The sequence below is a fragment of the Eschrichtius robustus genome, chromosome 5 (genome assembly GCF_028021215.1).
Source record: "Eschrichtius robustus isolate mEscRob2 chromosome 5, mEscRob2.pri, whole genome shotgun sequence".
In the NCBI taxonomy this organism is placed as follows: domain Eukaryota; kingdom Metazoa; phylum Chordata; class Mammalia; order Artiodactyla; family Eschrichtiidae; genus Eschrichtius; species Eschrichtius robustus.
The window spans coordinates 9,391,155-9,442,008 of NC_090828.1; the positions used below are offsets into that span (position 1 = coordinate 9,391,155).

Genomic DNA, 50,854 nt, shown 5'->3' on the forward strand with positions numbered 1-50,854 from the left:
AGCATGGAGTCATAACCACTGGACTGCCAGGGAAGTCCTGACCCCTGGCTTAGATTAATCTCCAACATCTCTTTCAACCCTGAGAGTCTCTGATACATTAACTTTCAAAATGCCAACACCCCCAGTAGTGGTCTCTTAACAGTCTGAACTTGACCCTGGAATTAGTTCTCGATCTAGGCCCATGAGAATGGACATGGGTGGGCCCCAGGGATGGTCGGGGAGAGGTCAGTATGCAGAGGAGGGAAAAGGGCAAAGAAAACTCTGGTCCTGCTTGACCTTCAGAGTACAGATGACGTAAAATCAGAGAGGGTCCCTACATGGCCAGCTTCTGTTGGATCCCGTCTGCCCACAACCTCAGCCCCGCCAGCAGGCGGAGATCAGGGACAAGGAGGCGGCTACTTGCTTTAATCACTCCCATGTTGAAATGAATGACATCGATGCGTGCTCATAGCAGGCGTGGAAAAAAGGCCAATTTCATCACTCCAGTGGGGGAGCCAAGTTGAAAGCCGAAGTCCAGTCCCTAGAGTCGGGCCTCCACTCAACCAGGAGAACCCGTTCTCTAAGAGGAACCGAGATGGAAGAGTAAAACAAGCCCTCAAAGCATTAATAACAAGGAAAAAAATGAAGAGAATTTCAGAATTTTTTCCTTTGCCTTTTTTTATTCTTTCTATCTACTGCCTTCATTTTATGCCATTCTGAACTGAGTACATTTCATAGGAATTATCCAAGGAGAACTTGTACATTTTAAGAAAAACAGAGCGTTCAGGATAACTACAAGGGTATTATTCACTTGTTAGAAATTAGAGGCAAAACCTTGTTCCCAGATGCCCAGGTGTCAGGAGGCTCGTCCTGAGTCGTGCTGGCCCCTTTTCTGCTGCCACTTCAGGCGCCACCTGAGGGCGCTAACACGCATCGCAAAGGCTTGGCCACACAGCCACCCACCCACCAAAGGCTCCATCGTCGCTCGGACCCCAAGAAATCAGCCCCAGTGGCCTCTCCCGTGGGCTCCCTCCTTTGATGGTTTTATTCTTCCACTGCAGTGGCTCCGGACCTCCAGATCTCCACATGGGGGAACCGCCCGGCATCTGGTCCCCAGCTCCCTGCCTCGTGGCTCTGCGCGACCCGGGCCCTGCGTGGGCCCCCGAGAGGAAGGGGCGCAGGAGAGAGCTTGTCTGGGCTGGGTTATTATCACATTCGCTTTTTCGCCTTCCCCTTTCTTGTTCGTCCTCACTGCGGGATGCGGAAGACAGAGGCATGCAAGCAGCCGGGCTTTTGTGGGGTGCAGTGTGCCCATGTGAGGGTACACGGGCCTCTCCTGCCTTGTCTAGTCCAGCATGCAGATCTCACCAGGACCTTTACACACAGCAGGTGCTCAAAACCTGTGGATTTGTAGCAAACGGTTTAACTCAGTACTTTTCAATGTCTAAATGCAGGATAATGAATAATAGCTAATTTGTGTAGCAAGCTTAGGTATCCCAGGAGTGCTTTTCAAAATATTTCATATCTGATAAGATGAGGTTACCCGCCTTGAGGGGGTCGTGGGCGGGGGAATGTTGTAGTGAAGGGCCAGGAAGCAGCTGTTTTCCTATTTGTCAACCATAACAGAAATATGCCAGCGTTTTAATTCCCTCTATGGCCATAGTGGGATTATTAGCTGAATACTAGCCTTGCTGTCCCCAAAACGAACTAGAAGGCAGTCTGGGACAGATGTGCCCTTGAGACTCATAATTTGGTATTATCTTCCCAATGTATGAAGAACTACTTCAGAAGGGCAAATGGTACCAAGTTCTCAGTCTCAGGACCTGGCTCGCTATGGAGCTTCTGACCACAGGAACCTCAGGCTGAGTGCTCAGGGCACGGCAGCCCCTTTATCTCACCCACTCCCTGCAGCTCACGCTTTCCTGGCCTTGGCCTCGAGCCTCTGTTCAGGCTTCCCTAGCTGAGAGCCCTCCATGGCTCCCAGCAGCATCCTGTACTCTTGATACACTCATCTGATATCAGAACACCTGCCCTGGGCCTCATCCCCTCAGTTCTCTGCTCTGGAGGGGAAGAGCGGGAAGGGAGAGCTGGGCCACTGAATTGAGAACCGGTGGGCTCCAAAGACATTTGCTTGGTAACTTTGCCCTGGACTGTCCCTGTTCACAGATGTCATTTAAATTCTGAACCTCAGGTCTTGGTGCTGAGACTTCCTTTCCTTTCTTCTTCTCCGCAGTTCAAGAAACTTGCCCTGCAAGTCTCATCCCCTCCACGCTTCTCACACCTTTGGGTTCTCTGTTAAATTTAAACAAAACATAGGGAGTACCTTCTGCTGATCTGTGATGCTGTTGAAAATGCCCTGAGGCAAACTTCCTGACAGGAGTACACCCTTCTAATCCCCAAGACAGAGTTTTTCAAAGAAAAGGGGAGCAGAGAAGCCATGATTCTGGACTGAACAAGTAAAAAGATGTTTTCCCACAGCAACTGTTTTGCTGTCGGCAATTAGAGAAAGTTTGACTTCCACAGAAGAAGCAGGACAAGATCAACAAAGAGAGGAGGACTTCTGACTCATCCAAGCCTTCCTCGTGCCTTAGAAAGACCCACTTTGTGCCTGGGGCCACCTGGAATCCACCACACAGGAGAGCCATGGAATCAATCACAGCAAGGCGCACAGGCCACGCGTGAGTCAGGATCCTCGAACTTGCAAGGGATGGATCTCAAGTCAAACTGGCTCAAGAGCACAAGTGGTTCATGTAATAGAAAAACACAGAAGATTCTGGAAAGCATGGCTGGGCCCAGCTGCTCAAATGAGGGCATCCTTTCTTTGTTTCTCAACTCTTGGCTCTGTTCTCTTTGTGCGGACTTTAACCTTAAATCATGTGCACACGCATTCCCCAATACTTCCACGAGGTAGGAAAAGTTTCCCCGAGTAGTGTGAGGCTTGGGTCCTACCAGCTCCGCGAGTCCGGCAGAGACCACCTCTTTCTAAACAAAGTGCTGAGATTGGGGGTGTTTGGCTTGGTTTGGGTCACAAGTTCATTCCTACACCAATTTCTATGGTCAGAGAGCAAGAATGCTCCAGTAGGTTGGGCCTGGATCCTGGAAGTGCAGCAGAACTCTCACGGGCAACAGCTCCCCAAGGGAACGCCAGGCTGCTGATGGCAGGGGAAGGAAGAGCAGATGGTGGGCAGGCGGCAACAGCAGAGGTGCTCTCCAGAGGACCAGAGGTATACAAGCCCGCGGACACACAGAACAGGTCCTGGTCATTTGGATCTGAAGGAACTAGGTTGAGTGGAGTCAGGAAAAAGAGTAAAGAATTAGAAGGGATTCCAGGCTAAGGAAGGAAAAGCCCATGGAAACACGGAGGCATGAACTGAGGAAAATCCACTTTGCCTGGATCTCTGATGGCACAGAGATGTAGTAGGAGATGACACCAGAAAAGTGAGCTGGGCTCAGATCAAGGTCTATAAACAGCCAGTTAGGGAGTTGGGATGCCTGTTCTTCAAGGCAGCTGTAGCCTGCAGGAACCAGGGGGTGCGTCCCTGAGTTTTGTTTTGTTTTGTTTTTGTCTAGAAATATATACCCAACTGGAGGCTGCATGAAGTGGTGAAGCGCAGGGACTCTGGAGACAAACTCCCTTGATCCAAATCCCAGCTGTGTGTACCTGGCAAGTTCCTGAACTTGTTCGTCCTCCTGTTTACTCACCTATAATTGGGGGAATAAAAGCACCTCCATTATGGAGGTGTTGTGAGGACTGAGTAACAGAGCACGTAGCGCGGTGATTACTCTTACGAGCCAGCACACACCAGTGGTCGACCGGTTGAGTGGCACCACCTACCAGCCACACTGCTGTGTGACCTACTTGATTCATGATGGGACCATCCCTCCAGTTCCACTGCTGTAACCAACTTTTTCAAACTCAATTAACTTAGTGTGCGTAGATTTGACTTCCCTCCTATAGCCCTTTGTTGGAAAGCTGATTAGAAGCTCTGCGTTCGCGGGCAGGAAATGATGTGCCAGAGGGGGTGTTTTACTGGTCATGATTGGGTAGAAAGCCAACTTCTTCATCGGGTACCCCCAAAACATCATTATTTGCAAATTATTCTTCTTGGGCCCATTCAGTTTCTCCAAAGGAAGTTTCGTCATGTCTCCTGTTTGAGAAATATGATCCAGACTGCTGGTGTGTGGGGGGCAGAGCAGGTGAAAGGTGCTGGGGGGGTCTCACCGTTCAGTGGGCAGAATGCACCCCTTCCCGCTCTCTGCCACAGCCCCACTTTCTGTCCTGCCTGCACCCACATCTAGTTCAATTTCTCCAGAAAATAACCCCACTGTGGGTTGGGAGATGGGCAGTTCCCTGGCTAAGTGTCTGATCCAATTAGTCTGGAGTGTGGTTTGACCATCTGGGATTTTTTAAAACTCCCAGGTGATTCTAACATTCAGCCAATGCTTGAAACCACTGCCTTAAAGTAAAACGTCCCAAATGTCAGTTATTTGCCTACCATCTTGCTGAACGATGATCTACTTACAATTTTCTTTAAATGAATTTGTCTTTTAACTTAAATTTTATTTTCAAAGGAAGTGTCATATCATTAGTGTAAATGGAAAACAAGTCTACCCCTTGCCAAGACCAACCTAAACGTATAAAAGAACAATGCAACCCTCTCCTCGCTCCCCTCAGCCTCCTTTGTTTTACTTTATAACACTTGTCACCACCTGAAATATTGCATATTTTATTCTCCCCTAGAATATAGGCTCCATGAGCACAGAGGCTTCTGTCGGCTTTGCCCAGGGTAGCATTCTGCATCACCTGAAACTAAACTGGCACAGTGTAAGCTCTCAGTAACTCTTGTTAAATTAGTGCATAAATAAAGGAAGCCATAAATAAATAAATGAAAACAAACAAGGTTATTAATTCCAGCTAGATAGGGCTACTGCAGGATGACTACTAAGCCTGCAGCCTGCTCTCGCCCTTAATAAATTAGAGAGAGGTGTTAAAGACCTTTCTACTCCTAACTGAGACTTTCTCCTTGACTATTCAAAGGACTAAACAAGAATTGGACATGCATGTGTTTACTACTGATTTGTCAGCACCTAGAAACAGTGTCAGGCACCTTGTAAGAGCTCAATAATATTTTGTAATGCATGAAAGAGACTCAGTGTTAGCCATTGCTAACGTGCCATTGTCACTGCACGTTGAAAATCACCAGCGTTCCCATCTCAATCTCTGGAAGGTATCGCCTCAAGTCATCCTGACAGACAGTCCTGATACCCAGGAAGCACATCCTCCTATTTTTGCAGCCAACACAACCTCTAGGAACAATGTCCCCCTCACTCCTCTCAGGTATATCCAAATTGAGGCGGGCCAGACCGTTGTTTCATCCTTCACATTGACAAACCTCTCTCCACGTGTTACCGAAAATGGGGTCTGGCTGCTCACCACTCAAAAGCCAATACTCGCGAGGCAAGGCTGGTGGAGAGGAAAGTTTGCTTCATTTCAGAGGCTGGCAACTGGGGGAGAGGGCGGACTCATGTCCAAAGGCCGACTCCCCCAGTTGCCGGCCTCCGAAATGAAGCAAACTTTCCTTTCCACCAACCTCTTCTCCCGAGTATTGGCTTCTGAGCAGTGAGCTGCCGGACCCCACTTTTGGCAACACATGGAGGTTTGAAACCACGTGAAGCGCGTTTGATGGTGTGGGGGGTTTTTTTCCTTTTTTTTTTTAACCCCATGTATCCTAAAGACCCCACTGTCATTCAAGTGAGTATGACCCCAGGCTAGTTACACATCCAATATGATGCTGACCTCAACTACAGTGAAGCCCGTTAACCATGTTTCGTGTAAGAGCAGCTAAGTAACCAAGGTAACCCCCATCATTCAGTCTACTCACCCCAAGGCAAAAGCCATTGAGAGCTGGTTTCGGGATTGAACCAACCATTCATGACAAGAGTTTTGAAAGACAGCTCCCTCGTCTGGCCATCTTTGTCCCCATGGAGCTATTCACACAATGAATTGGGAACCAGCACATGGCCTAGGTCGACATCTTTATTTAAACACCCTCCCCCATATTCCACCGGATTATCTCACCCCACAAGGGGAGAGGGGACCACAGTAAAGTACTTAAAGAACAATTCTGGGGGACGCTCTTTTCTGCAAATGTTCACTCCTCTCCGCTGAGCAGGGTGCTCTCCTGCTCTGATTCACCCCATTCTGCTCCAGGGGCACAGGTGAGCTCACCTTCCACAATCTGAATGCACAATGAGGCTCGTAAAAGAGGCATGAGAGAGGCAGAGAGGGCAGGAGGAACCCAGGGGAACTGAGAGATATCACATCTGAGCAAAGGAAACTCCTTGTAGCTTTCCTGTATTTTCCAGGACTGCCTAAGATCTGAAACCAAAGGCTGGGAAACAGGAAAAGAAAAAGCAGTGAGATTAGCCACATTTTCCTGCAACACTGTTAATGAAGGTCACAAGAGCACTGTTTGATACTACAAGGAATTCAGCACCAAAAATTTCAGTTAGAAAATAACATGCTACGTGCTACGTGCCAGGCATTGTTCTAAGGACTTTACATACTTTCTAAATTCTTCTTTACTCCTAAATACTTCAGGGAGCATTTCCTAAAAACAAGGACATTCTCTTACATTACCACAGTAAATTTTTCAAAATAAAAAATTTAACAAAGTTATAATATGGTTACCTAATCTCTGGCCCTGAATCAAATTTGGCCCGCTGTCCCACTCCAATTGGTAAAAGCAATCCAAGCATCACACGCTGCATTAAGTTGTCATGGTCTCTCTCATCTCTTTTATCCTGGACCGTTCCTGAATCTTCACTTATCTTTCATGACGCTGACCTTCTTGAAGAGTACAGGCCCTGTTATTTTTTAGAATATCCCTTAATTCACGTTTGTCTGATGCATCCTCACAATTAGATGTAGGTTATGTATTTTTTTTGTCAAGAGTCTCACAGAAAGGTATGCTGTGTGCTTAGTGCATCGCACTGGGAGGCATGGTGATTGACTTCATAGAGTCTAAGTCATTTAATACTCCACCACAATCCAAGGGGTTAATCTCCTCCTCCTCTCCCTCCCCCTCCCTTTCCTCCTCTTCTCCTCCTCCTCCCCCTCCTCCTCCTCTTTTTCTTCTTGTTCCCATTTTACAGAAGATCACACTGAGATGTAGAGATGCTAAGTAACCTCATTAAAGGTGAAATAAGTGATGAAAGTTGGGATTTGAATCCAGGCAATGAGGCTCCAGGGTGTACGCTCTGAACCACTAATTTATGCCGCCTCTCCAAAGGCCTCTGCTGGAAGGCAGTTTTCCCTCAGAGGTGGCATGGGTTTCAATGACACCATTAACACAACGTTAGAAACAAGTCTCCTAATTATATGCCAAGCACTGTGCCAACACGGTGCTTTACATGCATCGTCTTATTTAATGCTTTCAGTGTCCCTTTGATGTAGTTCTGCCAGCATACCTGCTCCAGGGTGGATGCACAGGCTCCACAGAACAGAGGGGAGGAGCGGGGCTTCGAGCTCGGGCCTGACCTCACCACCTGGATGCCTAAGCTCTGGGTGCTCTTAGCTTCTGCCACGCGTGCTCTGTTGCTTTGCAACCAGGAAGAGGACAGCTCCTGGGTTTTCATAACCACTGGTTACACAGTCCTAAGAGTTTCCTAACGCTGGCCTTCGGCCTTCATAATACAGTGAAATCATCTGATCCTCTCTGGCAGAGGAGCCAGGGTAGGTGCAGCTGGGGGACTGGTCTGGGGCTGGAAGATCCACCAGTGTCTCCGAAAGAGCACCGGAAGTTCAATTTGTTCTCAAGGTGAAGAGAAAACTGGAGACTTGAGACACAAGGCCAGGTCAACATGAGCAAGAGTCAGGAGGAAAGTCCAAGTCAAGGGCAAGACAGAGCAAAGAGGTCCAAGAACATTGTTACAATAGCTGCAGCCCATTCTGATTCATCTCTGGCTAATAGGTTTCCTAGGTTTATCTGTCCAGCTTAAAGGTACAGGGTAGAAGTATAAGAAATCCACCAAAAATGATCATAGAAAAGAGAACCATCTTCCTCCTATGTAAAATAGAAGAACCTGCTTACTGATTCTCCCTTAAACTATCCATACATTGTTCTTCAATAGCTTGCACAAATTTTACTAGATAACATGTTTGTCCCACAAATGAGACATGGTTCAAGTACTTCTCCCAAACTCCTTTCCTCTTAAATTTAGGGCATTCACATCTCATGTCTTCAACTGCTTTCATCACAACCATTTGCTCCTGCAAATAAAGGTACAGTGAGGTCGTGACTGACAAGAAAAAATGTTAGGTCTTTCTCATCCAGACTCAGTCCTATTTATTGATGACCTTCTCAAAGATTATGATGTGGAGTTGACTTCTGAATGTTAAGCATGCTTGTTTAATGCCAATGATCTATTTTTGAACACTCAAAATATTTTTAAAATAGTATAAGTTGCAAGTGTGCTCTGTTTCATGGGAAATAAAATTTAACTCCTGTTTATATACTGATATATAAACATATCAGTATATGAGGATTCTTGTAGCCTCAGAAGGATTCACTGCATTTCCATTAGTGAATACTCCAACAGCATTTAAAATTAGATTTGATCTACATGACACTTTTCAAGAAAATGGGTATTAAATAAAAGAAGAAAAACCTATAGGTGCAAGAAAAAGCCATAATCATTTGCTAGTATCACTGATTTCATAAAAAATTTTTAAAATAATTTATAATATTAGCCAACAAAACTATAATACAACCCCCATGAACCAAGCATTACTTCTTTTAGGACATGTGTGAGAAAATGTTTCATTTCCAAGTTAGTGGCAGAACTGGAGTTTTAGACCTTGTACTTTTATGAAAGTATATGCTATTACATGAGGATATTGGTTATTTTCATCAGAAAGAAAAATGTAACAAACTTGGAAGACTAATGTAAGGACAGAAACAGGTTGCTAATCTTGCTATGTATCGCTTCACCCTTGATGGGTTCTTTGAATTTGAAGCCAAGGTAAATGTAAGCTTGTAACGACCCCTGCAGGCAGGAGAAGTTTTGTAGGTGCTTTGGGATGAAGTCTGGGGGAGTCCTAGACCAGGAAGAAAATCCTGAAGTGCTTGGGATTTCTCTTACATCCTGCTTGTTATAAACACCCCTTTAGAAAAGCAAATGGGCTCCTCGCGCAATCTCATGAACTAGACCTGCAGGAAAACACAAGGGCTCTGTTGCAGCATGTCCATCAGACAGGTATGTGCGGGCAGCGAGACCAAGGGTGAGGCTGCAGGAACCCGAAGCAGAACATAGGCTGATGAACTTAAAACTAATACGCTTTTCTATTGATATGCATTAGACAAATGTATAACTGGAACATCACAACCACGATTTTATGGACAATATTGCTTAAGGTGAGGCTAAGGAAGGTATTTATTTATTTATTATAAAATATTGGCTGTATTCCCTGTGGTGCACAATATATCTTTGTAGCTTATTTTATACGTAGTAGTTTGTACCTCTTAATCCTCTACCCCTATTTTGCCCCTCCACCCCCAACTAGTAATCACTAGTTTGTTCTCTATGAGTCTGTTTCTGTTTTGCTACGTACATTCGTTTTATTTTTTAGATTCCACATATAAGTGGTAACATACAGTATTTGTCTTTCTCTGTCTGACTTATTTTACTAAGCATAGTACTCTCCAGGTTCATCCATTTTGTTGCAAATGGCAAAATCTCATTCATTTTTATGCCTGAGTAGTATTCCATTGTGTATATATATATATATATATATATATATATATATACCACATCTTCTTTATCCATTCATCTGTTGATAGACACTTAGGTTGTTTCCATATCTTGGCTTTTTAACATAACGCTGCTATGGACATTGGGGTGCATGTATCTTTTAGAATTGGGGTTTTCATTTTCTTCGGATATATACCTGGGAGTGGAATTGCTGGATCATATGGTAATTCTATTTTTAGTTTTTTGAGGAGCCTTCATGCTGTTTTCCACAGTGGCTTCCCCAATTTGCATTCGCCCCAACAGTGTACAAGGATTCCCCTTTCTCCACATCCTTGCCAACATCTGTTATTTGTGGTCTTTTTGATGAGAGCCATTCTGACAGGTGTGAAGTGACATCTCATTGGGTTTTGATTTGCATTTCTCTGATGATTAATGATGTTGAGCATCTTTTCATGTGTCTGTTGGCCATCCATATGTCTTCTTTGGAAATATATCTATTCATGTCTTCTGCCCATTTTTTGAGTTGTTTGTTTTTTGATATTGAGTTGTATGAGCTGTTTATATTAATATACTGATATTAGCTGTTAATATACTGATATTAACCCCTTATCAGTCATATCATTTGCAAATATTTTCTCCCATTCAGTAGGTTGTCTTTTCATTTTGTCCATGGTTTCCTTTGCTGTGCAAAAGCTTTTACGTTTAATTAAGTAGTAGGTACTTAAAGAACAGAGTTAATTAATTCATTGTATCTTGGACTTCAGGTACATAGAAGTGGATTCATTATGCTTAGATTATAACTCATTCTCAGCACTGGTTCATATATAGTCCACTCCAGTAATTTTGGTGGAGGTGGGGTAGGGGGACTTTTCATTTTTTATTTTTTGCAATTCAATGGTTTTTCATAGATTTGCACAACCATCACCAAAATCACTTCTAGAACATTCCATAACCCCAAACAAGCCCTGTAACCATTAGCAGTCACTCTCTATTTCCTCCCCTACATCCCCAACCTAGGTACCAGTAACCCACTTTCTGTCTGTATGTACCTATTCTGGACACTTTGTATAATTGAATCATACAGTATGTGGTATTTTGTGACTGACCTCGTTTACTTAGCATAATGTTTTCAAGACTTATCCGTGTTGTAGCATGTATCAGTACTGCATTTATTTTTATTGCTGAATAAAGTTCTATTATATGGGTATATCTCATTTTATTTATCCATTCATTAGTTGCCAGACATTTGGGTTGTTTCCATTTTTTGACTATTATGAAGAATGTTGCTGTGAACATTTGTGTACAAGATTTTGAGTGGACGTATGTTTTCATTACTCTTGGGCATATACCTTGGAATGGAAACGCTGTGCCATATGGTAATTCTATGTTTAAACTTTTGAGGAATTGCCAAACTGTTTTCCAAAGCAAAGTATATGAGGGTTCCAGTTTCCCCGCATCCTCACCAGCACATATTGGTCAAGTTGACACATAAAATTAACCATCACAGTCTACTGCATTAAGCTTGCAGGGGTGTGGGCGGGCTGCCTTCTACACTGAGAGATGGGCGGAATGATGGTCTGGGGTAACCATGTGGTTCTAGGTCATGTTCGTATCTGAATTGGCTATAAAAATGGGACAGTCAAGGTGGCACTTTAGGGTATTACTCTAACACCTTCAATATTCTGTGCTAGAATTCCTCAGAAGCTGATTTTCTCCCACTCTCTGCTTAATCCACACCATTAAGGCAACAAATTTAAGGCAAAGATTGTCCACATCCTTAGTTGCACCCCAACTCCAACATGGAGTTATGAAATCAGTTGAATGCATGATAAAAAACTAAGAGGAAAGGCTTTTAGAAGCAGCACTTGAATCATTTTATCTTCTTAAGGGACAAGGTTATTACCTGATACAATTAAGTTAAAAGTGAGATTACTATTGTGGAACAATATGTAATTTGCCTAGAAATCAAGAGGTGATGTCAGGGTCTTGTACCTCAGATACCTGAAAAATGTTCAGTGCTTGTCTTTTACATTCTAATGTACAGTGGGTTTCTATTCTTTTAACCCAGACACACCAACCGGTGACTCACAGATAGGAGGTTCCTTTGCTCCAGGTCTGCTCTCAACCTACCTGTGTCAACAAGAGACTGTCAGGCAGGTAAGAGCAATGAAACTTGTGAAGACAAAATGATTTCTTAGAAAAGCCCTCTATGGGAAATGAAATCAGTGTCTTGAAGAGACATCTGCACTCCCATGTTCATTGCAGCATTATTTACAAAAGCCAAAATACAGAAACAACCTAAGTGTCCACTGATGGATGAATGGATAAAGAAACTGTGATATATACACAATGGAATATTATTCAGCTATAAAAAAGAAGGAAATTCTGCTACTTGTGACGACGCAGATGAACCTGGAGGACATTATGGTAAGTGAAATAAGCCAGGCAGTGAAAGACAAATACTGTATGATCTCACTCGTATGTAGAATCTAAAAAAAAAAAAAGTTGAACTCATGGAAACAGAGAGTAGAATGGTGGTTGCCAGGGTCTAGGGGGTGGGAGAAATGGGGAGATGTTGGTCAAAGGGTACAAACTTTCAGTTATGAGATGAGTAAGTTCTGGAGACCTAATGTACAGCAGCATGGTGACTACAGTTAACAAACTGTAAGGTATACTTGAAATCTGCTGAGACAGTAGATCTTAAGTGTACTCACCACCAAAAAAAAAAAAAAAAAGGTAAAGAAAAGGTAACTACATGAAGTGATGTGTTCATTAACTTGATTGTGATGTGATAGTCATTTCACAATGTACCTGTGTATCATCACATAGCACACTTTACATGTATACAATTTTATTTGTCGATTATACCTCAGTAAAGCTGGAAGCGAAAAAAAGAAAAGCCATTTGTGGGCATTCTAGATGTGAAGTACCCATGGTCCAGAGGAGAAGCTTCACAGAGAGCAGATGAGAGGTTACCTGGGGTGGTGTGCAGTGGGGTGAGGACTGGCTTTCAAAGGGCGCAGGAAAATTCTGGAGTTATTTGATGGAGGTGATGGTTCCACAGACTTATCTGAAACTCATCAAGTTGTACATTTAAATATATACAGTCCATACTTCATCAATCATACCTCAATAAATCTAAAAGATTTCAGAGGGGGAAAAATGACTTAAAAATCTTACAGACCTTTTTTCAAACAAGATGGATCAGCTGCACTTGAGGTGTCTGCCAGAAACCCCATCTTGACTTACTGTCAAAAGCCTGGTTGAGATGGGTGATATCTGAGAAGGTCAGGCCAAGGGAATACTAACCATCCGTTTGCTCATGTTCCGATCAGCAAAAGTAAAACGTTTGGACCACATAAGCCTGGTGCTTCACCGAAATGTCCTCACTTTCTCATAATGCTCTCAATTATTTTTACTCAAAATTTGATAATGTGAATATTATTTTTTTGCAAAAAAAAAAAAAAAACAGAAACAAGAAAGGAAGGGGAAAAGGAAGAAAAAAGGAAATTTATGATAGCTAGAATAATGGTCCTTCAAAGATGTCCACATCCTAATCTCTGGACCCTGTGAATATGTTACCTTACATGGCAAAGGGGAATTAAGGTTGCAGATGGCATTAAGATTGTTGATCAGCTGACCTTAAAACAGGCAGATTATTTGGATTATCCAATAATCCAATTACCACTGCTAGGCCAAATGTAATCCCAAGAGCCCTTAAAAGTGGAAGCAGGCAGGACTTCCCTGGTGGTGCAGTGGTTAAGAATCTGCCAAAGCAGGGGACACAAGTTTGAGCCCTAGTCCGGGAAGATCCCACATGCCGCGGAGCAACTATGCCGGTGCGCCACAACTACTGAGCCTGTGCTCTAGAGTCCGCGAGCCACAACTGCTGAGCCCACGTGCCACAACTACTGAAGCGTGCACACCTACAGCCCGTGCTCCGCAACAAGAGAAGCCACCGCAATGAGAAGCCCAAGCACCGCAACAAAGAGTAGCCCCCGCTCGCCGCAACTAGAGAAAGCCCGTGCACAGCAACAAAGACCCAATGCAGCCAAATAAATAAATTTATTAAAACAAAACAAAACAGTGGAAGCAGGAGACAGATGTGAGTATGCAGAAAGGCACAGAGTGGTGCAACGTTGCTGGCTTTGAAGACAGAGGACGTGGCCAGGAGCCGGGGGATGTGAGCACCCTCTAGAAGCATGAGCACTCCCCTAGAGCTGCCAGAAGGAACACAACCCTGCCAACTCCTTGATTTTAACCCAGTAAAATCCATTTCGGACTTCTGGCCCCCAGAACTATGAGATAATAAACCTGTGTTGTTTTCAGTCACTAAGTTTGTGGTACTACATTACAATAGCAATAGACAACTACTACAGAATCCTTCAAGTGAGGTAAAAATAGCACTGGCTTCATTTATTCACACAGTCATTTAACAAATATTGAAAACTTTCCCTGGGCAAAGCATTGTGTTGGGAACAGAGTAGGTACACGTGGAACAGAAATCTGTACCTGGTACCCACGAATGCAAGAGCCAGGCAACAGATACTGGGGAAAGAGCAGGGAGAGGTACCACCCAGGATGGGACAAAGAATAAGGGATTTTCATTCCCCTTTGGCTGAGAACACTTGCAGGGCCTGCCCGACTCTTTCCTCACAAACTGCCCTATTTTGCGGTCCAGGCTTGGGTGAGGGTTTTTTTCATCACTTCTCCCCTATCTCAGAGAAATGGAAGATACTTCCATTCCCACCTGCATCTTAGGTTTCGGGCCCTTTCCTCCAGTTATAAACGTGCCGAGAGCATTAGCGAACCTCAGCCAAAGCTGGAAACTACAGCCGGCCACGAGAGTGTGCACGTGAGGAGACTGCAATTTTTTTTTTTCCTGCCAAACCAGAATTAGCCGGTATAGGAATGAACGAGCATGGAGATTTGAAATTGCACGGATTGCAAGGAAGCTCAGGTTAGGTTCGGGCACCTCCAAACGCACCCTTTTTAAAGCCACACGGACTGAGGCCTCGAGCTCCAAGCTCCACAAAACGGAGCTGGCCCGGCAGCGAGCGGCAGAGGCGCCGGGAGCCCGCACAGCGCGCCGAGCCGGGCGGAGCGCCGAGCCGCGGGCACCGGCACCTCCAGGATGATAGGCGACATCGCCACAAATCTCTCCGCCCAGCCGCTCAGGGGGCTCCGAGGAAAACAGCAAGTTCGGGGATCGGGGCGGGGAGCCCAGTGAGGCCGCCGCGCCGAGGGCTGCGGACAGTGAGTATCCCGGGCCGCGCGGCATCGCGGGCCCGGGGATGGAGCGGCGCCGGGGGCATCTTGGGCTGCGGTGGCCGCTGCGCCCCAGGCGCCCGGGAAGCGGCGGTGCGGGCCCGGGGCCGGGTAGGGGAAGGCGGCCAGAGCGGTCGAGGGCAGGGCTGAGCAGAGGCGCGGTGGTCCCGCCCAGGCCGCCCGCCGGGGGTCTCCCGAGCCGCGGGCGAGGCCACCTCGGGGCGGGCGGGCGCGCCGGGGCGCAACGTGGGCACGCGCCGCGCTCCCACGGCGGCCAGGGCCCCGCGCGCGTCGTCCAGGGCGCACGGCGCCCCTCGGAATCCCCGCGCGACCCCAGAGGCGCGCTCGTTCCCGCGTCCAGCTTTGCTCCCGCCTCCTCTCCCGGCCCGCGTTAGCCACTCGAACTAGCAGTGCTGGGGCGGAGAGGGGGAGACCCGGGCGGGGACGGGGCGGCTGCGGGACGTCTGGGGGTGCAGGATGCCTCCCCGCGCAGGCCGCCGGGACTGCGATCGGCCTCGCTTCCCCGCGGAGCTGGCGAGCTCCGGGCGCGCGGGGAGACGCGGGATGCCCGGGATGGGGGCCAGGGGTCTCGGGGTGCCGGGGAAGGGGGAGCACACAGCGCCCGGGAGGGGGCACCGGGGCGGCGGGGGCGGCGCTCGAGGGATGGGGGGTGGCGCGGAGGCCGGATCGCCGTGGCCCAGCCCAGGGCGTGCGGACGCTGGTACCCCAGAGCGGTTCTGATCAAGGCCCCTCTGGGAGGAAAGGAGAGACTAAAATGGGGCGAGGGACCCGGGGCGGCCATTTCGGGGCTAGACGCCGCCAAGGCCACTGACGGTGTTTTAGGAGCTCAATTCTGCTTACCAATTAATTAAGCCGTTTTCTTTCTGCGGAAAAGTTGATCCAGGCTCTCATTAGCAAGGATGAGTAAGGGTTATTATTGGGCATTAGAAAGATTCCTTTTCGCCTTGCCTGGCGTGTGTGTGTGTGTGTGTGTGTGTGTGTGTGTGTGTGTGTGTGTGTGTGAGAGAGAGAGAGAGAGAGAGAGAGACAGAGAGAGAGAGAGAGATAAAATAGGCTTTGGAATCCCTCAGGCCCGAGTTCAAATTTGGCCTCCACCACCGGGTAGTTTAACCTCTCTAAGCTGCATTGCCCCCATTCTACAAATAGCCTCAATTTCCTCATCTGTAAAATGGAGCATTAATATCAACTGGACAGAATCGTTGTGGAGAAGCCGTTAAGCACAGTTCCTGACCCATAGAAGGCATTTATATTTTTAGTTCCCCCTGATACAGCGTGAACCTAGATAGGGTTCCCCGTTTCTCTTGCGCTGTGGTCTCTGCATAGCTCAGCTCCCCAGCCTTGGCTGCTCCAGCCTCTTCAGCCTGTTGGCCTCAAGTGCGCCCTCTAAAGGCTCAAGATGTCCAGTGCGCACCCGGTCTAGAGGGCAAATATCGACAGAGCCAAATTACAGATGTGCCCGCCACACACATCCACGTCTAATGAAGAACCTGTTACCAACATACTCTGTCACCTTTGGGGAAGATTGTATTTTTAATTTTAATTGGGCGCTTTCCCCTTTACTGCTTATTTACAGTGAGCTCACCACATTCTAACATAATCAACAGTAGCCACATTAAAAATCAATGACTTGCTTATAAAACTTGCTCCCCTAACAGAATTGTGGAAAATTTAATTTCGTTTTAATCTCTGAAACACTCGAACAGGCTATATAGTATTTTCACTTCTGCCAGTTACCAGGTGAATATGTAGCTGACCTCCATGTCATAGCGTGTGTTACTTCATTTCCCCCATGAATGGTTTCTCTTTCACTGGTAATAAACTCACTTTAGGGAAGAATGGGAAGTTGACTGTTGATCCCATAATCTTCCCATTTCCTTCCTTCAGCTTCTTCAGTGCAAGGCCCTAACGTTACGTGCAGAGCTTCCATTCTAGGTGAGCCCAGAATGCGTTACATTTTACACATCAATCCTTAGCAGAGACCCTACACTCACTGCTCCACTTCCCCCAGTGTCCCACACATGTGTTGTCATTTTGCATGTGTGTCCGTATGTGGAAAAGCTGGGGGAGCTTGAAGACCGTATGGTGGAGAAAGACCTGGAGCCTGGCGAGAGGTGGCCCAGAAACCCCTCCTGTTTCTCCTTCTCTCTCCAGATGCAGAGGAGGGTCCTAATGCTCAGATGATTATTTTGTATCTTATTACATAAATGCTGAAATGCTAAAGCAAACTTGGGGGTGAGGGGACAGATGTCTATTCTTCTGTTGCCTTTTGTTTGTTTTAGTTAATCTGGCTGGACAGTCAGATAACTCTGATTAGTCAAAACAGGAATGACTTTTAGAGAGATTTGGGTGTGAAATGCAGACAACCCCATTGCCTGGAAGATCTTCAGGGACCTCCTGCGGATCTGATGGAATTTTGTTTTACCCACCCATAGGCTCCATCTGATACTATTTTCTACAGGCACAGTTGTGCCTCTTGAAGAAAACTTTTCCATTAAACGCCATTTAACGTCATTTCTTTTTGAACAGATAAACTGGAAATGTCAAGAGCAACTCAATGGCAACTGCATCTCTTAACCCATAAAATAAATAATTCAGTGAAAATATAAAGTTCTTAACATTGCTTAGAAAAGTGCTTACTATTTCAACTCATAAGTTGAAAAAATATGACTTTTGTATTATTATTATTTCAAAGTCTTTCTTACATGTAGGTGGGCTTTAGGAAAATGCCAAGTTGTGTGTTTTATCTCATTAAACATATCTCATTAAACATATCTCATTAAACACAGATTGTAAAACAATGTTGTTATTATTCATCTAAGCCAGTCACACCCCTTATCAAGCTGCCTGGTTCTCCTCTTTCTGGCTCCTTGGGTTTCTGTGTACAACTACCAGGGGCAGAGGGAAGACAACCATCAGACACCCATTCTGAACCCTTTCTAGCTTCATCCTCCTGGAACTTTTGACTGGGTAGCTCGGTTATGGGCTGTGAGCTTTGGAGAGCAAGGGCTATCCCATCCGTTTCTATCCCCAGGCAGACTGTCCTCTCATGGGGGGGAGAGGAGGGTGGTGGGAAACACACACACAAGCCTACAGCCCAACGCAGACTAGACTTCCCAAGGGAAGTGGCTCTGAATTGCCACTAATCTACTGTAGGCAAGTAGCTGAACCAGATGATGTTTAAGAGATAGGGAGAGGGGCCTTGACTTTCTTGTAATAAAGTTAATATACGTTTATTTAGAATTTTTTACCAAAGAGATAAAGAAGAGGAAATTACTTGGAAGACAATCGTCCAAAGAATAATCTCCATCAACATTTTTGTTTCACTCCAGTCTTTTTTTTCCTACAGATACATATTTTTAACAACAACAACAACAACCAAAAAGGAATTATTTCATGTGCCCCGTTTTGTGACTCCTGAGTGTAATTCAACCTTAGTGTGACCTTCTTTCTCTGTCTTCAAAGAGCCCGTACAGTTTTATTTTTGATGGTGCACTTGCATTGCATGGCTATACCATGATTGACTGATTTAACATGTACTCTAATGTTGGATATTAGAGATGTTTGCAGGGGTTTTGTTTTCCTCATTATTTCAAGGTTTCACTATTAGAATTTAGTTGAATCTTGAAGGATGGGCAGAAGAGGACCAGGAGACTAGAAGGAGAGACGTATGTTCCCGAAAGAGGAGAAGGTCATGCACAAAAGCTTGAGAGACTGTGCCAGGTTCAGGGAGCTGCAGGTGCTTCCATGGGGCTGGACAGCAGAGTGCAAAGCTGAAGAACAGGAGAAGGGACCTGGCAGAGTGGCAGATAACGCGAGGGGAGAGCCTGGAAGCAGACAGGACAGTTTGGACTTAATCCTAAAGATAACTTGACCGGGTGGGGAAGTTACATGGTAATAGCATTTTCTCACTCCCAGCATCCTTGGTGATGGAGAGGTGAAGGGAAGAACCCAGCAGAGAGCAGCGACATGGGCAGGAAGTGTGGTGGCTGAGCACTGGGTATCTGATTAAGAGATAGAATAATTTAAAAGATAAAAATAATGGGTATGAGAGAAATGAAAAGTCAAGATGAGCCCCAGGACAGATCCATTAAATTGCTCTTCCACTGGCATCCTTGGTTCCTTAGCACCGTTTCTTCCCAACAAACTCTTAATCTGGGGATTAGCGAACTTTTCCTATAAAGGGTCAGAGAGTAAGTATATGAAGTTCTGCAGGTCACATAGCCTTTGAAAAGGTAAAAACAATTCTTAGCTCAGGGGTGTACAGAAGGAGTCTGTGCAGATGGCACAGTGTGCTTCCCTAAAAGAGGCTGGGAGCTGGGCACTTGACCACAATTTGCTTCTCTGTCATTTTGTCCACATCACAACACTGCGGAGAAAAGCCCCATGGTTGGAGGTGTTCCGAGTGTATTTGGGACCGTTTTTTACACCACTTTCCTCCACTGCAACAAAATGATTTTCAGTAATAATCACATGTCATGGTCAGTAATAATCATTATTTTCTGATTTGCTCCTCTGTTTTAAAATAATTACTTGAAACGAAGAATAGATTTCCATTTTAAAGTCATTATTCAAATTCATGTATCGACTACAAATTTCACTTTCCAAACCAAAGTTTTTCACTTTGCAGTCTTGGCACTCTGTTTTGCTCTTTTAAATTTTAAACAAAACTAAAGTCTGCAGGTGGGCACATAAAGTGACAAAAGTCAAGTTAGCTGGCGTCCTGGTCTTCGTCTCCACCATCACTGTGCTGTCACAGGCCATCTCGTATGTCCTGCTAAAGGCAGTGATGTGTGACACTGCAGGCACTGCAGACCCAAACTGAGCCAAGGTGTGCACCAGCAGTTCTGAACTCTTAGGAACTTACTCTCGAAACAGATATGTGCATTCAGATGGCCAAAAGGCACATGAAAAGATGTTCAACATCGCTAATAATTAGAGAAATGCGAATCAAAACTACAATGAAGTATCTCACCTCACACTGATCAGAATGGCCATCATCAAAAATCCCACTACTTACCATCTTTTCTCCATCTACCCCCTGCTTCCTCCAGTCTCAGAGGATGGGTCACTCTTCCTGATCAGGACCAACCCTGTCCCACCACCTCTGGGATTAGTCATTCTCTCTCTCCTTATCCTCAGTTTTTATGCATACACTCCATTCTCATCCTAAAAAATAAAACAAAACCAGAGACTTCCCCTGACCTGGCATCGTCTCACCTCTAGCTCCATCCAACCCCCTCCTCTTGTTTGAACAACTTGAGAGATAGATCTACGCAAAGCACAGATCCCATCTTATCTCTTCCTTGGGCAAATGCAGCCACCAACTATTCATTATGTACAGGATAAACTCCATAATCCTTATCTGGCACATAAGGCTCTTCAAGATCTAGCCCCTGGCTCCCTGGTAACCTGTATGCCACTGTGGTATCCAAATTTCTGTAATCTGATTTCCAATTTTTGAAGCAATTTTCTAGCTTCCCAGGTAAATGCTGGGAATGGGGGTGGATGGAGGGGGTGAAAGTATGTCTTGTATATCAGACATAAATATCACCATTATTAGAAGACTCTATCTCCCATTGTAAGATAGTAAATTGGCCTTCTCCTTTACCAATCTCTCCTGAGTTGGGTTCGTATGGGTCAGTCCCCCTGAGGCTAACCCACTAGCTGCATTGAACAAATTGAACACTTGGACCCACAAAACTGAGAACCATAGCCTCTGCCAGGTGCCTGCTCACCCCCCCCCCAAGGCCAAGCTACCCTGTCTAATGCCAGGCATCTTCCTTCTCTAACATCTTTGTTGTCACCTGTCAGTTTCCATCTCAATAAGGGACACAAGGCATGGGCTTTGGAGTCAGGAATGGCTGGGTTCAATTCCTGGCTTCCTGTCTAGCTACTATATATACTACCTCTGGGCCATGAGAACTTGGGAAAGGCACTTCACTTCCCTGAGTCTATTTCCATTTCTTTAAAATAGCCATAATAATACTTACATATAGGATGACTGTAAAGATGAAACAGGTTTCATGAAAGCATTTGGTCCTATGAAAAAGTGAGGAGTGTTCCCAAATCTGCATAATGACAAGATTAATCTAAAGGTCTAATATGATGGTGGGGCCACTTTGGTTCTGATGGGTAGGTAGAGCCTTCCAGAAAGATGGAGATATATTTTGTTTTGATGGTCAATGAAATTATTTGTCATATGTATTTCAGAACATCTTGGAAAATGTATACAAGTCATGAAGACGTTGGGTATGATTTTGAAGATGACCCCAAAGATAAGAAGACACTTAAACCCCACCCAAACATTGATGGCGGATGGGCTTGGATGATGGTCCTTTCCTCTTTCTTTGTGCACATCCTCATCATGGGCTCCCAGATGGCCCTGGGAGTCCTCAATGTGGAGTGGCTTGAAGAATTCCATCAGAGCCGTGGCCTGACGGCATGGGTCAGCTCCCTCAGCATGGGTGTCACCTTGATTGTGGGTATGTTCGCATGTGGCCTGTTGTAAAACTGAATAATTATAAAATGACAATTCCTCACTGTAAGTAATGTTTTATATTGTTGAAACATTAGATATTACATTTTAGTGGATGTTGCTGTTGTTTTTATTGTGGTCAAATGTACATAACATAAAGTTTACCATTTTAACCAGGTGTGCAGTTCAATGCCATTGAGTACATTCATCACCACCATCCATCTCCAGAACTTTTCCCATCTTCCCAAAATAAAACTGCACGCATTAAACAATGACTCCTCATTGCCACCTCTCCTCCCAACCCCCTATCCCTGGCCACTACCATTCTATTCTCTGTCTCTATGAATTTGACTCTGCTAAATACCTCATATAAGTGGAATCACACAAGACTTGTCCTTTTGTGTGATATTCCTATTCGAGTATGGTAAACATTTGGAGTATTTGAAAAATTGATCATTAGAATTTTTGCCCCAACTCTGTTTTCTTAACTGTTATAATTCATTACCTATCATTACAAATCTGTTTAACACAGGAATAGTTTTAAAAGATAAAAATTTTAGAGAAAACACAGTAAAAGTAAATAATCTTATTTCAGAACTCTAATGTTTTAAATTTGAAAATTGATCCTATGTTACTGAAAAATCTATTAAACTGTTTTTAGAAAGGTTACTGATATAGCTAACAGGAGGGAATAATAACATATTCTTGTATTTTGTAGTTTAATCTAACCACCTGGCAATCTATGAAAGCAATTCTTGTCTAGTTGGAGATACTAAACGAGGAAATTATTATAAATATGGTATGTTGCTATGGCTAATGTGTTTCAGTTTGAGAACTAAACAGCTTTTACTGCCAACTGATATTTAATAAGCACCTATTATATACCAGGTGTTTTCCCTTACATCATCTCATTCAACTTTAATTCTCTCAACAGTCATATGAGGTAATTACCACTATACCGTAAAGCTGTTCAATTCCTTTACTTGAAAGTAAAAGCCATACTTTTACGTATAATTTTTTTTTTAATTTAAAGGGTTCGTGATATATTTTATACTAGAAACATAATAGGCCTCAAATCTCTTCCTGGTATTGTGAGAGTATGCGGATGACAGGCATATGTGTGTTTGACAAGAGCCTGTGCCTTGTCAGTGATTTCCACATTGGTAATTAATTGCTTGAATTCAATTCTGAGATTTGTTGATCTTGGCTGGTATTCAGCCAATGTTATTTTGGATAATACCAGCGACATTAATAACAGTGGCAGTGCTAATGATAGAAAACAAGGACAGAATGTTATTTCTCAAGATGTGTACAGGGGGTATGTGTTTATCACAAGGAATTATTACTGATCTAGTTTTTAAATTAAATAAGGGCACCATTACGTGTGTGAGAGAGAATTGTTGATAAATCTCTTTTGCCTATAACTGTAATGAACTGACTCTTCAACCCTGCCTTGGCCTTGTTCAAACCAGGACTGTTCATCATATGAGAAGTGCAGGTAGGTTAACCTCAGTGCAGGGAATTTGCTAGTTTTGTATTGGATATAATTCTACCTTCTCAATAAGTCAGTAAAGGAAAACTGTGCTTCTAAAATATGGGTTGACCAAAAAGTTCGTTTGGGTTTGGCCGTAAAAACCCTAATGAACTTTTTGGCCAGCCCAAATACTAAAAATCCAGTTTTCTTACCTTTTTAAAAATAAACAAAAGGGTGGCGACTGCAGCAAGGGTAGAACAAAATACTTACAGATTCAATCTAGAAAGTGTGCTCATACAACAAAAAAGAAGATTCAGCCAAAGACCAGGATATTTGTCCCAATATTTTCCAAACCGTCTAAGGAGGTTGTCTTCGGTATTACTTTGTGTTTCACAAGTTCTACAGGAATAAGCAATGGAAATCAGTCCTGAAATTATTGGATGTGGTTCTGAAGATGATCCCCCAAATAAGAACACCTAACTCATAGTGGTGTTGAAATGTGATTGTCATCTTTAATTGGGAGGTAACTGTGGATTTTGAATTCTGTTTGAGAGTCCTTGATTTCCAGACAGTGGAACTTTAGATTGTAGATTGTCTGCCAGATAAACATCTTTTGTCTTGCAGCTCATCTTTTGTCTTGCAGCTCAGAAATTATAGCACAGCAAGGCTCATAGTTACGTAAATGAAAGGTCTTTTATTCTGTTTATCATGACTCTAAATTGCTATTCATTATCTAAGCTGTTGGTACAGGTGGCAGCAGATATGTTGGTTGCTTTTCCAAGCCAGAAGCCAGCAAGAGGAGCTCTCCTTTATTTAGCACTTACTACATGCCAAGTGCGTGTAATGTACATGATCTCATTTGATCCTACAGCAGCCCTGGAGGCCAGACCATCATCTTGATCTCATAGAGGAGAACATGCAACGCTCAGAGACATTAAGTAACTTACTGAAGTTAACTTGTAGCCAGTAAGTGTGGGACAGGCTCCAAACCTGGTCCACTGGACTCTGAAATGGTGTCCACTATACCACACTGCCTGCCACGATGTTAAATGAGAACTGAAAATATGTTTGAAGTGAATAAATATAAATTGTTTTCATTTTCTAATCATTGTAAGGACATTGAGTTACCTCTTTCAAATTTAAAAATTCCATGAATTATGTTACAGAGTTAAAAGCACTCTGTTGGGCAGTGACTTGCACATGGGAAATTCAATTCATTCTTGTTTCATTCTTTGCTAGCATGGATTTTACCAGTTTCCTGCAGAAGGTCCCAATTGTTAAAAAAATGTAATCACCTTGGTAGTATCTACAGCAGCCTTTGTGATAGCTCTTGGAACAATTCTTGGTGGAAGCCAGGTTGTTAGGGGTAGCTATAGGCTGCAAAAGTTCATTTACTTGCTAAGTAGATTTAGAGCAGTGGTTGTCTATCTTGGCTACACGTTAGATCCACCTGGGAGCTTTTAAAAACCGTGCCACTCGGGCTGCACCTGGAGCATTAAATCAGAATCTCTTGGGATGGGACCCTAGTATCAGGATTTTTCTTTAATGATTTTTTTAGAGCTCCTAAGTGACTCCAACAATCAGCCAAGGCAGAGAGCCATTGATTTATTGCAGGGAAGGGTTACACCAAGAGAACAAGTATTCAATGAACTAGCTACTTTCATCCATGATTGTATGCCAAGGCTCACCTCAGATTGTTTCTCTCCTCACCTGAGCTTTTTTCCAACCTATAAGATGCTGGGATGGGCAAGAAATCATGACTTCCTCAGCGTGTTCCTGCAGCAATGCGAGGCTTTATTATGTGGGAAATGGGCCAAGATTCAGATTCCTTCCGAAGAGGAGAAAGTCTGACAAGGTGTATAATCTCATTCCAAAACAATGAATTCCTCTACAAAAGTGGGAATCTTAGCCAAAGGACTGCATCTCAATCTTATTTTCCCCTCTCCTTAGACTGGATGTGGAGTTCTTTTCATTTTGTTGAATGGCAATTCCATCATGGAGATGCCAACTGACCATCAGTAAACAATGCTTAGAAAATGAAAGTAAGGATCCGAAAGTTTGGGTCTGACTTCCTTTTTTTGATAAATCTATATTATGTAACCATGGAGGAGTCACAGCATTTCTGGGGCTGACTTTGCCCATCTGCACATCATAAATGATTGTAGCTGCAGCACACATGGTGCCAGAGTCAATAAACTAAAAAGCCAGACACCGTTATCATCTTAATGTTCTTTTAAAGCAAGCAATACTTTCTTTTTGATATATAAAATTCCTCCAGATATGAATATCTGTACTTATTTGGGAATTTCCCCCCTTTTTTCCCCCAAATGCTTTCTTAATGCAGTGTTTCATAAACATGCAGTATCACAGAATAACTTGCTTCTGGGCCCTTTCTGTAATGTGGGAAATATCATTCCACTGAACTGTCATGCATTGACCCTTCGTATCTTAAAAGACCTATTAACAGCAAACCAATGAATCATGCATTTTTCTTTTTTTTTAACCCACTCATCTGAGATTTGAAGTGGTGAAGTGACCATGGGTTTAGGAAAATAAAAATATTTATAGAGAAATAAAAGACACTCTTCAACTTACGGTTTCTGAATTTCAGTTCCCCCCAGTAATTTCCTCAGATGTTTATATCAGTGTGCTTAGCTTATATATTGTTTATATCATGTGCTTATTTTATAATATACATAATACAGTATATTTGTATAAGATGTTTACTGTATTAAGTCTATTCTAAGAGGTTTATCTACTGAATTATTTTCTGTAATACAGCAGGGTTAATTAAATTAGTAAGTCTTTATCTTCTTAGTTTTGAGGATTGGATCCTCTCAAAATCATTAGACAAAAAAAAAAATTTATTAGCAGACTGTACCCAACTATGTACCTGAATATTGTTAGAACTGTAAAGGAAAGTTTTATTTCAGTTTGGACTACAAGAGGAAGCTCCTTAGAGTTCAACAAGTTTTTAACCTGAAATAGTCCCACCTGAACATAGGGTTTGATAACTCTATAAAGTAATAATGATCAAAAATAAGGTGATGTTTAAAATGCAATGCTGAGTACAGCCTTGAACTGTATTACTAAAATATGGATTGCTATTTGGATAAGGAATCACTGACCCCAAGGCAAGCAGTAAGCTTCAATGACATCAGAAGCTGCCACAAAATCAGGAAGGAAACAAAGAGGTTGACAAAAACTAGAGCGTCATATAAAGTAAGCAATGAGAAAGTATATACTGCATTGCTGTGAGTATTGGCAAATATTGTACAACCAGGGGTAGACCTGAATCTCCACACAGTGTCATAAATGCGTAGCCTGATGGGTCCAGTCAGGGACTGAGAGTCAGCAGAGGCTGAAGTATGTACGAAGCAATGGAGTTCCTTCCGGCTTGGTTTGCATCTGGATGTCCTCATGAAAACAGGCTATAGGTTCCTTTCTTGAAGCATGGAGGTCCTGAGAACCCCCCTTTCTGTACTCCCTTTAGATCTACAGTAAAAAACTCAAATGTATACAGAGGCCAAACAAGTAATGTAAATGACGGCAGGGTGTCAGATACAAGGCTGCAGGGAAGGGTGGAGACTGCAGCAAACTAGAGAGGGTGTGCCACAGCAAAACAGGGTCAGCTGCTGCAGGTCCAGCTGCTCTGTGTGGGAAGGTATTCTGTGTGGCCACTGGATTTTTGTGAATAATCTTTATTTTTAAATGTTGGCAACTGATTCAAAACATTTTTAAACTTTGTTCTGGATAAACAAAATGCATCCACAGGCTGGATGGAGCACCTAGACCACCAGTTTAGGACCTCTGCTGTAGACAAGAGAATGAAATCAACGTGTCTGTTTATTTCGGGTCTGTCTTCCTTGAAAATCTAGAACCTTGTGCTCTCCAGTGAAATTACTGAAACCTATCTTTGCATGCCAGAAGCTTTCTGCACATGAGGCAGGGGTGTGGTTTTGGATTATTTTAGTTGAGAGCTCTAGTAATATTGTATTCTTTGTCTTCATATGAGGACTCCCTAAGAAAGTAGGAAAATAAAATGCCGTTAGTCATTTTAGTCATTCTTTTTTCAATGTTCTGTGACAGGACCTTTCATTGGCTTGTTCATTAACACCTGTGGGTGCCGCCAGACCGCGATCATCGGAGGGCTGCTGAACTCCCTGGGCTGGGTGTTGAGTGCCTACGCCGGAAACGTGCATTATCTCTTCATTACCTTCGGAGTGGCAGCCGGTAAGCGTAGTGATTTTCTTAAACTTGACTTTATTCATTTATTTATTTATATTTTTGGCCACACCACGCGGGATCTTAGTTCCCCGACCAAGGATCGAACCTATGCCCGCTGCCGTGGAAGCGTGGACCCCTAACCACTGGACCACCAGGGAATTCCCTTAAACTTGACTTTATATGTTTCTATTGGGCATTTTGGCAATGAATTTCACTGTAGAGAAAAGAGACCCATTAAGTATTTTGTCCCTTTGTCTCCTCCACCCCAACCCAACCATATCCTATCCTCCAGGAAATACTTTTTAATATAAGATATTAAATATGCCTTAAGCATGAGGAAACGGCCTAACAGCTGTACTTGGTCTTCCTAATAGATTTTAATTAAATTTTCTATACCTGGTTCTAAGTGCTAGTCCCTTCTCTTGTAACAAAACAGACATATTAATAACATTCTCTCATTTAATAACTGCAGAATCCAGCGTGAATCAGAGAAAAATCATTTTCTCCTTCAGCCCTGTTCAAATTAATGGAATAGCAGCAAAACCCACATAGATGTAGAAACTCTAAGAATCAAATCCAGAGCAAAATGTCAGTCCCCAGGAGGTATATAAAAATTGGCTGCCAGGCAGCACAGTTTGCATATCTGTTCTGCAAAATGTATTCCCGGCCATAATTTCCTTTATCAACAGGTAGCAGAATGCACACAGGTAAGTAGTTTCTTACTCATACAATTGTATTTCAGTGAACCAGGGCCAGCCTGACTTTTTTGAGTACAGAGCTATAATCCTAATAAGTGGCACACTGATGGCAGTGTTTGCAAAAGAGTTCAAAGTTAGAGTTTGGAATTCTTGCTTTTTTTCTTCCACTTGTTATCTGTGTGACTTTGGGAAAGTTACTTAACTTACTTATGCCTCAGTCTCCTTATCTGCAAAATGAGATAATAGAATGCTTGGTTTACAGGGTTGTTGAAATGATTACATGAGATCATCTGTATGAAGCACTTGGCACAATGCTTGGCACGTAATAAAGTCTTGAGCAAATGTTAGCTAATATATAATTGTTATTGTATATAACATTTTTATTATAAGCTTAAGTATATACTTTATGGTAGCAGGAGACAGTGAACATAAAAACTCACTGTCCATATAAGTTGACAAGTTGGTTCTCTGTACTGTACATCTGTCCACATATACTCCGAAAGCACTTCTGTATCCTGTGAAGCTGAGTTTGGAAACCATTGATCTGAAGGACTTGATAACAGCTCTTAAAGAACAACTCAAGATGTTTTCCCTGAGGCGTTTTAGAAACTTTGCCCCATAACAGTCCACTGAATAGAGCTGGCACGGGGATTTTTATATTATAGGTGAGGAAATAAACTCCTTCCACTGAGACTAAAGAGCCACACTGGGGTCTCTGGGCAGACACGTGGGAGCCCCGAGGAACTTGATCCGTGGTGTTTGGTTATAAGGACTATGACCTGATCCCCAAAACTGGGACTTGAAATTGATTCCCATCATCTAGAGATGTCTATGGTTAGACTCTTTGTTTAAATGGAATTTTATTTCTTGCAGTTAGTTGCTTATTGGTTCTCAAATAATATGATCTCCATATTCATTCATTTGTTTATTCATTCACTTATTTAATCAACAAATATTTATGGATACAAGGAATTAGGAAAAAAAATCAGGAGGCCAGTGAAAGGAAAGTGTTTCTTGAGACACTTTATTGCTCCCTCTTTTTAATACAGGAAACACCCAAAGAAAGTCTTTGAAAATAAATGTATTCACCTTTTCCACAAATATATATATATAATTATGTTTAAGTGGAAAATCCAGCTAAATCAGTTAGCTTATATACTGTTGGGCTGTTGTTAGTGAGGCATGTTGAAGCTGATTGACCCCTATTTAGTAGAAAGAAAGAAAGTTAGATGCAAAGATCTGCAAAAAGCAAGTGATTGAAACAACAAAAAAATAAATTAAAAAAATTTTAAAATTAAAAAACAAAAATTTTTAAAAAGCAACTGAATGAGATATATATATATGTATATATATATATATATCACTGTACAATAATGTATGTTTGAAAGAGACTTTGTTGACATCTTTCTTCATTACAAAAAGCATTTGAGGCAGATTTGTTTGTATTTGTTTTTTAACATCTAGGCAATTAAAATTGCATGGATGTCCTCCTATTAAGCAGAAAACTAACATCCGTTTGAGCGATCTTACTTAGCCAGGAGAATCTGGACAAATTTCTTCAGCTTTGCCATTCAAGAGCTCCATTCTCTTAAACTTGGCTTCTGGAGACAGCTTTTCCCCGCCATGCATGCTTTTTACTCAGAACCGCAGGATCTTCTCTCTCCCTCTGGGCCTTCTTCTTCTACCTGGCTTATCTGGGTACAAGCCCGGCCTCTAAACCTGAGTATGGTGAAGAATTGTTCCAGGGCCCTGCTTGACCGCTGGGCTTGAGCCTCAATATCCCCAAGGCCTGTCCTATATGCTCGTAGAGTAATTGTGCTGATTACGAATCACAAAGTCACATTAGGAAGGGGAGGTGCTGTTAAGGACATGGAGAGGGTAATAGATGCTTGTAGCATTAGGCACGGATTTTTTTTTCTCACACATGGGAGCATTTATTATTAAAACGAAGTTATAATTGGTGCTACTCTTATGCTTTGTCCCTCAATTCAGTTCCTATTAGTTATTTCATTCTGCTGCTGTTTAGAGATCCACAACCACATTAAATTTAGGTTGCTGGTTATTGTCAGTGACAAATCAAATTTTAAAAAGTGAACTTTTGTGCCATCAGCAAAATGCAGAATGGACAAATTTAACAGGACAAATGATCTAGTTTCCTCAATAAGTAAACTGCGAGAGAAAAAAAAAGAGAGAGAAATTAAGACTTAAAATATGTATCAACAAATAGCAATGTGTGGGCCTTACTTGGATCCTGATTTAAACAAATTTTTTAAAAATATGGTCATTTATGAGAGAATTGGAAATTTGAACACCTTTGGATATTTTATGATATCAAAGAATTATTCATTTTTTCAGATAAGATACTGATATGATTATGCAGTTTAAAGAACTCTTCTATTTAGAGATTTATACTAAAATATTTGCACATGAAATGATATATTTGGGATTTGTTTCAAAATAATATGGAGGAAGGAGTGTGTGTGTGTGTGTGTTGGGGTAGAGGTGGGATTGAGGCAAGAATTGCCAGGAGTTGATACCTGTTGAAGCTGGGTGATGGGTATGTGGGAGTTCATTAAACCACCTGGTTTTTAAAAGCTTACTTTGAATCTGATTCAAACTATTTCATTAACCAATAGCCTGTTATAAGAGGTAAGAGGGTAACATTAATTGACAGTGTGCTATTACATAGGTGTGTTACACTTATGTATACATCAGGAACACAACACCAATGAGCTGGGCCTCTGCATGGGGAGTGGAGCCAGGATTTAAACCCAAGGCCACCTAGGTTCTTTCTACTACACATCTCCCCAGTACAATCATAATGACAATAATACTGTGCCACAATATTTAATATCAGAGAATTTCTTGGTTCTTTAACAAATAATTATTTTTTCAGAATAACCACTGGTACACTAATTTTTCAGTTGAGTTTTTTGTACCTTAACTGTGGAAGTATCAATTTAACCGGTATGAAAAAGGTGGCTATTATTTCAAAATATGATCACTTTACTTTCCCATAGAACTTTCTTTTATTCATTCCATTCCTTTGTTATGTGTCAGTCACTGTCCTAGGTGCTTGGAAGAGATGTATCGGTAAACACAACAGAAGAAGATCCCTGCCCTCATGGAGCTTATAGTGGTAGTTGTAGGAGAGAAGGGGTCAGATCATATACAATACACACAATAAAAAGTAAATTATACTGTTAAGTACTTACTATAGGAAAAAAGAAAAGTAGGGTAAGAGAGATTGGGAATGGGAGTGGGGGGCAAGAGAGGCTTGCATTTTAAAGTAGGATGGTCAGCTGTATACCTGAAACTAACACAACATTGTAAATCAATTATACCCCCCAAAATTTTTTTTTAATAGAAATAAAAAAATAATAAAGTAGGATGGTCGTGTGGGCGTTACGGAGAAGATGAACTGGGAGCGGGAGATGGGGCCTAAGCCCTAGGGCTCTCTGAGGGTAGGAACATTCTAGCAAAGGGAACAACCAGATTTTATAGAGATAAGCCCCTCACAATTCATATTAGCCAAAGAAATCTTCAGAATTCGATTAATTTTCTCAAACAGCATGCAGATAACTGAAAGTCAACCAGCGGGTCAGGATGTAGGACCAGTTTATGGACTACTGAATGTTTTTCTATGTCCCTTTTCAATATTAGGAAATTAGAGATTTCTGCCTTTTGTGGACTTAAAACTCATAAAAGTTAATTCAGAGTTTGGTTCAAAATTAAGGATAGCCGTTCTCTTCGTGCTCCTCTCTCCCGTCACGCAAATGGTTGCCGTGTCGCTGCCCTCGCTGAGGCTCGGCAGGTGGCTTGGGGACCTGCCCCTGCTTTTGCTGGGAATTACTTAGAAGCTGGCGTAATTGTTCTTAAAACAAGGGTATCCGTCTGAGGAGCAGTTGGCTGAGGACCGTTGGCGCCTGACGGCTGCTGTAGATGATCACTGCTCTAAGGTAAATAAAGGAGGCAGGTTGCTTCTTGGAGCTTATTTTAGAAACCAAAGCAGCATCCTTCTGCAGCAGTGTGCTGGCAGCCGGGGAGATGGGCAGTTTAGGGTGAGAGGCAGTGCAGGCAGTGGAAAGGAACCAGACTTCTGCAGTTGGGTCTGCATTCCAACCCGGATCCTCCAGTTACCTGCTGCAGGGTCTGGTGAAAATTTCTTAATCTCCATGAGGTTCCATGCCCCCTTTTGTAACATGGGTATAACCACAGGTAGCTTTTGGATTATTGTGAAAACTAAATCAGATAAAGCCTGAAAAGCAATCGGCACATCCTCACCACTCAATTCGTGGTAATTGTTACTATGTTTGCAGGTATGACCGCTCTGCTCTCCTTCCAAATTCAAGTAATTCTGAAACTATTAAATGATGCTAAACTAGGGAAGCTTCTCGGCTTTGGGGAGTGCTATTGGTCAGTCTCTTTTCTCCCATCAAGCTGCTATCCTAATGTCAGGAGGTTGTGAGCATTAGAACCGTGTGTGGCCCCACGACCACCTGAAGCGGGGCTTATGGTTTCCCTCTGTGTGTACCTAGAAGTTAAGAACACAACCCTCAACCTCTTGGCCAGCATTTTATTTTATTTCATATTTATTTTATTTTTAAATAGGCTTCATTTATAGAGCAGTTTTAGGTTCAGCAAAATTGGGCAGAAAGCACAAAGCACTCCCAGTACACCCTGCCCCCAACAGACACAATCTTCCCCACCAGCATTTTAATTTTGTGCCCGTAAATCACAAACTGTTCCTATTTTCTAAGAAAGATACAATTAAAAACCAGACATGAAAATGCGTATTAGGTGATTTTGACATCTAGTAGCTACCTATCCTTATAGATACATTTTAATTCCTTTTATTCTTCTAATTCATTTGGGAACACACTGGCCCATTCCTGAGGCTTCTGTAAATTGCCTGGAGTCACCCTTCATCCCCTTGTACTTGAGTACTTTCCTGTGTATTAAGTGCAATTAGCGCTGACAGCAGAGCCCTCAGAATCCATTCATTCTTTCAACAAATCACTAAGCTCAAACTGCATGTTCTGAGCAGTGCCCGGCATACCAGGGGCGATAATACAGACACAGTCCTGCCCTGGTGGAGCTTATATTCTGATGTGAGAATGCAGACTTATTTTATTTAATTCTTTTATATATATTTGTTATTTATTTATTTAATATAATCGTTTATTATTATTATTATTATTATTATTATTATTATTATTAGAGTAACTTATGCTGAAAAGCCTGTTGGGGGAAATGATGGCCTAGAAGTGGGCTTCTTTGGGTGAATCTTGGAACTTACCCCTCGAGCTCCTTTTTTACCATCATGATTATTTCTTTGTTTGAAAGAAAAGTTATAGAAACTAACATAATGAAATGCAGATGATCTTTAAAGGCTGCAGATTCGGGCTATGGCCATTTACGCTGTGCCGTGTGCCTTTTCTTCCCTCTCGGGTGCGCAGGCTTTGGCAGCGGGATGGCCTACTTGCCGGCCGTGGTCATGGTGGGCAGGTACTTCCAGAAGAGGCGCGCGCTCGCCCAGGGCCTCAGCACCACCGGGACCGGGTTTGGCACATTCCTCATGACGGTTTTGCTCAAGTACCTGTGCGCAGAGTACGGATGGCGGAATGCCATGTTCATCCAAGGCGCGGTGTCCCTGAACCTGTGTGTTTGCGGGGCGCTCATGAGGCCCCTCTCTCCTGGGACGGATGGAGACGACCCAGAAGGGAAAGAGCCACACGTCCTCCCGGCTCACTCCACCGAATCTGTTAGGTCCAGTGGACAGCTGGGCGGAGCGGAAGAGAAGGGGGGCGGCCCCGGCACCGAGGACTCCCTCGGGGACACGCCAGCCCAGGCGTGCCACGAGAAGGCTGCACACAGAAAGGACGTGTGCGCCTTTCGGGTTCTGAAGACCGTGAGCCGGCTGACCGTGAGGGTCAGGAAGGGCTTCCGGGATTGGTACTTGGGCTATTTTGGGACAGCCTCGCTCTTTACTAATCGGATGTTTGTTGCCTTTATTTTCTGGGCTCTGTTTGCATACAGCAGCTTTGTCATCCCTTTCATTCACCTCCCAGAAATAGTCAATTTGTATAATTTATCAGAGCAAAACGATGTTTTCCCTCTGACTTCGATCATAGCGATAGTCCATATCTTCGGAAAAGTGATCCTCGGCGTCGTGGCCGACTTACCTTGCATCAGCGTTTGGAATGTCTTCCTGATGACCAACTTCACCCTAGTCCTCAGCATTTTTATTCTGCCCTTGATGCACACGTACGCTGGCCTGGCAGTCATCTGTGCACTGATAGGGTTTTCCAGCGGTTATTTCTCCCTGATGCCGGTGGTGACTGAAGACTTGGTGGGGATTGAGCACTTAGCCAACGCGTACGGCATCATCATCTGTGCTAACGGCATCTCTGCGTTGCTGGGACCACCTTTTGCAGGTAAACCATTCAAGGCTTTAAGAGCTTAGAGTGCATGTAGAAAGTCGTGTTCTCATTTATGTTAAAAGTCCAGGATGAATAAGAAGGAAGTTTCCATTTGTGTACGTGGTCCTTTTTTTTTTTCCCCATTCCTGCCCCCAATTTCTCACTTATAAATTTTAGCAAGTTAAAGGTCATTCTTTCATGTAGAATGTAGATGAACTTTTGATCCCTAACCTGTGAGATCAACGGCCAGGCTGGTAAAGCACACGGTTGAATAGTGCAGAGCCCCTGCCCCGTCCGAAAGGGACAGCCTCTACCCTGCTCCAGCTGATTTCCATCACCAAGAAATACAGAAAATCATTACTAGCTCTTCTGTTGTTAGCCCCCTCCCCCCGCTCTCCAAGAGAAGCTAGGACTCTGCACTCTTAGGTAACATTTCCAAATTTTCAACACACTGTGTGTAGGTCCAACAGAGCACTTCTGTGGATCCAGCCCTGTAGTAGTTTCCTACTGGCGCTGTAATAAATTGCTACAAACTTAGTAGCCTAAAACAATACAAATGTATTATCTTACACTTCTAGAGGTCAGAAGGCTTAAATTGGATCACAGTGGGCCAAAATCAAGGTGTTGGTGGAACTGCATTCCTTCTGGAAGCTCTCAGGGGGAATACATTTGCTTGCCTATTGCAGCTTCTGGAGGCTTCCTGCCTCTTGGCTCCCGGCCCCTTCCTCCATCCTCTAAGCCAATATCATAGCATCTTCTCATCTCTCTAATTCTGACTCTCCTGCCTTCTTCTTTCACTTTTAAGATGCTGGTGACATTGGGTTCACTGGATAATCTAGGATAACCCCCATCTCAAGGTCCTTAACTTAATCACATCTGCAAAGTCCCTTTTGCCACACAAGGTAACATTTACAGTTTCCAGGGATTAGGATGTGGGCATCTGGGGAGAGTTGGGACATTCTGCCTACCTCTGGCCCAGAGGCCACCAGTTGGCAACATCTAGGGTGAGATCTCTCACATGTATTCACCTCAGTTCAATGGAGATTTTGCTTCTTGCATCGGGCATACCAGAAGCCATAGGCACCACCAAGGAGTCCTGTGTCTGGGCCAGGTACCTCTCTGAGCCTATCATTCTGGGCGGGTTTTAAGCTTTGTGGCAGGTAGACCCAGTCCCCAAGAGGTCAGGTACTGGGAAAAGGTGACAAAGTCTACCCACTGTCCAGGGATTGGAGGCAGGAGCCCACAAAGTATGGCAGGGGCTGGGGCCAAATGTCAAAACAAAGGTGCTCTGTGGAGGTGGCTATTAGGGCAGCCAGGCCAGGCAGGACTGGTGACAGTTGTCAGAGCTGCCAGAAGTTCTGTGCAGGGTTTTAAGCTAACCTGGTAGAATCTCACCTATTCAGATGCCCCATCCTCTGCTTATCTGGCTGCTCCAGGCCCTTTATCCTCATATCCTCTGCAGAAATACTTCTTCCCAGTGGATGGCGGAACCTCATGGGTGCAGGACAAAGCCCTCCTCACCCCTTTCTTCCCAGTCTCTCTACAGAGCCTACAGTCACCTCCTGTCCTAGAACTATGCTGGCAGAGGGCTTATGCCAACACAACCATTTTTAAGTCCCCCTCAGGACTGAAGCTCAAGAAATCATGGATTTTTACCTATTCAGCTGACAACACTGGCAGCTGGCTGACAAAAGGTTTAAGGCCCAAGAATTGCTTTAGGAAACCCAGAGGCTACATATGGGGCCCCTCCTGGATCAAGCTGCCCCTATTTTCTGCTCATACACAAAGATGCATTTCTAGGTGACAGTGAATATCTATAGCAGTGCAGCAGACTATTATATTGGCAGCTGAAGAGTCAGTACTGCTCAGTGATCTCATACTATAGAATTCTCTATCAGTTAGGGATGCATTTGGTTATAAGAGAACACCCTGACAATGGTAGCTTAAACAGAGATTTGTGCCACATAACCAGAAATCTAGAATTCAGAGACTAGATGATATTGGGGCAGCGTCTCAAGATCCTCTTGGCCTTTTCCTCATGCTAGTGGCCTCATGGCCACACAATGCCTGCAGTAGCTCCAGCCACTACATCCTCATTTATAACAAAAAAGAAAGGAAGGAACAAAAGACTCAGTCCCAGAAGACTTCCACTTATATCTGATTGGCCAGAACTGTGTCACACAGCTAGTTCCAAACTTCAAGGGGAACTGAGAATTGGAGAATTTTGCTTTCCAGCCTCTGTACTAGAGGAAGGAAAGGAGAAAAGAACTGGGATTGGGGGTTGGATCAGTCAACCAATGGTAACTTCCAAAGGAGTTAAATATCCATTAAGGGGATGGGGACATTATCAGTGGCTCATCCACCCTCTTGTTGGAAGTCCTTCAGATATATTGTATGTGGAAATAGAATCTGCCATTGATGTTTCTTTGCAGGATCCAAGGGGTACTTTCTGCTTCTAACGGTCAGTCTGCGGTTATTTTATACTGATCCATCAGATTGCAATAGCAGTATCACAACACAGCCGTGAGGTGCAGCAGAAGTAATTCATGATCAATGTTAATTAAAGCACCAAGGTTTGCCAGCATGGTTTCCTTATCCCATCCCTATGGTCATTTCCTTTTCACACATTTGTATTCTAGTGCACTTTCTTGAGTGGAAGAGAAAGGAATTATAACTAGAAGACATGGAGTTATACCCAACCCTCAGTCACCAGGTCTGATCTCTGCTTGCTTCAACGTTCCTCCCTAGAAGTGGAGTCTATAGCTGAATTTGATCCACCATAGATGGTAGAAACCATTGTATTACAAACCTGACATGAATATGTGTCAAATGCTGCCATGGGGACTCTAAAGTCAATGTTCTGATGTACAACTCCAGGCCAGCAACCTAAAGGGACCTCTCCTTCTTTTTGTTTGTTTCTTCTCCTTCCACTGAACTCATGCACTGAGGAATGCTGAACAACATGATTAGCTAACTGTATTGTGTTTAATTCATTGACTTTCCAGGCCAAGGAGCCAATATTGCAAGAGATGCAAGGCCAGCCTTTATGCATGATAGTGCCGAAGTGCCTGGCAATATGAGTGACTAAATAACCACATTAAATTCTTGCTAGAAATTCCAGGTTGGCTAGAAATTATTACTTAGCTTGATGTGCTAGAAGGAAAATTACTGTTCACATTAGCTTTTACTTTTTTAATGGGTTTAGAAATGAATGTGTTTTCCATTTTTCAAAGCAGTTCCTACTGGCACTAAAAAGTCTGGTACAATTTAGTAGCATGTTAGACAATCACACATTTCCATTTAGGAGAAGAATGTGCAATCAAAGATATTGAACAGACATTTCAACCATGTCATTCAGCAACATGAACTTCATGATGTAATTCATTTATAATGTTACTGGGCATTCAGTTCATCTCTTTTAAAGATATAATAATAGTAGATACTTTTCTAGATGTTTCCAGGGTAAAGTATAGCAAAACTCAGCCAGCAGATTTGACTGACCAAGAACCTACATGTATCTCCAATATCTGCATAAAATATAACACCCTAACAACAATTTGTAATGTTTTTTCACCAAGAGCTGGGAACACTTATTTAATAAGTAAGAAAAATAGCCGTCACTCCTCATTTGACAGACTCAAATGAAAAAGAAATGCAGTTTAATAGGGAAACAAATTTTACTTTGAAGCTGTTGATTTCAGTGGATGGTTGGATCAGGATTGCCAAGGATCCAAGCTCCAAACCAAGGGACTGAGTTCAGACCTATAGGGAGAGATGGTGAAGGATGAATGAGGTGGGCATCTTGTCTGAAACATCTTGTTTCTAAAGAGTTATCGTCCCCATGTGTTGGGCCAAAGCACATGGTAAAGTACTGTCTCCTGACCTGCTTTGCATCTGACTTGGGACTGGGTTGAGTTCAGACTAGTGGAGATGGCAGGATCTGGAACCGTTTCAGATAAAGGTAGATTGGAGAAACCTATGGGATTAATTTAACATAAAATTTAGGACTACTCCAATTTGTACCAAAATTGTTCGGCAAAGTTGAGTGCAGTTTTTGAAAAATTGACCTGTGAGTTACTTTAAAAGACTGGGGTGTGTGAAGATGCTTTTACAAAAGTTTATACTTTTAGGCGAATGATGCAAGATCTTAAAATATAATTAATTCAACGTAAGGCTGTAACAATATGTAACATATTTAGCACACATTTTCTATAGTCTGCAGAGACAAGAGGGAGGATGGAGCGGTGGGAAGGAGATGGTAGGGTGTTCTAAGGGTGATGGGTTTATAACTGTCCCCCCAGAAGGGGGAATAGTACATGTACAGACAAGGTGTCAAGACAAATATGTTTGAAACTCCAAAATATTCAGAATGGCTTGTGCTTGTGGTTAAGCTCTGGGCAGCAAGAGAGGTGGGCAGGGGCCATATCACAGAGCCCTGGAGCTTGTAATCAAACACTTGTAACCAAAAAGTACATAAGTAGTCTGAACTAAGTACAAATTAATTCTCCAATGAGGATTTTGTCCTGTCTCTGAGTCCGTGTTAGGCAGTGACGGGAAATCAACTTGTTTCAGCTGTTGGTTATTTACAGGCATCATTTCCTACTCTCTCTCAATCACTTGATCATATGAAAAGGGAGGATTTAACTGTTAAACTGACAAGATCAGCTTTCATATGGGATGAGTGGGGTATGAGAACCTCATTTATATGTATTGATTTTTTAGAAATTGTAGCTGAAGATAGTGCTGTCATGTACTCTGCTTATAGAGACACACCACTCGGCGTTATCTGCAAGTGAATTATTCACTTCATCATAATTCACAGTGGTCCACAGCTGACAAATGGTGGCACCGAGCAAAAGTTGGGTGTGTTTTTGTTCATACGTCACTGTGTCTTTCTGATTCAGTGCTGAAGCTGAATCACTGTTTCTGGATTATATGTCTAATCTTATCTGTCCCTCTTGTCTCAAACTGGAAATTAAGAAAAGGTGATAGAACATTTACTAAGCCATATCTAAGGACTCTGGTATTCTCTTCTTTTATATATCAAATAACAAACTCAAAAACTTGGTTTACTTTTACAGTATATCCAGGAGTCATAGCTTTTGAGGGGTTTTTTAAAAGTATACATTTTCGATGCTATTGTTTGTTTTTCTTTATGACAGCCTTGACTCATCCAGGCGCATTAAGCACTAGATACAATAAACAAGAGATACAGATAAGCCACAGGAAGTCAGAGATACTAGTTTACACATTTAGCAGTTGCTTTTGTGTAGCGGTTTGTTGGTGGGAGGTTATAAGTTGCATTTATGCATTCATTTGCCAATTAGATACTTTTTAAAAGATAATTTCCTTAAAGTGACCATGGAATGCTGTGTTTGATCATTAAATCATTTATATTTTTCTTATGCCTTTACTAATTAATGCACTTGTTGAAATGGAAAAAGGTGAATGCTTATATTTACATTTTTACCATAAATAAAATTCTGTGTATAGCTTAATCCTCTCAGTTTGCATAGCTGGCTATGTGGGGACCATGACATGTGACTGATCCTTAGAATTAATCACTGAAGTGAATGAAACATCATGCTTCATAGTTTCTGAGACTTTTTTTTCACATTTTAACATCTCTGAAATCAGAATACCTTGTACAAAGTTCTAAGAAAGTATCAAGTCATATTTTAATTGATGATATATTTCCTTTTTATTGATACATAAGATAATGATGCATCATGTAATTCATGGTGTCTTAGAATCCATGAAATATGGTAGTATCTTACAGGCCCTAGTAAGATCATTATATGAAAGTATTAGACTATAATAGTAAAGTATTTTTTTTTTAAAGAACTGATAATTTAGTTCGCATTTAAGGCTATATCTTTGGCAACTTAAACTTTCATAAATTTAAATATATATATTAAAGGTTTATAGCTGTAAATGTGAATTTTATAAAACCTGGAATTTTTGATTCTTTCTAGAACAGATATTTACCCTTATACTTAAGAATGAATGAAAGTTCAAATGTCTTCTGCTCAGCCTCTTTGTATACACACGAGAAACTTCTTCAGAAGAGTTTTGAGGTTTTAGAAAAGATTTGTGTTTATATTTGTGTAAAAAGAAAATCATTAGATTCACTTTTCACTGCTGGCTTTGTGCCGGCCTGAGAGTTACCCCAAGGGCTGTGGGCCAGAAGATTCTCCTTATAGGTCGGCCAGCTGCTGTTTCAGTGCCTTTAAAAGTACCCCAGTGACTTCAAAGGTAAATGCAGCCATCCCCACGCACCAAGAACTCTGGTTCCAACAGACCAGACTTAAAAATGGCCAAATGAAACGTTGGGGCATTAAATGACATAGAATAAATCCTTAGAGAATTATTTATAGTAGCAATAAATGCTTGCTTTGTGTTCTTGACTTTATTTTCTCAACTTCATTACACTGAATATATTCTTTTTTGTTTTGCAGGGTGGATCTACGACATCACACAAAAATATGATTTTTCCTTCTATATATGTGGTTTACTCTACATGGTAGGAATACTCTTTTTACTCATTCAACCGTGTATTCAAATTATAGAACAATCCAGAAAAAAATACATGGATGGTGCAAATGCGTAGTGTCCTGTTATGTTCCACGTAAGATTTCCTTGTCATACTCATGCCTACCTCACATGGTTGCTGTGAGGAGCTTGTGACATATCATGGGAAAGCGCGTTGTCCCATAACTGGCACAGTCGTTTGTAAATGCCACTGTCATGGCTTCGTTTGAAAGCAGCACTGCCTTTCTGTGCAGGGAGAGGCATTAAGGACTACATGCATCTTAGAGATGACCGTGTCCTGCAAAGACAGCCTATTAAATCATTGGTAGAAACGCCCTTCTAAAAAGTATCTCATCATCCACTAAGACTAGGGTTTTAGAAACAGTTTTTAAAACAAAGACAGAGAATTAAAGCTTTTCAACCCAACTACTCCTTTTTAAGGTGAAAATAAGGTATCTAAGTGCTTCTGGAAATCTTACAGATACAGGTCTCCCCTGCTTTTTGAAAGCGCTTTCCACTGCTTTGCTTTTATGAAAGACCTACGTTAGTACCTGTTTTCACTCACCAGAAGAACCCCAAGGAGGATTTTCGCTTTTACAAAAAGAAAAGGGGAACCACGTTCAGCGTTTGTTTTGCTGCATAGTGGGGAAAACCTGTAAATGCATTTTAAGCACAAGAATATGCTGGATTTCAGAAATTGTTACAGGGAGCTGTTGATCTACCAGTGTAAAACAAAGGCAGGCTCTAACTTCAAAGGTAATACATTTAGTACAATTAAAGAAACACAGTTCATATTTTTATTAAAGAATTCTGCAGCTAGGGCATACAATTTCTAAATCCTTCTCTAAGAAAAGCATTTGCTGTTACTCCTAATTCAACATTATCCAGTTATAAACTGAACCTTGAGATAAAACCTTAACAAATAAATAATATTAATAATCTCCTTAGTGAAACTCATATTCGTGCATACAACCACTGAATCAAGGGCTACGATTCAAGCACTTTTATTCATTTCATTGGCCTCTTAGTTTATGAGCACGATCTGAGGCCTATAGAAAATTTTTTTGCTGAGTTTCTCCTGCCCAGTAAATAAAATAGAAAACTAATTGCTGGTTAACATGTAAAGTTGGTGGTTAAATCATCTGTCAAGCATGTTACTAATCCCAAATATGAGACTATCAGGTTGTGAGGATAATAAAATGCCCTTGGTCCAAATGTCTGTGCACTTAACATTGGAGTAGTGGTAACAAATAGCCCTCCTCCAGTGTCTTGCTGTTCTATGGACAATTCATCTGCCTGAGCTCAGCACAGTTTTTAAAATAGTTCTCTTGATTGATTTCAAACAGAAGATAACTGATCCATGACATCACATAATGCTCTTCCTTTATCGGAGATCTCTATTTTTCTAAGCCAAACATGTTTCAGACTGCAGAATGTTCTTCCCAGAATCATTCTGAAATTTCTGGCTGCCTTACTTGTTTACACATATTTTAGAACTATTTAAATTTCCACTTACAATTTGCTCATCACACACACACACACAAATGCTTTAATATCATGGCCAGTGTCTTGGGTCAAATTTATCTAAAGTGAGTACAGACCATTCTCAGTTATCCTTGGTAATTAGAGGCAGGAATGGTACTAGTAATTGGAGTCACAGAATGTTACCCCAGCCTAATTTTAGCCAGCCATTTCAGTCTTTTACTCCACCAAACCCTTTAGAGCTGTTTACAAGCGATTACATGGACACGTTTCCTTTTTGTTTCATCTCCATTATTTCCTGCTCTAATGTCTAGTGGGAGGGGTTGGGTAATGAAAGGGACCACCAAAATAACAATAATCATAAAAGGCAGCTAATGGAAAGGAGAAACAAAAGCATGGCTAACATATGCAATATTACCTCCAGTGATTCAAGAATTGCCTGTAAATTCTTATAGATAATAAATTGCATGTCATACTCCATTTGGTCCAACACAATGACCTGTTTGTTATCATGACATCTTTGGCTGCTGTGAAAGAACCCAGCTCTCTGTTTTTGATAAAGGTAATCTTAAATGCTGAGGCAACGCTTTTCTCTCTATATATTTACCGTTAAATTAGGATGATAGATTGAAAAACACGTTGTGTGTTTTAAAACTGACTACATTACTCCCTTACTTTCATTTACTGACAGTACCAAATTAACAAGAGGCGGTGTTAAATATCGGGAATGGTGCTATACAGCCGATGCATTTTGATGCTTGCACTACTACTTGTGCATCACAAATACGAACTTTTTATCCAATGACCCAGCTTTAGTTAAATATCCAAGTTAGACCTGCTTATGTTCAGTCTGTCCAGTTGTTTGTTGATTCACCCTATTTTTAGGAGTGGTGATTTCTACCAAATCAAGTCCCCGTTTTACAAAGACAAAAGTAAAACCTACTTGCAATATTCATGTTGCCAACAGAAAAAAAAAGAGAATGCTTATAAAGAATTACAGCAAATACATTATTTCCTGTTTAAATATATCCTGATGATATTGTATAGGGTTGATTGTATATTTATGTTATGTGCTTTATAGGTTTCCCCTCACATATCCAAATACTTTTTATTTACATACAACTAAATAAATTTTGTCCTCTTTAAAGATGGTCAGTGAGTTTTTGTACAAAATCTTTATTTTCTTAGCTTTAAGAGGAAAACTCCTAAAATATAAGTGATAATTATCTGTTTGGTTCTTTCCCCTGGAAGAGTTTTTCTCTACGTATGGTTATAAAACCACCTAGAGAGAATCACTGGGCGTGATTGTTAGAAGGGCCAAGTTCAGCTACAAAATTTAAAATGCACACACCCTATAATCCAGCAACTGCATTTCTAAAAGTTTTTCCTACATATGAACAAAGACAAATGAACAAGGATTTTCTGATTTATTGTTTGTTATATAAAAGACTGGAAATAATTTAAATGTCCATCAATGGGAACTGTTAAATAAAGTATGGTATTTATGCAACTGTTAAAAAGAAAAATACCGATTCATATGTAAAATTAGACAACAGTATCCAAGATATATTGCTAAGAGAAAAAAAGCGAGACATGTTTAATGTACTCCCAATTATGTTTTCGCTAACTACAAAAAAGGTTATTCATATGGCTTGTATATATATATAGAACATTTCTGGAAGGAAACAGAAGGGAACATTAACAGTGTTCAGCTCTGGGGAGGGAAGTTTGGGCTCTGGGGTGGGCCTGACTTTTTCCCTTATGCACATGATGATTTTTCAATTTAAAACTTGTATCCAAAATTATTTTACATGCAGATTCCTGGGGCTATTTAAAACCTAATGAATTGGAATCTTGGAGGATGGGGCCAAGATATCTGCCTTGTATTGGATTGGCCAAAAAGTTCGTTCGGGTTTTTCGTAAGATGTCACAGAAATACCCAAACGAACTTTTTGGCCAACCCAATAAATAAGCTTATCAGCTGATTTTTATGCTCACTAAAACTGGAGACCAGCTCTCAGCATATTTAAGTGTAAAACATTCCAATCGATTTCTTTCTTTTTTTTGAAAAAGCAAAAGTGAGTTTATTAGCATTGTTTTTTTCTTTTGATAAATGACTACTAGTGTAACACCTTGATAAAGAGAAGCTTGAGAGCCACTATTATATTTTAACAAATTAAAAATAATTTGTTTTCTGTTACAAAAGTATTATGTTACATGTTTATTAATACACTGAATTTGGTAAGCAAATAAGTATATATTAGTATATTGAAGTTAGTGTAAAAATAAGGAGAAAAAATTTAAATGTAATTCCAGTACCCAGATATAATCATTGCAATATCTTTTATACCCTTTTACTGTTTGTGCATGTGTTTCTCAAAAACAATTTTATACTCTTAAAGTATAATTTATAATTAAATTTTATTATAAATTATAATTATAAAGCAAATTATAAGTTGTTCTTTGCATGAACACTCTATCAAGGACATCTTTCCATATCAGTAGATGTGCATCTTCAGTACAGTGGTCTCAACCATTTTTTTCACTCCAGCACAACTGAGGCATTAAATACAGTTTTGATAATGTTATTCTGTCAACTCTTTTTTTAAGGGGTGAGGAGATGAGGCAGAGAGGAGGGAGGAAAAATGGTCAGTTTAAGTCAAAAAACTCCAGGTAACAAACACCTATCTGCAACATCATTTTTAATGACTGTATAAATTATAATGTTTTAAAAACAAATTCCCAATTGTTAGCCATTTAGGTTGCTTCTACTTTTTGACCATAATGTGTAATATTGTGATAGACACTCCTCCCCACCTCCAATCAATTTCAAATGCTTTTCCTGACTCCCTCACATTGATTATTTCCTTTTATGCATACGACATTCTGATTAATTACTATCCATGGAGCACTCCTAGTGTATAGCATTTTCATTCCACTGTCTCCCTAGTTTCTTTCCATTCAACAGATGTAAACTGGGCTCCTATTAGAACAAGGCAGGCTGATGCCAAGTGCCTGCCCTCGAGTGGCCCGCGTGCAGAGGAAGCTGCTATTGCTGGAAGTGATGATGCAATAACAAAGCTAAGGGAGATGAGACTTGTAACCTGTTTAAATGAAACTGTAATTAATAATATAAAAGACACAGAGAGGTTCAATAAAACGAATGCAGAACTATCCCTAGGAATGTCTGTTTGTCAAATGAAAGATGCAGACAACAAGTGATAAACTTACATTTCTCAAACTCTTGGGTCTCAGGTCCATGTTACAGTCCTGAAAACCAATGAAGTCCCAAAGATCTTTTGTTTTTGTAGGCTGTATCTTATTGATATTTACCATATTAGAAAGTGAAACAGAAATTTAAAAAATTATTTAGTATTGCTTCATTTTAAAATAATAATGAGCCTACTATGTTAATATAAATAACATTGTTTTGAAAAGTAACCATATTTCCCCAAAATTTTTTTAGTAAGAATAGCAGCATTTTTTTACATTTTTGCCAATTTCTGTAATATCTGGCATAATAGAAGACAGCTGGGTTCTCATGTTTGCTTCTGCATTCAATCTGTTTTGATATATGGTTTTGATTGACATATATGAAGGAAATTCAGCCTCATACCTATATGTAGTTGGAAAGAGAGAAGTATTTATTTTAATAGTCTTTTCAGATAATTGTAGTTTGTTTGGTCTTTTTTTTTTGATACCACAACAAAACTCAACAAGTTGTATTTCTTAAAGGTTATTTGCACTGTGTAATCTGACACCATATCAAATAACTTTTTGTAAAACATTACATTAAAAGCCTGTCTTGCACTTTGAATGGCTCTTTTGCCCATTTATGATTTTGTAACATAATGCTTTAGTAATTTGGAAAATACTAATCTACTGAGTTTTGTAGCTCTTCCAAATGTTTTCATATCTCAAACAATATTTTTTAAAATCATATGATAATTGTGTGGTTCCATTTATATGAAATGTCCAGAATATGCAGATCCATAGACAGAAAGTATATTAGTGGTTGCCAGAGGCTGGGAGGAGAGAGGAATTGGCACGTGGTATCTTTTGGGGGTGACAAAACTAGATAATGGTGATAGTTTCACAAATTTTTGAATATATAAAAACCATTGAATTATATACTTTAAAAGGGTGAATTTTATGGTATGTGAATTATATCTCAACTGGGAAGTGGACAAGCTCATGGAGGTTGATGTAAGTTTTCCAAAATTCTTATTTCCTTTGGAAAGCTTAAATATTATCATTGGCAACAAATACTGCAGTTATTTTCCTTGAAGTGACAGCCTCATCTTCAATGATGTATCTGCCAAACATAAACATGGTATTTCACGAAAAATCCATAGTTGGGTTTGCAACTCAGTTACACAAGTGCTTTTCCTCAAGACAACCAATGGACTTCGATTTGCAGCTGATGTGCCTTGTGCATATTTTCCATTTTGAAACCAAGCAGGACCCTGCAGGGCCTTCCCAGGGACACACCCCCCCCCCACCCCACACCCCTCACCTCTTATTTGTAAAAAAGCTCTAGCCTGCTAGGCCTTCCCTGAGTTCCAAAGAGCAAATTTAATCAGAGAACTGAGAAAATGCAGAAAGAAAGGAAAGCAGTCAAGCAAGACAAAAATAATAATGGGTTAGCCATAAAACAAAGTCAAGGACCTTTAGGTCTTCATCAAGGGCTATAGATAATTTCCCGAGCCATATCCTTGAGTTGTTTTGCAGATACTAACACCCCCACCAGGTGGAAGAAGTTAACTGCATGCTGACCACCAGCATGTAGACCCCAGACGAGTTGGAACCAGAAGGTTGATGACTGAGATTCCCAAAACTTCATCCTATTACGTCACCATCAACCAATCAGAGAATTGTGCGTGAGCTGACCACACACCCTGTGACCCCCTCCCTCACACTGTCTTTAAAAACTGTTCCCTGAAAGCTATCAGAATTGGGGTCTTTTAAGCATGAGCTGCCTGTTCTCCTTGCTTGGTACCCTGCAATAAACACTGCATTTTCCTTCACCACAACCGGGTTGTCAGTAGATTGGCTTTGCTGCTCAAGTGGACCCAAGTTTGGCTTGGTAACAATTTTGTCACGCAGGATATTAAAAAGATGTGCAGTCAAGAGTAAAGACTTCATAAAAGGTGGTCATTTTTACTGTTTCCTCAAGGATGTCCTTAAGTGAATCTGGCCATTATTTGACTGCAAGCATAGCAATGAAAAATACAATGACCTCTGGTGCGTTTTGGTGGCGCGGCTTTGACTCATGCCAAGGCATCAGCAGCACCCACCACTGCTGCTGCACCATCAGTGCAAACCTCAACACAGCTGCTCCAGGATCAACCACGAGAGTGAATCAAGTTATTCAGTATTTTGAATGGTTCAGCACCCCTTGTGTTTGCTTCCAAGCATTCACATAAAAGATCTTTGTCTAGTTGGTGTGATACTAGATGAACACAAGCAAAACAGCGAGTCCGGCCACATCTATTGATTTGTCCATTTGTGAGACAAAAGTACGATTCTGCAGAGAAGATATTAACTCAGCCTTCCTGTTTGCAGCTAAATCTTTGATCTGACAAGCTACTGTATCATTAGAAAGTGGCGCTGCTGTAATTTCTTCTGCCGACTCTCCATCCAGCCAGCATTCAGCAGTGTCAGCTGTAAGGCTTACATACCTTTCTTTGGGTGCCAGAGGCGCTTCCTGTGATGAAGTACCCTGCACAGTCACCTACCCTGCAGGGTACTTCAATGGCTTTGCCTCTCTGGGTTGAAAAGCTATAACAATCAATTTTTGGCTTTTAATGAACTCATCACACTTACATTTAAAATATTCAATTCCTCTTTCTTTAGACTCTGAATGATGTCTCTTAAAATGATACCACAACTTAGAAGGTACCAAAAAGGTAAAATTTTAACATTATAAAGCCATGGAATAGATAGCTTTTGAGTCATATTTTGTTTCATATTTACACTTTTTTAGTAGATTTCTGATTCATCTTTTTCTTCATGTTTAGGCTTAGATGGTGCAGCTGTGAGCTAAGAAAGCGAGATTTCTAATCTCCCTTTTTTAAAGCTAATGAGCCATCCTTAACTATAACAATGGATGGAGTGTGGCTTATGTGGACTCCAGGGCTGCAAAGCCAAAATGTTGGGGGAACAGTGATGGGGGGGCGGGGAGAATGCTGATGTTCAAATGCAAAGACTGAGAAGCAGCAGCATTCAGCATCTAAGAAAGGGAAACTGAGTCAGGGCAGAGAGCAGATCACTGGCAATGCATTAAAGATGCTACAGATGAACTGCCTGAACTTCCAGCAATGAAAACAGAGAGAGTCGGGCCGAAGGTCTCAAATTGGCACTGGGTAGCCTCTCTCATTGTCAGGTGAAGTGGAAAGAGGTGCGAGTTCCTTGGGAAGGTCTGGTCCCCAGTGGAGGAAAGTAGCAGGAAGAAGAGAGGACTGAGTTTGGGAAGGTCCCAGTGAGCCATGTTCCACTCTGTTACTCAGTCCTTTCCCCGGTTTTCCCTAAGAGCATGTAAGGGCCTTGAAGAAGAATATACTTATTAGTATTTAAATAAATTTACAATATTTGTTTATAGAAAAATGGGCAATAATTTAGTTCATCAAAAGCTTGGAACATTCTCTGGCCAACTAAATTAGTATGGTCTCTCATAGTACGCTCAAGGTCCTCCCCCTTATAATTTCAAATATGACCTTGGGCAAATTCCATCACCTTTTCAAGTTCCACTGGCCAAACATGGTTTTGGCTCTGAAAGGAGAGGTGGTGTGGCGTTTGTGGTTAAGAACATAGACTCAGTAGGTATAGAGGTGAATCTCAGCTTTACCACTTATTAGTCATAAAACCTTTGGAAAATTAACTTGCCCTCCCTGAGAATAACTTAGGCTTTGCCAGCCATACAGTCTATATTGTGGCTATCTAACTCTGCCACTGTGTGTCATAAACCGTGGCACAATAAAACTTCATATACAGAAACAGGTGGCTGGTTAGATTAGACATATGCCATAGTTTATAGACCCCTGGTCTATAAGACAGAAATATCATCACTTACCTTCAAGGGTTGCCGTAAGAATTAAATCGGTTACTACCTGTTTATTTCTTGGTAACCAGTAGACAATCAATGGAAGTTGCTATTATTATTATTGTTCCTAAGGTTATTCCAACTCAGTCCGTGACCATGATCTATGGCTCTCAGACTTTCTGGATGGGCAGAACAGATTTCCCAATGGAAAATAGCTTTTCTGAATGAAGATCTCTGTTTGAGGGAACGCGATAAGCAGGAAACAGCGAGTCCTCCGTAGCTCCCATCCCTGAGGGTTCCATGTTGCCAGGGCAAAAGAATGCTATCCCCGTGTGCGGATGATCTCATTTCAAAACAATAAACATGTAAAGGTAAGATGTTAATTTTACTTTGTAAAATGATCTGCTACATAATAGAATGCTTTTAACTGCAGGTGCACACCTTTCTTTAGTATGGTGGTAGCCTGTCTATTTAACATCCAACCAAAGGCATCCATTTCAAGTTGAAGCCAACTGTTCAGAGTGGAAAAGCTTGGATTCTCTCTCACACTGTATCATATCACAACACAAACTGAAGATAGAGGTCATTACACTAAAGCTCAGCGCAAAAAACTATGCTGCACAGATGTTTTATGTAAGGTCCTTTGATATTATTCTTCAGCAACTGGGCAGTTGGTTTGGGTAATAAATGAGGGCTGATGACCATCTTGTACACAAGCAGCTCAGAAGACAGCAACAAGTGGTAACTAGTGATGTGACCTGACCCCTGCTTCCCGCCCCTCCCCCAAATATAACCACAGCCTAAATTCTTGGCCCTACTCAATAAAACAAAACATTGTGGATTCCATATAATCGAGGTTTAATGCACGTACTATGCCAACCTGTTCAGGACAAAAAGCAGTAATAGAAGTTGACATTGAGTATAATGTATTTATTTTTTAGTTTATAAATTAAATATTCACATTTGCTATTGTTAATAAATTGTTTTTGGACTTCCCTGGTGGCACAGTGGTTAAGAATCCGTCTGCCAATGCAGATTCAAGCCCTGGTCCAGGAAGATCCCACATGCCACGGAGCAACTAACCCCACATGCCACAGCTACTAAGCCTGCGCTCTAGAGCCCGCGAGCCACAACTACTGAAGCCCGTGCGCCTAGAGCCCGCGCTCCGCAACAAGAGAAGCCACCGCGATGAGAAGCCTGTGCCCCGCAACAAAGAGTAGCCCCCGCTCGCTGCAACTAGAGAAAGCCCGCACGCAGCAAGGAAGACCCAATGCAGCCAAAAATAAATAAATAATTTTTTTAAAAAAATAAATAAATACTAAATAAATAAAATAAAAAAATAAATAAAATAAAAATAAATAAAAAAAAAACTAAATAAAAAAAAACTAAATAAAAAAAAAAAAATAAACACTAAATATATAAATCATCAGAAAATATCAGTATTTTACTTTTACAATTACAATGGTGAATGATAGCCGAGTA

General features: G+C 41.7%; 1 protein-coding gene across 1 annotated transcript; it reads left to right on the top strand.

The window, feature by feature from the left end:
* The first annotated feature begins 14,972 nt into the window (after positions 1–14,972).
* Positions 14,973–40,927, top strand: SLC16A14 (solute carrier family 16 member 14). Its single transcript, XM_068543662.1, has 5 exons — positions 14,973–14,988; positions 21,232–21,503; positions 27,060–27,203; positions 33,355–34,332; positions 40,776–40,927. Exons 2-5 carry the CDS (start codon positions 21,245–21,247, stop codon positions 40,925–40,927), a joined length of 1,533 nt encoding a protein of 510 aa, XP_068399763.1. The 5' UTR covers positions 14,973–14,988; positions 21,232–21,244.
* The last annotated feature ends 9,927 nt before the right edge of the window (positions 40,928–50,854 follow it).

Bases quoted from the DNA above. Each gene is read 5' to 3' on its own strand.
- SLC16A14 (XM_068543662.1), top strand. From the start codon at position 21,245: ATGTATACAAGTCATGAAGACGTTGGGTATGATTTTGAAGATGACCCC. The intron at 21,504-27,059 runs GTATGTTCGCAT...GTTCTGTGACAG, and splicing joins GGGTGTCACCTTGATTGTGG to GACCTTTCATTGGCTTGTTC. The intron at 27,204-33,354 runs GTAAGCGTAGTG...TCGGGTGCGCAG, and splicing joins TACCTTCGGAGTGGCAGCCG to GCTTTGGCAGCGGGATGGCC.